Genomic DNA, 60,948 nt, shown 5'->3' with positions numbered 1-60,948 from the left:
ATGGTGCATTGGACTGAGTGCAGCAATCATCACCATGGGTTTACATGAGCGGATTCTATTTCTTCTTTTGTTTGGTTTTGAAACACCAGTGGGATATTATTTTATTTATTTATTTAAAACATTTTTATTGTAAAAGGCAAAGGTAAAGGGACCCGTGACCATTAGGTCCAGTTGTGACCGAATCTGGAGTTGCGGCACTCATCTCGCTCTATTGGCCAAGGATGCGGCGTACAGCATCCAGGTTGTGCGGCCAGCATGACTAAGCCGCTTCTGGCGAACCAAAGCAGCGCACAGAAACACCGTTTACCTTCCCGCTGTAGTGGTACCTATTTATCTACTTGCACTTTGACATGCTTTCAAACGGCTAGGTTGGCAGGAGCTGGGACTGAGCAACGGGAGCTCACCCCGTCGCGGGGATTCGAACCACCGACCTTCTGATTGGCAAGCCCTAGGCTCTGTGGTTTAACCCACAGCGTACCCTTCAGCAAAATTTATTCCAAGATAGGAAGGAAGGAAGGAAGGAGAGACTAGTGTGGAACAGAAAAACCAGCAATACTTAGAAGTAGGTAAAATGTAATTTTAAAGCCAGTAGATGAACCTTCTAAAAGTTGTTGGACTCCAACTCCAATCAGCTTCAGTTAGCATAGTCAAAGTTAATGGGAGTTGTAGCACAGCAAAATCACCTTTTTCTCCAAGACACTCTCTCTCTGCCCCACTCAATTCTCACAACAACCTTTGAGGCAGATTAAACTGAGATAATGGCTGGCCCAATAGACCCACAGTGAGCTTCTTGGCCGGGTCAGGATTTGAACCCTGATCTCCCAGGTCCTAGTCCAACACTCTAACCACTACACTACAATGGCTCTAGACATACTCAGTGTCTAGTTTGCCCTACATCAGATCAAGGTCCACTTAACATGCCAGGAATATGCATGGCTCTTTAAGCTGTTCCAATGAAGACAAAATCTCTTTTATTTATTTTTAAGAGCCCTTGTTTATATCTTGGGTAGAAAGGGAGTGGATGAGGGAGTCTGACCTGTGGGGAGAGGACATGCAACAGTATGAGGTAGGGCTTGTAAGCAGGCAAACTTCAGAGGTAGATGTTTTGAGCAATTATTGCTTTGCCTAGTAGGGAAGGGGTGTGAATTGGGTGTGGAATCTCCTCTTGGGCATCTATCAGACGTTTTTAGCTAAAGAGAAAACAGATATCATCATGGGGTGAGGTTGATGCTTGAAATGTGCCTGTCCTATGCTTTAGCAATGCATATTTGGTCTAATAAAATTTGTGAAACGACTGGCAGGGTTTATGCAGGCCATCATGAGAGGTGGGTTGTAAATATTTTAATATAAAAATATTATTATTTATTATTTGTGTTAGAATAAATAAAGTATTTAGGTGTCTTAAATACCAGACCAGCTTCACAGCTCCTCAGCTGAAGATTCTGAGGTTTCATCTAGGAGACAAATCCTCACTCCAAGACAATGAGGCAAGAGACTTCATATAGTAAAAGTCCCTTGCACTGGGTTGTAATTACAGTATGCCTTTTTCTGAATATACTCCCCCTTTGTCATGTACAAGGTCTTTCCACAATTCCCCTCATTAAGAGACCTCTTCAGGATCTACTATACTGTAGTAGTCCAGCTCCTTTTCTGATTTATCTAAGGCACACTTGCTTCCCAGATGGTTACATGATTTGTCCATGTGCCACTTAAACTCTAGGATCTCCATCCAATGACAGCCAGTTTAAGTATTAATCATTCATCTCTAACCTTTCTCCTAAGCAAAACATCCTTCTCACTGACATCAACGAGTCGCACTTTCATGAAACAGAAGATACCGCTGCCGTGTTGCCGTCAGGTAAGTAATCCCAGGAACCCAAATATCAGGGCACTGGATGTGCCTCAATGATAAGCAACGCTACAGAAATTGCAAAAGGTGACTATTTAAAAGCAGGCAAGATGATGATGTCACATTTGTTGTAAAAAATGTGCCAGTATTCTGAAAAGATTGTTAAGGGATGCAGACCTAATTATTCTGCTACAGCACACAATGGAGGGACAACGAAACAAAACAAAGCCTGAAAGATTTGTGGGATGAAATGTTAGGATTTCAGAAGGAAGTCACAATGGGAAATTAAACAGTATGTCTGCCCTGAAACTTTTGCAGGCGCAAAAACTGTTGAAATTGGGATTGCATAGAACCAGCTAGACACCACCTTGAGCACAAATCATCAGGAGCGTACAGTTTTAAAAAAACCATCTGGATAGTCCCTAAATTGTCACAAAACTGGATCTGGGGTCCCTTCAAGTGTGCTTAATGTGCATTCATAATGATCTCTCATCAATAATTGCAATCACCCCCATCTTCAGCATTAGCTGCCACATTATATTGCCCAAGTATGAATAGATAAATGTTGTCTCCTGTTTTCAAAGTCTAGAAGCTGCAGTGGCTTACACCTTCATTTATAAGTTTCAAAGTACAAATTGTGTTCTTCTGTTATTGTGCTTTTTATTATAAAGTTATAAACTAAATCTAAATAAGTAGAATAAAATAAATCTAAATAACTATTCCTGCATTTCAGGGGGTTGGACTAGACAGGCATGTCCAACTCCCAAGACACTGCGATCTACTCCCACTATTAAAAACAAAAACAAAAAATGGCAGTGGTTTATTTACTTTTTGCCAATCGATCAGGATCACACGATCGACCAGGATCAACCAGGGACGCCCCGCGATCGACCGGTTGGACATGCCTGAACTACCGGTAGATGATCATCAGGGTCGCTCCCAACTCTACAATTCTAAGATTCTAAGAATGCATCAGAATGACCGCTCACCACATCAAATGGAGGGTGACTTTTGCATGGTCGTGGGCAGCCCCCTGATCCCAGCGGCCCTCTGGTAATTCGGAGCTGGCACTACCTTCCCAGGCAGGTTACCGGGGATCTCCGCCTACCCCAGCCAATATGTCACAACTTTGGTGGTTTCAGGCCTTGGGCGGAATCCTTTAGGCAATTTTCCTGAAGGGAGGGGCGTGCGGCAGTGACCTCACCCCCTTTGCGGTGACAAGATTGGGGTCCCCTGTAATAGGGGTAATGGGGGAGGGCATTGACCATACACCGAGTGGTTGTCATTGCTCTCCCCCTCCAGCGGCGGCAAACGGGGGGGGGCTCTCTCTGCTTGAACATATGTTCTCCAGAGCCAGCCCCTACCCCCCATACATTCTGGATAACCCCAAAGCCTTCTAGAACTCCGGCTGGGGACTGGGAAGAAGAACGCCCAATGCCTGAGCTAAAGTTTCCCTACATCTGAATCTTAATAAAGTTGTGGCCAATTTTAATCCCATAGCACATTGTCTTGAGTCGTTATGCCGCTCAGGGGTCGCCTGGGGTTTGGGGGACTCCGCCTGTCCACACAATAGGCATAGTATGGGTTGGGAAGGGGAAATGGGCAGCGAGGAAGCAACAGCAGTTTGTGCTTCTGAAGTGAACATACAGATTATACACAATATTTTGAATGTCCAATTAGGGAGAATTTGTTCCAGTGATTTGCCAGATGTTGGTATGTTTTGATTCTAGATTGACACTTCCATATGTGGTATGCTGATGTAGGAGCATTCACCTCCATTATCACCATGGACCAGTATCCACTTCTGGAAAACGACACTCTTGCCATTAGCATCTGAATGCATCCAATGAAGAGCCAAAACTAAAGCATGCCTTAGACTGGTTTAGAAGATCAACACATGGTAAGTGGGATTTCCTAGAACTGGACTGCTGTTATCCGTTTTTGCTTTGGGGTTTGACACCGAGTTATTGTTTTTTCTGTGACCTTTTGTATGAAAAAGATAGATTGATTTAATCCTTCCCAGCACTAGTCACAGGTTAATCATTCACTTGCAGTATGAATCATTAAACTGTTTTCGCAGGCCTAATTGGTTAACAATTTGAGTACATTTACTTCCTGCTTATATGTAAAGTACTGTTCCCAGAATCTTGGAGCAGATGTGGCTGGTTTCTGAGGGATGGGTACTAGAAAAAAATAATCGTGCGGCACTGGATTTGTGGCAGTGACTTCAGAACTATAAGTATGGTTATTACTTTTTTTCATATGTGAAAGATTGGCTTAGTTTCTAGTCTGAGGGAAATAACCAGCAAACACAAGAGCAGCTTGGTTTGTCAAACAAGATTCATTTTTCAAGACTTTGCTTCTGTTTCCTCATGAATTAGTCTTCTCTTTCTGCTGTGGCAAATCTGGGAAGGGTCATCTAGAACGTTCTTTTCATATCTCTGCAGCCCAAGGTAAACCAGACTACATTGTTGGTTAATTACTACTTCTTTCCTAAACTATTTCTGTACTCATCAGAAAACAAACTGGTGAGAAATTCCAGAAGGGTATCTGTGTCCCCTAAAACAGCCTCTGTTAATGGGTGGCTCTCCAGATGTGGTTGGAGTACAACTCCCATCATCTCTCACTACTGGCTGGGACTGAGGGGAATTGCAGTTCAACAGGCTCTGGAGTGCCACCCATTAGCCACCCACGTGCTAGCTATTTACACTGAATTCTTTTCACCTTCTTGTTTGTAGCCCTCTTTCTATGCAGATCATGTATCCAACTTTGTTCTGATTTGGAATGTCTCTGTGATGTGACTTGAGTTTCTCTCTCTCTCTCTTGTTTCTGAAGAATAAGTAGGGCTATGATCAAAAGCACAGTGGCTTTAATACTCTTCTTACTCTTGAGAAGGAAACTGCTTGTTAAAGTGTTCCTTTTAAGAATTGGGAATGAAAATGTCATGGGGATAGTTGTAGAAACTGTTTTGTTGATACACCTGTTGATTCATGCTGTGCTGAAACACAATCTTATGGTACATACATATTATTTCTTGTTAAGTTTCTCAGCTATATGCAAATGACAGGCCAGCCCAGGCCAGGCCAGCCAATAATTGTTCTGCATGACTAATCTTAGAATTCTTTTATAGTTTTCCGTTACCATAGAGATCTCTATGGGCTTTGCCCAGCCCTGCAGTGAACATATCCCAAGTAATTAAACAAACAGAAACACGCTAAGGCTAAGTATCTGTTACTCGGACCGTTGCTGCCATCATCATCTTTGGTGAGTTTCAGGAGATTTATTTGGAGTGTGTGTGTGTGTGTGTGTGTGTGTGTGTGTGTTAGGGGAGTGTATTGCTTTGGATGAATCACAGATCTCAACCTGAAGAAGAGTCTTTTGGAGGGGTTCTGGGCCTGTCTGAGAAGCAGGAGTTACGTAAGTAAGGGTTTGTCTTCACTTCTGCTTGTCTCACCACTTTCCCCCAGGAAAACCCACTCCATACTGCTGAATCAGAGCAAATGTCAATCGGGTCTTCCATGGATTTGTGGTTCAGTGGTAGAGAGCAAGTTTTCATAGAAAAAGCCGTGGGACAAACAGAAAACCACTCAGACCCGTACCTAGAAAGCACAGGAGAATTGTAAAACCCCTTGGGCCCAAGCTTTCTAGGCATGGGTAAAGAGAAAGTCTGGACAAGCACATAAATAATGTAAATAAAAAATCTACTTGCTGCAGCTTCTTGTCAGTTTGCCAGGTTGCGAACTTGGAATTGCCTTATAAACTTTAATTGTGCTGATGAACCAGAGGAGTAGGCAGACATGCCTTCTGTTGTCCCTCCCTATTCCAGCCTTTGACTTGGCCTGTCATCTGTACCAGGGCTGGCCCACCCATGAAGCAAGGTGAGGCAAGTGCCTCAGGTGGAAGGATCCACTGAAGCAGTGGATCCCAATGTTGATCTCTGCCCCCCCCCCAATTCCTGATGTAGATCTTCCCTCACCTTTTCTTTCCTGGTGGGGAGGAGAGAGCCATTTTGGGGTCCACCTCAGGTGCCGAAATATCTTGAGCTGGCCCTGATGCATATCTTTAGATGCATAATTCAAGTTCTGCTCATTTCAGCAAGCAGGAGATGGAGAATAAGATGTTTCCTTGTTTCCCAATTCAGCAGTTGATTTAAAGTTAAAGGTCAACTACAAGTTAACAACCTATTAACCAAATATTATTAACCAGATTCACAAATTCATTGCTTTGGACTGTTTGTATAACTTACCTCCTTCAGTCCTTCTTCAGGTCCCAAACTGTGTCCCTAATTCAATACTATTTTTGGAAACCGGTGAATATTCACTCTGCACCAAAGCGTAGTGGACTGCCTTGAAATAATGGCTAAAGATCTTGGTATCCGGCTGGGAAAGGGATTACTTTTACATCTAACCAATGTGGAGTCTATCAGCTCATGGTTGAAAACTATGCCCAAAAAGCCTCCTTGATTGATCTTTCACCATCCTTTTTACATCATCTGGGTTATGATATTGCCCTTTTTATTTTTATTTTTTTAAATAATCTTTATTCATTTTCCATTAATAACAAAAAAGAAATAACATCATAACAAGACAAAAAAGAAAAATATAAAAAGAAAAAAGAAGAAAGTACAAACAAAAAAGAAAAATCTCTTGATTCTAACCATTGCCATAAATCTTTAGACTTCCCCCGTCCCCATCCCCCCCCGATCCCTATTATTATCCTTAAAGCAGTTTTCACATTATTTTCATACATCATACATCCATTTACATATTCCAAATTTTACTATCTTATACATATAATTATATATTTATTTATTTATTCAATTTCTACTCATTCCAAATCCTCACCTTAATTCATTTCTAGCTTATCATTCTTATATCTAATACTTCTTCTCTTAACTTATTATTTTTTACCAGGAATGCAATATATTTTAAATCATAAAAGATCTATCTTACTTTTATTTTTCCTTTTATATTTAAAATCATCCCCCCTACTTCTGAAGCCGAATCCTCAGGACAATTCAATGAATTCCATTTGTCGTACCCAATTCAAACCATACATATCCATCCATTAAAAATAATCTTTACATATTCATCTCACTTCCACCTTTTCCCACATTCGCCTCCAACCTTCCTTCCACAGGTTCTGCCCACCCTTTCTCGCTGCACCTGTTACCCCATCCCTCTCCTCTTCCTTTGCAATCTCTTTTTGCTCTACGTCATGAAAACATTTCTTTTTTTCCATTTCCCAGTTTTCCCCCTGGACCCCCCCTCTCACTGGGAGTCCAGCAGAAACCACTGTTTGTTTTTTGAGAGCTCCTAGGAATATATCTATGTCCTGCCCCACATCTGCCACTTGTGGGGCATTATGCTCTTCGTCCTCCTCTTCTTCCAAAATTTGTATTGCTTCGTCTTGCACGTCTTCCTTGTTTTCCGAATTCAATCCTTTCTCATTTCCCCTTTCTATAAAGAGTCTGTCTCTCCATAAACTGTTGATCTCTTGCAGCTGTTCTTTGTTTTCCTTTAGTTCCTGTTTAATGTCTGTGAGCAGTGAGAAATTTTTTTGCAAAACAAAGTCTTGTGCTTTTGCTGTGGCTTCCTCCTTCTCCTGCATCTCAAATTTCATACACATCCAACAAGTTAGAGAACCGGAAATGGCAGGGATCAGATTCCAACACAAAGTTCGCCATTTTTTTAGGCTGAACTGAATGCACTCTTCCTCCATTTTCTGTGCATAGTCCATAAAATCCCCAAATCCAAAATAATAGTTTCCAAGTAAATATATTAATCCAATACTTTAATTAACTCCAAATCCTTCAATCGAACCATCCAGGGACTCGGGTCCAGCTTTCAGAGGAAATTTCTTTTATCAAATGTCAGTATCTCGCAGGCCATTTTACTTTAGTCAACCCTCTCCCCTGTGCCTGCTACAGAGGAGCTCTTAAGTCCACTTCCTAATAAATTGAATGTTTCTCATCCTTTTGACAGCTAAGAGTTAGTTAACTGCTTTGCTGTCTCTCAGAGGGTAGCAACCGACTTCCTTTTTAAGTTGCCCCATTTCCAAATCTTCTTGTCAAATCAACGTTTTATCCTTAGGCTTATCCAACAAATCAAATTCTTACTTTAAAGGAAGAATTCATCGTTCTCCTCCGCCGGCGCAGGGCTTCAACCCGTGAGGGTAAAATGACACTCAAAAATGGCTCCTGCGCCTCTCACCTCCACTCTCACCGGAGCCCTTCTCGAGCTTACCGGGAGGTAAAGGGGGCACAAATGGAGCACCGCTGAGCTCTTCATCCCCAGAACGCACAATCTGGGGCTCTTTTTCGGGAGCTGCGTCGCCCTCGCAGCTCTCCCCCCCCCCACGGAGCCTGAGGCGAGTCCTGCCGAACGGAGCTGGCGACAGACCGGAAGTGATATGATATTGCCCTTAAATCCCTGAGGCAGAGGTTATGGGATATTTCATACAGCAATCTTTGCTCTAGGTCTTATGTAACCTGTGGACCGTTTGCATATGGAATTCACTATGACCATGATTTTCAGTTACCATCATATTTCATGAATCTGTCTGTCTCTATCATCGATTATTCACCAAAGCCAAACTAAATGTATTTCCATCAGAAGTACTAAATGGCAGACTGTCTGGCATACCCTATCAGAATAGGCTCTGCTTATGTTCTCGAGGTTTTGACTCTATGAAGCATATCCTACTACAATGTGAGCAGTTCAAACAAGCCAGAGATAAAATAATTAAACCCTTATTGGTAAACTTAACTGGGAAATCTGAAACTTTCTTCCTTAAGTACCTCATTGGAGATATGTCAAACGATACTACCCTGACCCGTGGCTGAATTCCTCTTAGAAGTAATAAGAAATAGAATCCTACATGCTCTGGATGAAACATATTAGCTGCCTTGGAATCCTTTCCCTGTACATATTTCTGTTTTATTTTGCTTTTGAAAATTTTTCTGTGAGTCTTTGGACCAAAATATAACCTACCAGCATAGTTCTTTTAAACATCTGGTTCTGGTAGTGCTATTGAAACTGTTAAGCCCTTCACATTAGCACAGGGTATTCATACCCTAGCAGAGTACAGTGGTGATAAGGCCCAACGGAGGCAAAGGTTACAAGTTTTCAGTATGCCAAAGGCCAATTATTATTGTTCCACATTCACAGCTCATGATTACAAACTGCATCAATCAGCTTGATCCTTTTTGCCCTGTGAGGTCTGACACTATCTTTCACATGTTACTGAATCTAAGACTCAGTAAATTAATTGCTCAGGGCTGAATCTAGCATATGTCAAAGTTAACCCAAGTCCAAGGAAAACATGCTATCACAGTTGTGACACGCTAAGGCTCCATTTATGTACCGTATTTCTGCTGAGGTACATGCCTTCAATAAGCCACAGAATTGACAATGAAGCATTGAACTACTTGGTTTGGCGGTAAAGGCTTCTGCTGGTTCTACTCAGAGCATCCATGTTTGTCTCTTACCTCTCATGAGGCAGAATCAATTGGTAATTACACAGAATGTGTTTTTCTAACCCTGCTTGTCTCTCTCAGACCAGAGAGGTGTGCGCCTTATATGAAAGAACTATTAACTGAGAAGATAAAGTTTAATGCCTTTTACACCTCTAAGTGCTTTTGCATTTATACCCACAACTCTGTTATTGTTGTTTTAAATATGTTTCCACAGGAGAAAAAGCTAACATAATTGACGAGGAAAAACAGAAAGCTATGATGGACAAAAGAACATATGTTTGCCTTGTAGTCTCCATCATACTGAAGGCAGTTTCACTTCAGACTAAAGACTACATCCCAGCAATGAATAGCACACCTAGGACTGAAAGGCTGACTGTTTCCAGTACAGAAGCAGACAACATCACTATATTGCAGAATGGAAGTGCCAGCTTGAGTACATTCACAACAACAGTGAATATTACCAACTTTCCTACGCTTCTACAAAGCACCCATTCTCCTCATACAGAAACATCAGCTATCACTGCTGAAGCCAAAACTGAGATGACATTTCCAACAGAGTCATTCTCTACTAATTCTACACATCAAGCCACAGTTGTAGATTTCAATGTCACAACTTCAGCTACCACATTAAAACCGACAGTCCAGCCTTCTAAAACTGCACCACTGATCAGCAGCAATTCAGTTTCAGCAATTCAGTTTCCAGGTAGGTCTGATGGACAAAATATAAAGTTACAGGCAAACACATGTAAACTGAGACCAGATGCTGTGATGTTGTTTTATAGTGAAAAGCTATGTTAAGAGTAGAGAAGTGGCAGGAGGAGGAGTGCCTCCTGTTTATCTGCCCCAAATCTCCCTTCCCACACATAGCTTTCCCCCTATGGGTTCCAAAAAGCATGTTTGTTCTTAGGCAAAGGTATCCCATTAGACTACAAGGACATATTGGAACAATGTTTACCTTCCTTATATGCGCATTAGAGGAGTCACTCTTAAATTGTTTGATATTGAAAACGACACATAATGAAAGCATCCATAGCAATAACTAGACTACTTTAGTAGTGAACCCCAAGACCCTAAATATACTTATCTAGAAGTCCCATTATCATTGATTGGACAAATGTCTGAATAAACATGCACACTGATTTGCAGTCAGCAGCACACTAAGCTTTTTCAAGCTAAGTTTTACTGAGCTTTTTCAAACTATTAGTAGGCTTTCTGTATTATTTCATTGCAGCAGAAGGATCCGGTTTGAGCAATTCAGATACCATCCTAACCATATTTTTTGCCATTGTTCTTGCACTGACAATTCTCGGATTCATTATATATATTTTCAATAAATATCGAAAACGAAGAGACCAATTTTCCCATCATCCACTATATGATGCCTCTTTTGAAACAGGTTTGTATATTTTAAATCAAATACCAATATCATGTACACTAGTGAGTAATGATGGGAAGGGGCAATTATCTGCTTTTTATTTTCATTCATAGTAGCTGTCTCCCCTTAGCCACTTACCAACCACTACATGCTAAGTAATGGAAGGGCACAGCAAATGGCAACAATTTAAAACAGCTCCAAGAGGTACTACTGCCGTTTCTCAGTCTAGTGGTAAAATTTAGCTGTTTGTTGTGTGGAGTGTAGAGTCTGAAAGTGGAGTTTCAGCAGCAGGAAACATTGGGTTTACCAGACAATGTGACAGTTTTCTGTAGGGAAGGGATACAACCTAAATGTATGCATGAGAGAAAAGGAGACATAAATGTAGGAGAGAGTATGATGGATGCATCATGGAAGGTTTTTTTTTAGTTTTAGTTTTTTAGTATCAAAGTTTAGCTTTAAAAATATTTCTGTTTTTTGAAATATGTAAAGGAATATAGCCAAGGACCTGGAGCATGGAGTACTGGGTGCACACATTCATAAAACTTATTTTTGCTCATATCAAAGCCCCCTGAGTCTCTTGAGGTACTGCTGCAAAAGGCAAATGACCCTTTTGACCAGTGTAAGGGGCTGCCTCTGAAAGGAGGAATGAGAACATTCACATGTGCTGCTTTGGACCCATGCCAACATATTTCTTTTGCCAGGAAGGCCTTTTATTGTAACATCCTCACTGGATATGTTGTATATCTGAACTGGATGCTGGCAATTTTCTATGGATACTACTTAAATTGTATCATTGCACAAGGAAGATTTGACAAACTTAGTTGGTCTCTAAGGTGCTACTGGAAGGAATTTTTCTATATCATTTCCCAGTAATATTATTATTTTTAAAACTGTTTACAGTGGACAGATATGCTACTCCAGATGACACACTTGTAATATCAGGAGGCTTATATGATGCACCAAGAATTTCTAATTCCAACATGACAGTGTATGATGATGATGAGCTTCAGATTGATCAGTTACCATTTAGTGCTCAACCTGGACAATACAGACTGGAGTTTTTGCCTGGTGAAAAAGAAGTGGACTTTTCTTCAACTTATGAGGGAACATTTCAGATACCACCAGGAGGCATATAATTGTTGGAACACAGGAACTCTTTTAAAGTGGCTTCAATAAATATTTGAACGTCTATCCAGCTCAATAAAAATAAGAAAATAAAATTAATAAAGTATATTTATTTGAAAACAAGGAACATTTACAGCAATGGAATACAGTTATCTGCTACTCAGTGACAACAAATGACTTTCAATTTCTTTTTTTAAAATTAGGTTTAAAATTCATACATTGTCAAATAGATAAATTTTAATTTGATTACAACTCAACAAATTTCTACAAAAGAAAAACTCCTGATACATACATTTAACCTTAAACATTAACTTATTATCAAAATAATATACCTATACCCCATTTTCCCACCCTCCTACTTCCCCTCTTGACTCCCCTCCCCCATGTGTGATCTCAATCTATTAAATTGATAAGTTCCTATTTTGATTTTCAGTTGTGTTACATTTTTATTATTACCCTCCTTTTTCAAATCATTTTTTCTCCATGTGCTATTTTGCATCTTATTTTACAACAATTCCATTCCAGAGCAATACTTTCCCAGAATTTTTTTTGTTGGGGTTAATAGCAGAGAACATCCCTTTAAAAAGCAGTCTCAGGACACACTATCTTTTTAAAAAAAACTTACTGGAACAAAAATGTAATGAAGGCAGAGTATTCAAATATGGTAAGCTAAACAATTAGTTCAACATTACAGTAAGTTTCACTTATGCAAAAAGTTTTCCAGCTTCTTTCATTTTTTTCTTTCTATCCGCTTTGGAGATTGCAGTCCATCCAGCATCTCGGACCTTTCTTAAAGCTGTAACCTTAACAGAAGATCCAGGAGTTTTCAAAGTTGGTGGCATGGGATCCTGTACACAAAATTGAAAACTTCACTTAATTTTATTAACACGGCAATTGTGATATATGTTTTGGCTTTTAGTAAAATTGTGAAGATACCTTTTTTGGTGTCATGACATATAGGCGAGAAGTTTGTGGATAATCGTTATACAGCTTTTTAAACATTTCTTCCTCTGACACGATGCTCTTGAAAAGAAATTGTTTTTTAAAAAATAAAATAAAATAAATGCATAGTAACATCTAGAGTCTTTCCTTTCATTTTTCAATATACACTATGGAAAAATTATTTCATTACACACATCCAGTTTAAGAATAAGGAGAAACATCCTATGACTTTTTAAACCTAGAGGCCCTAGTTCACAGATGTTTGTATGCAGCATTATGCTAGGCACATATCAACAGTACTGTGCTAGATGGACTATGGGTCTAACTTGATATAAGGCAGCTCCTTATACTTTATGTCATTACTATGTATGTTGGTCCAGAACCAAGAAGGAAACAAAATGTGGTATTCAACTGAGCTTCAGTCAAAGTAGACCTATTGAAATCAGTAGACCTAACTTAGCCATGTTTACTAATTTCATTTGGTCTACTCTGATTAAAACTTAGTTGGACACCACACAAAGAGAAGAGCACTGAGAGGGCTTAGCTGGGAATAGCTAAGAACTGAGGTGCAGCCACAAGGCTGGGGCTGTATAAGCTGTTTTCTGGGAACTAAAACAGGCTGAGTGGCAATACTGTCTGCTTTTAAGAGACTGCTTGCTTCTTGTATGTATATAGGTGAAAAACAAAGAAACAATTATTACAAGAATACCATAAATTTCTGGCTCTCTCATTAAGGAAATGAAACCCTATAGCACTGCTTCTTAGACCATCTCACTGTTCAGAGAACTGGGGAACACATAACAATATTATGCAATCTAAAAACAATATTATGTTTCATATAAGTATGTAATGGAAACTACAGAAGACTGGCTAGACATGACTTTCATTACACACCAAGAAATAATTTGGTTAGTTATATTACTATATGACATTTCAAATTAAGAAGAATTTCCAATAACAATTAGAAAGATCTTTGGAAAGCTCTAAATCAGGGACACGTAATCCTCCAGATGTTGTTGGACTTCAGCTCTCATAACACCCAGTTAGCATGGCCAACAGTCAGTAATGATAGGAGTCCAACATCTGTGGAGGGAGGGTCCAGTCCAAAGGGGGGAGGTAATCAAAGAAATTTACCAAACATAATATATGCCTCTATCTAAGGTGTTGTTTTTTTGTTCAGACATATGTGAATCTTGAGGGGGAAATGATCTGGCTAGGTTAGTTGTTACTTCATTGGTTCCAATAACATCTGATCAAGGAGTAGTAATCATCTGTTCTGATGAGAAAAGCAGTTACTTTTTTGGAGTGGGGGAGATAATCTATGGAATCATTTATATGGCTGGGGGGCATATTTTTATGTTGTAAAGCAAAAGGAATGGCATGTGATAGGATAGTTACAGACAAAAAGCACTTTGAATGCCTCTTTACAAACACACATATATATTTCTTATTTTCAAACTAATACCAGGAGGTCGTTGTTCTCAGAGGTATCTGACTGAGTATCCAGTTCTAAAATAACTTTTCTTTTTTTCTTTGCTACTTCTTCTGAAAGTAGGCTGGTGCTTTCTCCTAGTAATTTAGATTTTGGAGGTGTTTTCACAGTGTAAGTCTATATGAAATAAAAGAAATATTTTTAAAAAATCCATGATGCTAAATTAACTTTAACCTTTTTTAAAAGAGAGAGAGAGAGAGACCCTTTGAAACCTAGAAGCCCTTGTTCGCAGATCCTTTTCTTCAGCATTGTGCTATGTACAGATAGAAAGTACCATCAGGCAGCTCCTTATGCCCTGTTATTTCTGGGCATGTGAGACCTGTTCCAATATAAGAAACCATGAATACAGCCCCAAAATATGGAGATTCAACTACATATGTAACATTTTTTGTGCACAGAAGACTTGATTTGTAAGGAAATTTGTAGGTCTTGATTGGTAAAAGTGAAAAACATTTAGATTAATGAGAAAGGAAAATATTAATCCCAAAAAGATATGTGTAGATTGTAAAGGAGTGGTCCCTACAAACCTTCTTAGGCTTTCCCAAAATAAAAAAATTGTTGTGAATTAAGTGCATGTGGTTGAAGTGGATTCCAACTTTTTTTCTCAGCTAGCACTGCATAAGTATAAGCAACTTGCCTAGTGGGTGGAAATGCAAGGCTAGCTTTCCAGCCTGCACTGTACTCCCTCTGAGTAAGTGGCAGTGCTGCTGCTGGCAAGGTAGCATTGCAGCTCTGCACCACTGAGTGAGCCACTTCTGTGTATGTGTTACAGACACCTCTTGGCTGGTTTCAATAATGAGTGTTTTCTCTCTCTCTCTCTCTCTCTCTCTGTATGTTGCCTTATGACATATATGTGGAAGGCAATTATGAAGTAACAACAACAAGAGTGGCAAGTGAACCTCCCCAGCACATAACTCTGCAACCCAGCTATCTTATCAGTATTAAATGATAGGGGCTATTTTCGCTAGTACTCTACCATCTGGGTGCTTAGTGAAGCTTTGATACATGACAGACCTACACATTAAACCTACACCCTAAACAAGTCAATGTCAGTGAATGGAGCTTCTGAACTATATTGCTTACTTACAGCATTTAAAAGTCACAAGCTACAATACTGGTTAAAGGTAAAGGTACCCCTGACTGTTAGGTCCAGTCGCGGAGGACTCTGGGGTTGCGGTGCTCATCTCACTCTATAGGCCGAGGGAGCCGGCATTTGTCTGCTCTGCAGACAGCTTCCGGGTCATGTGGCCAGCGGGACTAAGCCACTTCTGGCGAACCAGAGCAGTGCCTGTAAACGCCGTTTACCTTCCTGCTGGAGTAGTACCTATTTATCTACTTGCACTTTGATGTGCTTTTGAACTGCTAGGTGGGTAGGAGCTGGGACCGAGCAACAGGAGCTCACCCCGTCGCGGGGATTCGAACCGCCAACCTTCCAATTGGCAAGCCCTAGGCTCAGTGGTTTAGACCACAGCGCCACCCACATTACTGGTTAGCTGAGGATAAAGGAACCATCAAATCACAATAAAGTAAAGGAATATTGCATCACTCATTAACTACATAAAGTGGTAAATACACAACACAAAAAATAAAATAATCAGAAATCTGGAAATAAAGGTAAAACAAGAAAACAAAGCCATGGATCTACAAGCAGCCAGTGCAGTGGGGCGATGATGCCACTGCCCTCCTGACAGTGACACTGTTGCCACTTACCAGATGGGGCAGGGCAGCAGTGAAGTTTGGAGAATAGAAACTTTAAGCTAAATATTACTTTCTAAATAATGATTTTTTAAAAAGAAAAGAAAGAAAATATACTTTTTCATACAAAATTTAGAAATGAGAGTCTTAAATCAAACTCTGAACAAATATAGATAAACAAGTAGATAACAAACAAGTACATAAAATCGAAACGTAATATATTAAGAAACAAACCCTGGCAGGTGTCCAAGAAGACTTTTCTTTGTATTCCAACTTGTTCACATTACCAGGTGGCAAATTTGGGGACATTTTCTTTTTGGAATGAAGAGATGGAAAATCTAGGCTACTGGTTTTAGGTGTTTCCCAAAAGGATGTTTGTGTTTTCTACAATTAATTAAGAAAGCATAAAAATATGGAGTAAGAACACAACTACCATAACAACAATTTTTACTAGAAAATTTCACTACTTCACTACTTATGCAATAAAAGTTGAATGCTATATTATAGCAAAGCATAATAATTTTGAAAAACAGAAGTAATGGTCACCTGATGCCTTTTTTCTTTTTTAGAAATGTTGCCTTTATTTGCTTCTCTTGCTAGCTTTTCCTAGACAGAGGTAAATAGTGCAACTTAAAAAAAAACTTTGGAAGTTTTCTGTTTAAATATACTTTTTATTAGCACAAGACAATAAGTGAGCAGTTAAGTGAGAAGCTCAGAAAACCATTATCAGCTCTACCACAGTTGTTTTTTAAGAGTTAAAATCAGCTATGAAGGACCCCCTACACCCCAACTGGATTAGGTTTGTGCACTGTGGGAAGAATGTGCTTACCCCACCACCCAAGCTGCTTTATATTCCATGAGGCAAAAACAAAACAAAACAAAACAAAACACAGGTTCCAAAGTGTAGGATTTCAGATTTCACACATTTCTCTATCTTAATATCTTTCATTTAGTAGGGAATGATCTTAGAAGATCAGGTCTAATACCTACACCTTCATTTTTATTACCACTTGATTCACTGCATGTGGAATACCAGAAAATAGAATGCTTTCAAGATGTTCTTGAGGTCTAAAACTCCAATTCCTCAAAAGACAGACAAAATGGATTTAAGCTAATGGCTCCTACAATAACCTGTTGCTCTCCTGACAGGAGCAGCCAGTGCGAGTGTGGAGTGGGGGGAGCAACTGCATGACCTGGTCTCCTGGCAGCAGTGTTGTTGAAGTTTACCAGGAGGAAAAGGGGGAAAGGCGAGGTGGCAGGAGAGCTGGACGGCTCCACCAGTACATTTCATAGCACCAAATTCCCTGCCATCTTACTGCTTTCTCTCTCTCTCTCTCTCTCTCTCTCTCTCTCTCTCTCTCTCTCTCTCTCTCCCTCCCTCCCTCCCTCCCTCCCTCCCTCCCAGCAATTCACCAGTACCATGAGGCCAGGTCTGCACCATTGCCCCTCTCTGATGGCCACCCTAGCCTCCAAATGTTGTACTCCAACTCCCACCAGTCCCAGGCAGCATGGCTAACGGTCAAGGTTGAAGGACATTACAGTCCAAAAATGATTAGAGACATGGGCTAGATACCTCTAGTATGGGGGAATCCTGTGTAGCCAATTAAAATTACCCTTTACCTTTGGTGAAGCATTACATAGATGAGAACTCCATGGTCAAGCTAGATCAAATAATCTTTAAGGTCCAAAAATATATTTCTTTTAATCTTGTCCTGACCTCACTGAGTATATTCTACCTAACATCAAAGTATCACTGCAAATCTGAGGGAAATGAATGAACTAAGTACTTAGTTTTTGGTTCTGCAATTTCTATGTAAGGATTTCCAGGGTAATTCTCTTTATTGTGCCAGAAGTGGCTTACATGGTGGGATAGCTGCAATGCTAGCTTCTTGACAGCCAGGTTGCTACTGTTTGACAAGAGGGATAAAGTAGGGCGCAGGAATGCTGGATTGGCTCAAATGGTGCACCTAAACCATGCCAGTTTCCCCATCACCTCAGCCTCTCCCCACTTTCTCATCATAAGCACCAGTGATCCCAAAGCCAGGAAACTAGTGTTACAGCTCTACAGCACCCCAGGCATCCTCATGACTTATTTGATTCGACACTTAACAGAAATTGATAAGTCTGAATTCCATTTCAATCTGAATGTGATTTGCTCAGCTTGCATCACCACCACTTTTACAGAGCAGGTCACTATGTAGCGCAGATGACCAGCGCAGATGACCTCCTGGCGGGAGGCTGATTGCAGCGCAGCGGCGCGATCCACCCAGGGGGAATTTTGTCACCCCCTTCTGCAATGACACACGGGGCGGACCTCCCCCACCACACACACCCTTCCTACACCCCTGCCATGATGCTGTTCCAGAAATTTGAAAACTTACTTAGATTTTACCACTTGTTGGATCCAGGAATTGCAGCCTAATATTCCCCCACTCCTCAAAAAAACTCATAACAGTATGCTTTATGTCAACAGTTTGAACAATTTGAACAGTACTGTTAATGAAACTTTTGTGCTTTTATGATTAAAAACAACTCATATTTTCCTTCCCTCACTTTTCCTTCAGGTGTTTAACAAGCATCTGCTTAAAAAGCATTTTTATAAGTCAGACAATGGTTGTCTTAAAAAGGCAAAATCATCATTATTCATTAGAAGCATATTGCCACTGGGTGTCATTCACTCTTCTTTAGGGCTATTTTAAAAGTAAAAAAACAATTCTTGGACATAAGGGAGACATAAAGTAACCCAGATTATTTTCACAGAATTGTGTGCATAAAATTAAAAAAATCAGAAGATATACCTTCGCTTCTATTTCTGTTTTAAGCTGCTCCTGAAGGGAGGAGAGTTCCTTTTTCTTATTGGAAAGTTCACTTTTCTGAGAATGATAATTAGGTAAAAACTTAGTAGCTCGGAGTCTATTTAAAAACCCGTTCACATGCTCAACTTTTTCAGAAAAAGAGCTTTGCATAAATTTAATAAAATAAAAATAAAATTTAACTGAACTTTTCTTTGTTAATGGATTGCAAAATAAAGTGCCTCTCTGCATGGGTGGATAGTGATCTGTCAGCTACAGTAAAAGCCACATTATTGAATTCAATTCACCATATATATATCTTCACCAGTACTCCTTGTCTCATTTATTTTCATTTCAGTTTAACCCTCCTGTTTCCTATAGATGTACAGGAGTACTGTAAATAGTTATAACATTTGTCTACATTTAAGAAAGTTGTTGGTTTCATTTTGATTCAAAATTGGGCAATGACATCTAGTTCCCACACAGAAATTCCTCCATTGGATTAAAGAAATGGCAGTGAATCATAATAAAATATAGAAATAGGTACTGATGGGACAGTAACGGATAACCTCTAGCCACACCATGGCTGAAAATAGCTTAGAAGGTATTCTTACCAAAGATCCTATTGTTGATGATACCTCTTGTTCTTTTGTCTTATAGCATTCTAATAGTGCATCTTTTTCTTCAACAGTTTTATCATAGTGATGCTGCATAGAGGAGATGGTCATATGTTAATTAACTTATAATATTTAACTGCTTATTCTGCCTGGTTGGAACAGAGGAAGGTGGTAAGCAGCACCAGTCCATTAGCTCTGCTAAGAGACCAGCTCCAGTTGCTTCCCCTCTCCCTGAACTGTTTTCATTTCAACTGATAATTAGCAGCAAAATATGTTTATACACAAGTCCTAATGGAATTCAATCAGGCTTATTCTGAGGTAAGTGGGTATATAATCCTAGCCTAAAAGAACTACTATGGGTGCTTCCAGATGGGTGTAGATTTTGTCTGATTCCTCCCCTCCACTTTAGTATATTTATTTGTATGAATATAAGCACTAATTTCACAATGGGGAAAAGATGTAAAAAAACAAAACAAAACCCTAGCCACAAAATATTAACTATACAAGTGAATGCAAGTGGAGGAAATATCTGAATGAATGCAACCAAACACTGGTAAGGACTCATTATCAAGCCTCCCTAGTGGCAGTGAAGGCAGCAAAGAAGGCATACTTTGCTGCCTCCATTGCATCCTCATCATGTTGTCCAGCAGAGCTTTGCTGGGTTGTATGGGGCCTTTTACAGGCTGGTACAGGTGATAGAACCAACAGTAGCTCGCTGTGACTTGTTTTGCAAAGCATTTTGAGGATAAAATTGCTTGCATCCACCAAGACTCTGCTGTTATAGCAGATGAATCTCATGGGGTGCCCAGAGCACAGTCTAGTCCTGTTGTGTTGGATGAGTTTCAGTTGGACAAGGTGCTCGGATCAATCAGGGCAACCACTTGTCCTTCTTAGCTGATAAAATCCAGCAGGGCAGGAACAGCTGGCTGGGCCAAGGAGGTGATCAATGCCTCTTTACGAGAGGAGGTGGTCCCTGCCTGTTTGAAGAAGGCAGTGGTAAAACCACTCCATTAAAAACCTTCCCTGGATTCAGAAAACCTAACAAACTACCAGCCTGTTGCTTTTTTCCTTTTCTTGGGCAAGGTTCTGGAGCGAATGATCGCAGATCAGATCCAGGTGCTCTTGGAAGAAGCTGATTTTCTGGATCCATTTCAATCAAGGTTTAGGTCTGGTTTTGGCACAGAAACTGCCTTGGTCACCCTGTACGATGACCTCTGTCGAGAGAGAGACAAGGGAAGCATGTCCCTGTTAATTCTTCTCAACCTCTCAGTGGCTTTCAATACCATCAACCATGGTATCCTTCTGGAGCGACTCTCCGAACTCGGAGTGGGTGGCACTGCTTTGCAGTGGTTCCAGTCCTACTTGGATGGTCGTTCCCAGAGGGTGTTACTTGGGGAGTGCTTTTCAGCCCTGTGGAACCACCAATGTGTTCCACAGGGCTCAATTCTCTCCCCCATGTTGTTTAACATCCACATGAACCCGCTGGGTGGGGTTATCCGGAGGTTTGGAGTACGTTGTCAGCAGTATGTGATAATTGTTGTTGTTTAGTCGTTTAGTTGTGTCCAACTCTTCGTAACCCCATGGACCAGAGCACACCAGGCACTCCTGTCTTCCACTGCCTCCCGCAGTTTGGTCAGACTCATGTTGGTAGCTTTGAGAATAGTGTCCTCTTGTCCTCTGTCATCCCCTTCTCCTAGTGCCCTCAATCTTTCCCAACATCAGGGTCTTTTCCAGGGAGTCTTCTCTTTTCATGAGGTGGCCAAAGTATTGGAGCCTCAGCTTCAGGATCTGTCCTTCCAGTGAGCACTCGGGGCTGATAATACTCAGTTCTATTTCTCCTTTACATCTGCAGGTGAGGCAGTGGAAGTGCTGGACCAGTGTCTTGCCTCAGTAATGGACTGGATGAAAGCCAACAAACTAAAGCTCAATCCATATAAGACTGAGGCACTGTTAGTGGGTGGTTCCTCAGACCAGATGGCTGGGAGGTCGCCTGCTCTGGATGGGGTTATGCTACCCCTGAAAGAGCAGGTTCGTAGCTTGGGGGTACTCCTGGATCCCTTTGCTGTCACTTGGGGCTCAGGTCGCCTCAGTGGCCCAGAGTGCCTTCCATCAACTTTGGCTGGTGTCCCAGCTACACCCCTATCTGGACAGGGATAGCCTAACTACTGTTGTCTATGCTCTAGTAACCTCCAGGTTAGATTACTGCAATGTGTTATACACAGGGCTGCCTCTGAAGACGGTTTGGAAACTTCAGCTGGTGCAGAATTCAGAGGCCAGGTTGCTCACTGGAGCAAGATGGTTTAAGCCTATTACACCAATCCTGGTCCAACTGCACTGGCTACCAATTAGTTTCTGGGGCCAATTCAAAGTGCTGGTTTTGACCTATAAAGCCTTAAATCAGGCATCCCCAAACTGTGGCCCTCCAGGTGTTTTGGCTTACAACTCCCATGATCCCTAGCTAACAGGACCAGTGGTCGGGGAAGATGGGAATTGTAGTCCAAAACATCTGGAGGACCGAAGTTTGGGGATGCCTGCCTTAAATGGCTCAGGGACCGCATCTTCCCATATGAACCTACCTGGACCCTGAGATCATCTTTTGAGGCCCTTCTTCATCTGCCTCCTCCCTGAGAGGTCAGGAGGGTGGCAACACAAGAATGGGCCTTCTCTGCAGTGGCTCCCCATCTGTGGAATGCTCTTCCCAGGGAAGTTCACATGGTGCCTTCACTATACACCTTTAGGCGCCAGGCAAAAACGTTCCTTTTTAACCAGGCCTTTGCCTGACTTGATCTACATACTCTTTTTAAAATGCTGGCTCTTTGGGGTTTTTTTATTGGGTTGTTGTTTTTATTTTGATTTTATGTATTTGATATTTTATGTGAACTGCCCTGAGATCTTCGGGTATAGGGCGGTATAGAAATAAAATAAATAAATACATGTTGAAAGATTAATGACACATATATCAAAGTAATTTGAATCTGTTTTAGAATTTTAATTTGGATATGTTCTTAAGTATGGTTGTATTTTTTTCTTGATTTTATTATTTTACTTTTTGACAGGGTTTGTTTGTTTGTTTTTACAATCAAGCAGTGTACAAATTTATTAAAAATAAATAAATCAATATAACACCTACACCCCCATCAGATAATACACACAACCAACATTTCAGACACCCCAGTTTTTTTGTTAAATCACCGACACACCAAAGGTAAATACCTCATGAGAGTTCAAATGTTTACATTGCTACAACTGGAGCTACACTTACTTTTTTTGCAGCAGCAGATCTCACTATTTAAAAGTACCTTTTAATATACTGGTATATAATATAAATAATAGCTCATTTGTTGGAAAATGAGAACCAATGCAGCGAATATAGAAAGCTCCAGCTCCATCCCACATGATTCTAGCTTGATTCTAGCTTGTATGTATAAAAATAAGTTGTGTTTACCTTATGCTTTTCCATAAGTGCTACCATTTCAGTTATTTTGTGCTGACACTGAATGTCGATTTCTTTCTGCTTTGCTACTGCTTCATCAGCTATAGATTTCATTCTCTCTGCCTATTAATATCATATGTGAATAAAATAGTTTAATGAAATAATATTGATATTCAATAATACTATGCGGAACCTATGGGTTAAATTCAGTGGCTGCACAAATGGAACAGACCATCTGAACCAATATGGATAAAAATAAATCATTTTTAAAGTAACAATAAAGACTAAATTTTAACAAAAAAAAACCAAGTCTTTTTCTTTTATTACAAAAAGTTGTAGATTCTAACAGAGTAATTAATCCAACACCCCTAGTTCTAGTTAGTGGATCAAAGAGCAAGCTTTGAATGAACAGTGATGATACACTGGCAAGTGAAATACCTGAGTCACAACAGAGTTCCTGAGCATGGTATAATACTACTGTGTCTTTAATACAGTCTAGGAGGGTAGCACTTATTCTATGGATTTAGCCTTAGTATCTTTTATACTTGTGAAAGGAGCTCTCAGTACTCTGGGAGGCAGGAGAGATCCTTCATCAATCCAAGTTTCATTTCTCTCATCTCAGAAATAAAAAACCCAGAGCTCAAGATTGGCTGACCAAAGCAGAGAACTTAAAGCTCTTTTTGCATCAGGTTTTCCCATTGTCAAAGTAGCTTTTAAGCTCTCTACCTGAAAGAAAAACCTGCATTTGATGCTTCCTTTCCTCATCACGAACCATAACATGTGGGGTACATTATGAGTAAGACAGATCTGAGTATGATAAGACAGAGCTGAGTATGATAAACAAAGACTGCTAGGAACTGATAAGCAGATTGATAAATCCCAATCATGTAAATAAAAACGAGTTTAGCTTACGCAAATTAGTTTACAAAACGTAAAAAATAATAATTGAACTCTTACCTCTTTGAAAAGTTTTTCTTCCGCTCCTCTAGCCTTCTCTATTTCATTTTTATAGTTGTCAGTTGTTTCTTTATGCAGTTTCTTTATATTTTCTAACTCTAATTGTAATTTATTCACCTGTAAATAAAAATGTTTGACTCAATCACAAAAGTCACAAGACTGACCTATGCAACCTCTAATCTGCTGGAATATTTTAGCATACTATGAACACCCCTGTCCTTTTTGGGTTTTTCCTTGCAGTTATCCCCTGTTAAATTTGCTCATTTGCCCTCTGACGAAGAAATGACCAGTCCATAATTTTAATGGTAGGTTTATTGTAGCTGTGAGACACAGGTAGCCTGACATCTGGCTGGTTGATAGGGGATCAAATATGTTTTTCACTCATTATAATGCACATCAATCTTTTGTCTTCTGAGTTTCTGGGGGGTTTTCTGTTGTTATTCTGTCTCTCACAGCTACAATAAACCTACCATTAAAATTATGGAATGGTCATTTCTTCGTCAGAGGGCAAACAGACAAATTTAGCAGGGGATCAAATATTTTTTCCCCTCACTGTTTGTCAGCAGAGTTTTAGAGTATTAGTAGTTGTGGACCCATATGCAGAATCAGATCTGCTGCCATATTCCTATGAAAGTGGTTGAGTGCCAAGGAAGATATAAAGCACAGCTTCAATCCCAAGCATCTCTAGGTTCAGAACCAGGCATCTCTAGGAAGGGGCAGAGGAAGGGAGGTGCTGCCCAAATGGTCCTCCCGCTGCCTCCCCCCCCCCCAGCTGTAGGGCAGCTGAGTGGGAGGAGGCAGGCAGACTCCAGAGGTCCCCGGTGTGCCCCGCCCCTATGGGCAGCTCGCCCCGCCCCTGGGCATGCCGCCCCAGGTGCCCAAGCAGCTTCCTCCGCCACTGTCTCTAGGTAGGAGTGGGAGATAAAGGTAAAGGTAAAGGGACCCCTGACCATTAGGTCCAGTCGTGACCAACTCTGGGGTTGCGCGCTCATCTCGCATTATTGGCCGAGGGAGCCGGCGTATAGCTTCCAGGTCATGTGGCTAGCATGACAAAGCCACTTCTGGCAAACCAGAGCAGCACATGGAAACGCTGTTTACCTTCCCGCTGTAGCGGTTCCTATTTATCTACTTGCATTTTGACGTGCTTTCGAACTGCTAGGTTGGCAGGAGCTGGGACCAAGCAACGGGAGCTCACCCCATCACAGGGATTCGAACCGCCGACCTTCTGATCAGCAAGACCTAGGCTCAGTGGTTTAACCACAGCGCCACCTGGGTCAAGTCTAAAATCCTGGATAGCCACCTTCAGTTCATATAGATAATACAGAACTAGATGGACCAATGGTCTGACTCAGTATAAGGCAGCTTCCTATGTCTTTGGTTGCTCTTTTAAATATGACAAACTGTATTTCCACTTTTCAGAGCCAAGCATGTACTTGTAATTGAACTGCTCCATTTCCCAGTTCTACTGGAAGATCATATCAGGGCAACTTACTTACATGTTTGTTGAATGATCTTGGTGCTCTGCTGACTATGCAAACAAGTATTGAAGACAAAACTAGAACTTGAAATGGACTATGATGATGATGATGATGATGATGATGATGATGATAATAATAATAATAATAATAATAATAATAATAATAATAATAATAATTTATTTATACCCCACCCATCTGGCTGGGTTTCCCTAGCCACTGACTATTTCATTCACAATAGTGAACATCTTGTAGGTCTTAATTCCTCAAATTTTGTATTTCTTTTCTCTGCAACTATTATTCAAATGACATAGAAATCAAATATCTTACTTTTTCTTCTGTAATACTGGATTGCTTGCTCTCTGTTGCAACTTTCTTTCGCAAAGCCTTGTTCTGTTAACAAGTGAGGTTTTATATTTACGAAATTAAAGTTATATTGCGATTTTCTGCAACTAAAGCTATGATAAATAATAAGCAAATTGGGGCAGTAAAATTATTCAGTTATTTTGTCTTTATTTTTTCCCAACAATGTAGAACATTCAACAGTATGGCCAGATGCGTAGGAAGCCGCTCCAGCACCCGGAGCGGCAAACCTGACACGCACCCGGGGGCAGGGCATCACTACACAGCGCACATGCACAGTGTCGCTACATACGACCCTGCGCATGCGAGCTGTGTAGCAGGTTGTCAGCGGCAGATCCCAGCACTGTCCGTACGGTGCTGGAGTGGCGCCACCGGCAAACTGTGAGCAAGCCACGGAGCGAGGTTTTTTACCGCGCAGCTTGAGAGGCACCGTTGCCCTGCCGCCCGGTAAAAAGCTCGCTCCTGCTCGCACATACACACACAGACACACACACAAAAAATCAATATTGGTGTACAGTGGTATCTTGGTTTACAACTGTAATCCGTTCAGGAGGTCCGTTTGTAAACCAAAACAGGTTGTAACCCAAGGTGCACTTTTGCCAATGGGGCCTCCAAAAATATTTGTTCGTATAGTCATTGCGTCTGCTGCGGGTTGCGTTTTTCCAGGTTACGAACGCGGCGGACCCGGAAGTGTTTACTTCCGGGTTTAGGTGTGTGCACATGCTCAGAAGAGTTCTGTGCAGTTCGCACATGCGCAGAAGCACGCTTTCACGCATGCACAAAAGTGCCACTCAGGTTGCAGACGTTTCGGGGTGCGAATGGCAACCCAAGGTAACAGTGTAATAATAAAAAAATGGGTTGTAATCCAAAAAAAGGTTGCAAACCAGGACATGCACTTCCAGGTTTGATGTATTTGTAATCCAAAACGTATGCAAACCAAGACATATGTAAACCAAGGTACCACTGTACTGCCTTCTAAGAAAATTCATAATGACTGTGGGTAGCCAACCACATATGACTGTAAAAGGACAGCAGTTCTACTCTATGCTATCAGAAGTTGTTTGAGGATCCTTCTTGGTACCCTGGTACACAATAACATTTTATAAATGATATAATTCTATATCTATATTTTTATAACTCTAAAACAGTACTTACGTCTTGCTGCAATTCTTCCATATTCCTGGATTTTGTTTCAATTTGTTTCTTTAAACTGTTAATCTAAAAATTGATAAAAATATATTTATGTGAGTATGTGCATAAAATAATTTGCTCACCTTCATGAAACATGTACATCTATAAATTATCTTAATAATCATTAAACTATGAAATCATTAAAAATGAAACGATAAACCAGTAATTTCAGTTATGCATATGCTTTTTTTTCTATGTAAATATCATTTCTGAAAAACTGAAACATTGCAGAATAAAGCATTGAACAAGCATGAAGTAAATTATATTTTCATACCTTGCTTTCAAATGTTTTCAGTTGTTTTTCCTTTTTAGAAATTTCATTTCCAATGTTTCTAACCTGAAATTATATTGTAAAATCTGACAAATATTTTTTCATTGATAATATTTTCATAATTATGAATTCTGCCTTTTATTGTATTTTAGCATACCAAGAAAACTTCACATCCAGCTTTCAATATAATACTTTATCTATACAGAAAGTAATCACAATTCTTGAAAAAGGTTCCTGAATTGCATTAATTTATGATCAAGAACAATCACACATAACACACACACATATGAACTGGGGGTTAACCTTGAGTTAGCCATCCCTGATGTAGATAGTAAGGGACTTGGCCTAACCCTCCTGCTCTTGCCAAGTAAGATTATAAGGAACTTTTACAAGGAACATTCCTTTCTTTCATTGTTATAATTAATTAATGTTCCTACATTGTAAGTTTTCTAATAAATAAATTATTTTGTAGCTCATCAATTTACAATGAAAATATATACACGAGAAGGACCAATATCATACATTGTCTTCACTTTCATCAAGTTTGCTTTTTGCCTCTTCATTTTTCTTTTTCATCTCTTCTTTTAGGCACTTTAATTCATTGCTACATGTCAAATTAACACAAAGAGTTATTACAGTTAACAAACAGCTGACTAAATATTTAGAACAGAAAAAGTGGCTTTATTTAAGTCCAATGTTATTGAGGTATGATCCTGTGAAAGTTTGAAGAACTTTTCTGACAATAAGAACTGTTTGACAATAGAACAGACAATAGAAGATGGTGGACTCTTCATTGTTGGTTTTAAAGCAGCCATGGACACTTTCATTGAGATTCCTGCATTGCAGGGGATTGGACTACATGACCCTCATAGTTCCTTCCAACTATACAATTCTATTATTCTATGATTCTACTTTCCTTCCTATATGGACATCCTTTTGCATGACAAATTCTTTCCACTGCCCCCTCCCCACCTATTGGTTCTTTAAACTTAGCTCCCCCCCAAAAAAACAAAAAATAAAAAGAACTTCACGGGCTATGTTTGGTGTTGGGAATTTTGGCCCTCCAGATATTGCTGACTTGCAACTCCCATCATCCCTGGCCATTGCCCATGCTTGCTGCGACTGATGGAAGTTGTAGTTCATCAACATCTGCAGAGCCAAAGGTTCCCCACACTTGGGCTAGGTAATGCTCACTTCAAAGGAGAAGCAAGCATTAGAAATCTCTAAATTCTTGTCTGACTCAGATCAAAATCTGAGCCAGAAGACTTCCTGACTGACTCCTTCTTTGCAGATCTGGTCCTGGAGAACATCATGGGGAGGTGGGGTAAAAGTCCACAGGTAACCCTTTTACCCCAGAAAGGGTGGGTGGAATTTTGCCCAGTAAATTTAGACTGTGTATCTAACATACCTTTAAACCACAAACATATTGTTTCCCTCAAAGAATTAAAGGTAGTGTAGTTTACTACTTACAGAATTATAATACCCAGCAGCCCTTAACAAATGCTCAGAATTCTTTGAAGGATATAACGCGCTTCAGATGTGTTTAAAGGTATAGTATATACACAGCCTCAGTTTTCCCTAGGCCAACAATTAAAAGCTTCTAACTAGCAAGGCAATGATGTGATCAGAATAGAGCCCAACCCAGTTAACCCCTTGTCAACCTACGGAAATGTCTCTTTTCATTTTGCTACATGCTGCATTAAAGAACTGAGACAAGCGCTTTTCCCTCTAGCAGGATGGTGATTTTTTTGTGGAACAGCCTTTGAAAGTAAGACAATGTTTTAGGGAGGTGGTCTTATTTTCAATGTCTCAGACAATGAACCAATTGTTTTGATAATAATTTGATTCATTTTTGGTTAAGAAATCTAGTGTCCAGTGATGGATACAAGGGTTCAACTGGACAAGGCCCATTATTTAATAAGATATCATTAATCATTACACCTATTTCATTTCCACATTTTAAATGTGAGGGTAAATTAAATTGATTTGAAATTATTAAAACTGATTGTGAATAATGTACTAATTTCAAACTGATCTATGTCAGTTAAGTTTGACAAAAGAGGCATTAGTATATAAGAATAAAGACAATGGGCTGAGTCCAGACTTTACCCGCACTTTAAAGCTCAGTTGGAGCAAATGACAATCTGTGGAAAACCCAAATTGATGTTTGCTCTGATTGAGCCCCGAAGAGGAGATTTTTGCAGGGAAAGCTCCAAAGCAAAAACAACAACAACATTCAAACATGGAGCTTTTAGTCATGGACCTGTGCTTGGAAAGAGTGAAGCAAAGGATAAGTATCAATAAGCCCTTACGGTAGTTGCACTTAGTTCCTAAGAAAGTCAATGGACCTTAAGTCATGACTAACTGGATCCATCAATTTCAATAGGATTTGAACTATTTTACAAAGCAATCCTAACTGAGTCTAGTCAGATGTAAGGCCTGCTGAATTCAAAGAGGTTTACCCCAGGTTAGTAGGGTTAAGATTGCAGTAAGAACCTAATGCTGTGAAATTATAATATAAACTGAAAATATTTTATAGTAAAACATTCTATAATATAGTGAAAAGATTCTCATTTTTTCTTGCCTTAACTGGATGTTGGTTTCTTTTAGGTTTTGTATTTGCTTTTCAGCTTTTTCTCCAACCCTTTTATTGTCCTGAACAAAATTAAAAGCAATATATTACTGAAAATAGATGTGATACATGGAACTTTATATACTAATACTGTATAAAAATGGCCACAAATGGAACATTTACCTTGGGTAGCCCACTGCCACAAATAAATTTCACAATATAATATGCAAACATAGTAAAAATGTGAATGCAATATAGAATATGCAATACAGAAAGCAACAAGGGTGTGAGCGCCATCTTCTGATATTCTGAAGAGAATGGGTTTCTACTGAGTGAAAGGCAGAAGTCACAGTGTGTTTCCAATTCAGATTCCAGATGCCCAGGGGAATGCCATGGGGAAGAACAACTTTGGTAAGAACTTTGATGAGCTGTTCCTGTTTACACACTTGGATAACCTGGGTGGATAGATAATGATGTATGTTGCTACTGAAATGCCAGATTGGTTGCAAATATTGCATTTTGACTGTTGGGAAGTGCATAATGAGCACAGTGGGATATGGTGGAGGGTATTGTCATCATGTTAAGGTGGAGGGTATTGTCATCATGTTTCTGGAAGGGGAAGGTATTATATGGTAAAAGATAGGTATCATAAAAAATAGAGAGGGGGATTGGCTGCAGGCTGCTCCCTCTACCTTGCAGCCAAGTAACTGGTGATTTGGTGATTGGTGGAACTGTTATTCAATGCCAGGTACATAATAAGTCCACCCTCATCTATGATTTAATTATGGATGAAAGAGCTGTATTTGCTTGTATAAGCAAGACCTGGTTGTGAGCTGGGTGGAGTAGATTTGACAAACACACACCTCTAGGTATTTATTTCCAATAAATCTACATATTGTATTGTTGTATATCAGAAACATGCAACATAGAACATAATTGATTCAGTTATAACAACCATTAACCTGATGCTTCTTTATATAGAGAGAGGCAGTATTGATTACAACCACATACAGCTGTTTTTTATGAGTTATTACGTGGTTAACATCTTAAAGGAATATTATCAGTTTCTTTTAGTCAATACTGCCTCTCTCTATATAAAGAAGATCAGGTTAATGGTCATTATGACTGAATCCATTATGTTCCATGTTCCATGTCTCTGATATACTGTACAAGAATACAGTATGTAGATTTATTGTTTAGTATCCATGTTATGTTACTTGTTTTTGTATAAAACTACATCACATTATGTTCGTTTATATAATCCAGAGTATGTATGGCTGACGAAGCCCGGTTGGGCAAAACAAGGAATTATGCTGGAATCCTGGAAAATATACCCTGGAATATTTTCTGCATGTGCCATTCTTCCAAGTTCTTCATCTGATATCATACAAGGAACGCTAGAATTCGTAAAAGCATCTTCACGTGGAACACTACAAGATTGATATAAGAATTCCACACCATGGATATTGCTAATATAAGAACTGAATAGATTGTATTTCCTGGCCAATCTGCTGGACTTTAATTTCTCATAATATGTTTCATTCATATGATAAGTTGGTCTATAGAACCACATATTTTGATATTATATGTTGAATCACACTTGAAAAGGAATTTATATAGTTACATACAGCCTGTTACATTGTTTGTGTTGTTATCCCTGATTGAGCTGGCAGAAGTAGTCTCAACCGTGGTACAGACAGTGGTTCTGGATGACTTCAACATTCACACAGAGGATGCCTTGCTTGGACCAGCTCAATACTTCAAGGCCTCCATGACATCTATGGAGCTGTTTCAAGTTGTCTTGGGCCAATACACAGTACATGCTTAATATGTACAGTACATGCAAGTTAATAATAGTTTGGATAGTGGAAGAATGGAGCTGACCCATTTGTTATGACTAGACCTCTATCTGATAAAGTTTGGACTTAGGACACCAGCCCTTTATGTAGAGGAAGGAGATTTATTTGGATGGTTCATCCCTGGATATTTGTGAACTCTGTTAAATATTCCAGTAACAACAGTTGATGATCCTGTGAAAATCCTTGCATCATTTTGGTACAGTGAGATGAGGAGGGCTATTGGCATGATAGTTCTGGACTACCCTACTCCAACACTGGAGCATTGTGCTCCTTGGTTTTCCTCTGAGTGATGAGCAATGAAACAAGTTGGATGAGGGCTAGAGAGGAAGTGATGAAAGAGTCAGTGTGACACCAATAAAACTCTGGTTAGAGCAAATAACCACCTCTACCATGTAGCACAGTTGTCAGCAAAAAAAAAAGAACCATTGCTGCCTCCATGTCCTCAAGCAGTCATTCAACAGAGCTCTTTTGTACGGTAAAAAAAAGTTGGTATCACCTATCCCTGTTAATGGGACACTGAAACAGCCTTTACTGTGGTCATTTTGCTGGCACTTTGAGGACAAAATCTATCATCTTCATGCTGATTGTGATGCCAGTGATAATACTGTATAGTCTCTGGTGAGATATCCAGCATGCTGTTTATTCAATTCTATATTATCATTTCCAGTTATTGAGGCCTGATGTGGACAATGTACTTTTGTCCTTCCATCCCATTTCTTACTGTTTCAGTCCTTGCCCATCCTGGCTTGTTCGTGAAAATTGGGTGAGTGAGGCAAGGTGGATTCAGTGGGTGGTTAAATCATTCTTGTGTTGGGCAGTCCTTACCACCTTGAAGGAGGCAATGGTGTGTTCACCCCTGGAAAAAACCTTCCTGGACCCTGACGTACTTGATAACTATTGCCCAGTTGCTAATCCGGGGGGGGGGATTGCTCAAGAGGGTGGTGCCAGTTCAACTACAGACCTTTTTTGGAAGAAATTGATTATATGGATCATTGCAATCTGGGTTTAGGCCTGGTTTGGCAGAGAATCAGCCTTGGACACCTGGATAAATGACAATCTCCAGAGGAGGGACAGACACAGTACAACCATATTGCTTCTGCTGGATCTCTCAGCAGCTTTTAGTATCATTGATCATGGTATCCTCCTGAATAGTTTTTGTGAATTGGTGGTTAGGAGCATTGTTCCATGTAGCTCCATTCCTTCTTGCATAGCCAGTCTCCGATGATAGCACAAGGGCTATGTGCCTATACCCTGACAACTCAGTAACAGGGTGCCAAAAGGCACTGTTGTATGCCTGTTGTAACATATGTTGTATGTTATTTAACTATTTGAAGCCATTGGGGTGGGCCCAGGTAGTGTGTTGTGTCCCTTGCTGGGCACATATCACAGCAGGCCAAGGGATGTGCTCTGGCTACCTGTTGGCCATCCATCTCTATTCTGGCTAGCTGTTAGCCATCCAGATCTTTATTTTCTTGTTACTTACATATAAAGCCATAAACAGCTCTGAATCACATTAGTGAAATACCAACATCTCCTACATTGCCTAGTAAAACTGTCAACAAATGGAACTCAGTTAACTGCAATATTGTTTAATGGTGTTGTTTTATTATACAGTAATTATTTTAATTATGGATGTCTACATTTTAACACTTGTGGAATCATTTTATGTATTTTATAAGCTGCTTATAAGTCAATTTTGGCATTAAACAATATAAAAATAAATCATAACCATATTTCATTATTACAATGAAAATAAGGGAAACTTGCCTTAAGATCTCCTTGAAGCTTTTTAAAAGCAATAACTATATTATTTTTCTCTGTTGTGATGCATTCCTTGTCCGATAAAAGTCTACTCAAATCCAGGCTTAGTTGCTCATTCTTTAATCTATTAGAATAATGAATAAATATTAGAAATAATGATTTTATATATACTTCTCAAGTGTGTGATTATAGACACAATCCATACATTGGGTGGTATCCAACCAAGTGCTTCTACTAGTTCAATGATTTCCACTTGTGCAATGGAACTTCTCCTGCCTCTCCTCCCCCCCCCCCAACTCCTGTGTCCTGTCCAAAGCTGCTCCAGAGGGTTGGAGGAAAACCCAAAACAGGTGTAGAGAGTGTGGGGGCAGAAGGGATGGGAGGTTCCATTACATAGCCCAAAGTACTTGTGCCAGCAAAAGTGCTTCATCAGATACCACCTACAGTTAAATAGTTTCATAGAGAGAGATTTATACAATGCTACTATCCGGTTGTGTCCCACTGTCTGTTTTTAGCTTGCATCAGATAGAATAATGTTAACATTATATATATACACACACACACACACACACACACACACACACACACTATTTGTATATAAATAAAAATAATATTAATGTGAGCTGGAATGTATGTAAGAAATTTAATGTGTAGTGAAGTCAATGTAGGTTTTGCATCTGCAATATTGTCTGCTTGGGGACAGAACTCCTGGATCTACTACTGTCAATGGAGGCACACTTCAGTGACTTTCTACCATCTTTGCCTGGTGGCCCAGCTAAGTCCTTATCTGGATAGGATACCTGGCTTCAGTAATCTCAAGTGACCTATAGATTAAATTAGTGTAATGCACTATATGTGGGGCTGCATTTAAAGACAATTTGGAAACCACAGCTGATGCAGAATGCAGCAGCAAGAGAGTTAACAGGAACAATGCAGAATAAGCATACAATACCAGCTCTGGCACACCTTCACTGACTACAACATGAACATATTAGGACCCTGTCTTCACCTGAGTCCTTCTCCATGTGCCTCCTCTGAAAAAGGTTCAGAGGGTGGTGACAAGGGAAAGGGCCTTTTGGGATGTGGTCCATGCCTATGGATTGCTTTACCCAACAAGGTCCACCTGGCACCAACATTAACATCCTTTCAGAGCTATGTTTAAATGTACCTCTTCTTCCAGAATTCTAAGGGGATATGATTATCATGCTTATTGCCGTTTCTGTACATATGCATGAGATGGTATTTTGATTTTACATGGTCAAATGATGGTTTTTTAAAAACTCTGCAAGTTGTCAAGAGAACTTTTTTATTATGTGACAAACTGAAATAATAAATAGTAATTATAAAAATAAAACAATTTTGTTAGCGTATTAAAAGTCATAGCTCACTAAAAACAAAACATGAAATGAAATAGCCTTTCATAAGCAATATTTTGCTAGTTTTTATGTATAACAAGCACATACTTTTCTTCTTCAAGCTCTGCTGTCACTGCTGTAAGCTGCACTAAGCAATTTTGGTTATTTTCAAATGCTCTAGATAACTCCATTTCCAAGTCATGCATTTTTTTCTGCAGATAAAAAAGTATAAAAGCATTTGCACTTTACACCTACTGTGTCCAACAACTTCAACGAAACAGGTTGTGTTATACAGTATTAGTTGACGTTTTCCCACAGCAGACAGGGCAGTTTAGAAAAGTGTGGAAACTGAAGGATACCTGCTTAAAATGTGGATGGAATGAAATCCTTGAGTAGCACTAGTTCATGCGCCCCACATCTCCATTCATTTCTCCCCCTATATGTGGTCAAGATACTAGTAGTTTGGAGCTCAAGTAACTTGACAGTGAGTTAGATTGAGCACACAGATCTCCCATTCTCTGGGTTGCCCTGGCCACTACCATGTTTCCACATGCTAAGAACAGGGAACAGGACTCTGCAAGCCCCATGGTGCTCTCTATGAGTTTTACGCTCAGAGCATGATCCAGCGAAACAGTGCAATCCAAATCCCAAACCTACCAGGATGAAAGAGTTTGAATTTGGTGGGTCTGGAGCTTTCTTGGTTCAGCCGAGCTATGTAAGCAAAAGTCGCTAACCCTGGCTGAGCCAGAGATACACCAGCATAAGTTCTTCACCACAGCTCAGTTGTGGGGTAGTTCCACCAAAAGGGGCATTCCAGGATATGGTAGGGCATGAAGAGACTTAACACCTATTCCAAACCCCTTTCAAAGTGGTCACATGATCTAGCAACTTCAGTCATAACTGAGGTTATATGACTCCCCATCATTATCCCACACTTTCTCATGCATTTCCCATCACTTTCCTTTTGTCTGATTTTTTGTTAAGTGGGTTTGCTGCACCAAACAACCAGAAAGAAAATTAAACAAGCTAACCTGAATAGCAGAGTCATCAGCAGTTCTAGATTCCTTTTCCTTTATTATTTGATTTTTTTCTGACTGTGCATACTCCAACTGGTTCTTCAAATCTTTTTGAAGCTTGATTGAACTTTCCTAAATAATAAATATATTTGAAAACCATATTGTAATATAATATATTTTAAATACCAATTATGTTTAAAACAAAAAAAGACAATGATGATTGTGAACTTGTATAATGGCCTGAGACTATAAAATTGTAGGCAATATATACTTGGATCACAATCCAATGCAGAGTTGAGCATAGGGCAAGTATGCTTTACTATGTGTATGAATGGTTCTTGGGTATTTTGGTAATTAAAATAAATTGGTAGAGGTTTGAAGAATTAATCCACAGTATAATGAAGGAAATGGAACTTTTAATAAGACTAACTGGTGAAATGGTTTAAATAAGAGGTCCCTTACCAAGGCTATTTCAATTTCTTCAAGTTGTTTTTCTTTATCATTTTTCAGTTTGACCATCACGTCTGCAACAAATATAAATGCAAATAATACAAAATAATGCATTCTTTGTTAGGAAGTAGCATATATTATTTGCTTTTAAGTTCAACTTAGCAAGTTATTGAAGTTATCTCAAATGTGTTGTGGGATCAGTTTGTTAATACAACAGATGCTGTAAAAAGACTACTGGCAACTAGGCCTGGGCTGGGTGGCGCAATGCGCCAGGGTGCCTGGCCACCAGGGGCGCTGCTGCTCTGCCCCCACCTCCCTGCCCATGCCTTCAGCGCGCCCTGCGGGGCCAATGAGAAAAACTTCTCCCCCCGCCCCCTGCAGTCGCCGCAGCCCTCCTCCCACAGCCGAGCACCTCGCACTCGGGAGAGCCGAGCGCGCTGTCTGAGAGAGCACGAGGATGAGCCGTCTGCACGCCTTCGCCCGCCCACCCTTCCTTAGTCCCCTTGCCTCGGGAGTGGCAGCGCCCAAAGTCACCGTTCGCCTGGCGCTTTGCAGGGAGGTGGGATGGAGACCCCCTCTGCCGTCGCCGCTGCTGCTGCCCCGACGCCCGCTGCAGCCGCCTTCGCGGCTTCTCCTGCTGCTCAGCCTGCTGCTTTCTGCCCTTTGTCTGCAGCCAGCTGAGTGCCGGGCTCTGGCGAGGTGCAGGTGGGGGGTATTTAATAGGGGCCGGGGTGCCCGGTAGCTGCGCACGTGGGGGAGCTGCTCTGGAACTTTCCGAAGGAGAGGTGGGGGCGTGCAGGGGCGAGCCCTGCGGAGGAGGCTGCAGGTGGTGGGTCTGATTGGCTGCGGGTCGTGTGCTCCCTCGGACTCGCCGCTTCCTCCTGCTGTCTGGGAGAGAGAGGCTCCTTCCCTCACGATCCCCTTCCCTTCCTTGTGATCTCGTGGTACTCACATATTTTGTATTTTAATAAAGTTGTGGCCAAACTTATGCCAAAAACCTTAAAAATTTCTGTGTGGAGTGTGTTTTACTTTGAGGGGTGGTTTGGGGACCTCGAAACGCAATGAACGGGCAACAAAAAACAGTTTGTTTATGTTTCCTGCTTTCTTTTCCCAAGCAGAGATAATATGCAAGTGTGGTGTCAGCTCCCTAAAAAGGGAGGGATCATCGCACCACGGCGCCAGATATGCTTAAAATGGCCCTGACTATACACTTGATCATGTGCCTTCTTGACCCGTGCCTGATACTGTTTTACTGTGTTTACATGTCTGAAATGTACTCGGAGTCGAGAGTGAATTTCATGCTCTTTATTCAGCTCATAGTCATCAAGGAGAAGAGGAGAAGAAGAAGAATGGCTCTTTTCCCAAAACCATCTGCTTATATACATTATTTACACAATGGGCCTTGCGTGATTGGCTACTTCAGGGCTACACCTGTGGGCCAATTATATTGTGGATTGACTTCTGCCTGCAGCCTGATTGGCTGCTCCTACAGGCCAATCAGGTAGCAGATTCACTTCTGCCAGCCGCCTGATTGGCTGCTCCAGCAGGCCAATCAGGTTGCGGATTCACTTCCACCTGGAGTTGGATTGGGTAGCTCCCGCTGTTTCTGAATCCTATTGTTCTAGGATTCAGCTCAGTACATAACACCCCTCCCCTCTAAGTTCCAGTCCTGCCCGGGAAGTTGCATTCGTAGTCCCCAAGGTCTGCTGGCCGCCTCCGTGTGCGTTGTGGCCTGGGGTGTTCCTTGGTCAGGGGTTCTGGTTCTGGCTCGTGTTCCGAGGCTGCTGGCTGTGCCGGGGCTGTCTGGTCTGGCGCCCTTGAACCACTAGGTTGTGGCTCTGGTTCCGGTGTCCTTCCAGCCTCGGGGCGCCCCTCTGTGCCTACTGCTTCTGCTTCCCCTGCCCACCCCTCTCGCTCTACAGGCCTCACTGCCCTGCTGTCCCCTTGGGACCCCTCTGTCCCGCTCTCCTCCTGGGTTCCTCCTGGGAATCGTCGCCGTAGCTGGTCGCAGTGGCGGCGCCAACATTGCCCCCCTTCCGTTAGTACCTCGTACGACACGGGACCGGTCACCTTGGTGACTGTGGCGGGTACCCATGCTGGGCCTGCCCCAAAATTCTTTGCGTACACTGCGTCCTGGGCCACAAATGTCCGGGGGTTCCTGCCTTTCCCCACCACTACCTCATCCTGAGCTCTGTCGGGGTGAAGTCGGTCCAGTCTAGTTGCAAGGCGCCGGCCCATTAGTAGTTCAGCTGGGCTCCGGCCCGTCATTGTGCTTGGGGTGCTGTGCTGTGCTAGAATAAATGCGGCAAGGCGGTATTCCCAGTCCCCTTGTGTCATGCGGCGGAGGCTGTCCTTGGTGGTCCGCACCATGCGCTCCGCTTGGCCATTGGTGGCAGGGTGGAATGGTGCTGAGCGGATGTGGCGGATGGCGTTCTGCGCTGTGAAGGTCTGGAACTCCTCTGACGTGAATGCGGTTCCATTGTCCGAGACGAGGGTGTCAGGGAGCCCGTGGGTTGCAAAAAGCTTACGTAGTACCCGGATGGCTGCCGCCGTAGAAGTGGACGGTACCAGTGCGACCTCCAGCCATTTGGTGTAGGAATCCACCACTATGAAGAATGTTTTTCCCTGGAAGGGGCCAGCGAAGTCCACGTGCAAGCGTGACCATGGATGTCGGGCGGACTCCCAGGGCTGGACTGGGGCCCTTGGGGGATCCGGGCGGGATTCTTGGCAGGTCTGGCAGTGTTGGACCCAGGCCTCTATCTCTCTGTCAATCCCCGGCCACCACACATAACTCCTGGCAAGGGCCTTCATCCTCACTACCCCTGGGTGTGTCTCGTGTAGGGCTGTGAGGACTCTTTTGCGGAGGGGCTGGGGAACAACAACCCTGCTTCCCCATAACAGGCACCCCTTGTGGGCCGACAGTTCATGTTTGCGGTTTGTGTAGCCAGCGAATTCTGGCCTGGGGCTGCTGCTGGGCCATCCTCGCCACACCCAGTCCAGGACCCGGGAGATGACCCTATCTTTTGTGGAATGGTGCGCAACTTCTTGTGCCTGAATGGGTCGGTCGGGAAGCAGCTCCAGGGTCATAACCTCTTGCGCAGGCGCTGGGTCGGGGCCTGTTTCTGGTAGTGGTAGCCTGCTGAGGGCGTCTGCGTGGCCCATCGCCTTCCCAGGGCGGTGGATTAGTGCATACTGGTAGCCGGCAAGGAAAATTGACCACCTGAGGACACGTGGAGACAACACTTGGGGGGTCTGCTTCTCGGGGGCAAACAGGCCAAGCAACGGCTTGTGGTCAGTCACTATGGTAAAGGGCCGCCCGTACAAGAAATCATGGAATTTTTTTACGCCCTTCACGATTGCCAGACCCTCCTTGTCAATCTGTGAGTAGTTTCGTTCGGCTGCAGCAAGCGTCTGGGAGAAGTATGCCACCGGCACCTCTCTTCCATCCGGGAGTTGGTGTCCCAGGACAGCGCCGATGCCATAGGGAGAGGCGTCGCATGCCAGCACCACTGGCAGCCTCTCGTCGAAGTGTGCCAAGACCGAGTTCGAGACGAGCAAGTCCTTGACTGCCTGGAATGCGGCCCTTTGTCGCTGGCCCCACACCCAAGGGGCCCTTTTATCTAGGAGTCTGTGTAGGGGCTCCGCTACCGCTGCCTTATGCGGAAGAAAGGCATGGTAAAAGTTCAATAGTCCCAAGAATGACTGAAGTTCGGGCTTGCTCTTGGGCGCTGGGGCCTCACAAATGGCCCGTACCTTGTCACCGGTTGGATGGACCCCTTCTGCGTCCACCTTAAATCCCAGAAAGTCCACCTGCGGCACTCCCAGTAAACACTTTTCCCGCTTCACCTTGAGGCCCGCCGTCTGGAAACGGTGCAGGACGGAGCGGAGGCGGTCCTCAAATTCCTCTGGTGTGGGCCCGGCGATCAGTACATCATCGAAGAAGGGGGTGACGCCAGGAATCCCTTTAAGGAGAGAGTCCATTAGATTCTGGAATATGCCTGGTGCCACGCTAACGCCAAATTGCAGCCGCTTTACTCTGAATGCCCCTCTGTGCGTCACAATCGTCTGAGCCTCTGCTGTGGCTTCGTCCACAGGCAACTGTTGATACGCTTGGGCCAAGTCCAGTTTGCCAAAGATTTTTGACCCAGCCAGGGTGGCGAGGACATGGCTGACCACTGGCACTGGGTATGCATGGGCCGTGAGAGCCTTGTTTATGGTGCATTTGTAGTCTGCACAGATGCGGACCGAACCGTTAGGCTTGACGGGTGTGACAATTGGAGTTTCCCAGGGGGCGTTGGGCACCGGCTCCAGCACTCCTTGCTCCACGAGTCGGTCCAATTCCTCATCTATGCGGGGTTTCAGGGCGAACGGGACCCGGCGGGCCTTGTGCCTGATGGGTCGTACAGCGGGGTCTAGCTGTAGGGCAATGGGGGGTCCTGTATATCGTCCCAATGCCCCATCGAAAACCCCTGGAAACTCTTTGCATATGGCGTCCACGTCCACTTGTAAGCTAGTGCGGTTCACCCCGGTAACGGCTAGCCCCAGAGGTCCAAACCATGCCAGTCCCAGTAAGCTAACGTAGGGGCCCTTAACTACCAGCAAGTCCAATTGTTGCTTTCGCCCTCGATATTGCACCCTGAAGGTCCCCACCCCCATTGTAGGGACCTTACGTTTCTGGAAGTCCCGGAGGGTGAATGGGGCCGGCCTTAGTTTGGGACCCCCATTAGGGCACAGTTCCCTTAATGTTCGGGCCGAGATTATGGATAGAGTTGAACCCGTGTCCAGCTCCATGCGGCATGGGGCTCCCTCTATCTGTACCTCTATATAAATTTTCTCTGTGCTGGGATGGGGCAACTGGAATACCTGGTAGTCCGTGATCTCCGTCGAGTTGCCTTGGTGCATGGTGCCGTGTGACCTGGGGCTCCTGGGTCGGTCATCTGATGCTTGTCGACGGGTGAGTCGAGCCCGACACACCCGGGCGATGTGTCCCAATTTTCTGCACTGCCTGCACTCTGCGTTGCGGAAACGACAGGTCCTCCTCTTGTGGTTCTCCCCGCAGCTTGCACAGTTCCCTCCTTCTCGTCGAGGCTGCTGTGGTGTGTGTGCTGCTTGAGTGCGCCGCTGTACTCGGTGTACTTCCTCCCTGTCAGATTCGGATTCGTCGGTGAGGTCTTCGTGATAGACCCTCGGTTGGGATGGCGGGGCCGGTCGTGCCTCTTGCGTTGACCTCTCGGCGGCTTCGGTTGCCAGGGCTTCCTCCAGAGCAATCTGGAACGTGAGGTCTTTTTTGGCGTAGAGGCGTCGTTGCAACATCTCGTCCCTCAGGCCACCGACGAGGCGGTCATGGAGCATGTTCTCCAACTCTGAGAAGTTGCATAGCCGGGCGGCTTGGCGGAGGGAGGTCACAAACCCAGTTATGGTTTCCCCCGGGGCTTGCCGCTTTGCGTAGAAGGCATTTCGGCAAGCTACCACCGAGGGCTGTGGTGAGAAGTGCTCCTTCAGCCGTTCCATTATTGTTTTGTAAGAGACGGTAGCGACATCTCTAGGTGCAAGGAGAGCCCGGGCGATTTCAAACGTCTCCTCTCCACAGACGCTGAAGAATGTCGCCCTCTTCATGGCATCGTTGGTGACTTCTTTCGCTTGCAGGAGGAAGTTGAAACGGGCGGCGTACCCTTCCCAGTCTCCTGATGCTGGTTTGAATGGCGAGAAGCTGCTGTCGGTTGCCATTCTGGGTTCCTTGGGTCCTGGAGCTGAAGCCTGGATGCACGGTGCGATGCAGCGGTGCAGCAGGTGGCGGTGCTGCGGTGCAGTGCGTGGTGGCGGTCAGCTCAGCAGGATCCCACCTTCGTCGCCAGTGAAATGTACTCGGAGTCGAGAGTGAATTTCATGCTCTTTATTCAGCTCATAGTCATCAAGGAGAAGAGGAGAAGAAGAAGAATGGCTCTTTTCCCAAAACCATCTGCTTATATACATTATTTACACAATGGGCCTTGCGTGATTGGCTACTTCAGGGCTACACCTGTGGGCCAATTATATTGTGGATTGACTTCTGCCTGCAGCCTGATTGGCTGCTCCTACAGGCCAATCAGGTAGCAGATTCACTTCTGCCAGCCGCCTGATTGGCTGCTCCAGCAGGCCAATCAGGTTGCGGATTCACTTCCACCTGGAGTTGGATTGGGTAGCTCCCGCTGTTTCTGAATCCTATTGTTCTAGGATTCAGCTCAGTACATAACAATGTCTGTATCTATTTTTATTATACTGTTTTATTGTTTTTATGTTGTATTTTTGTAAACTGCTCACACATTTTAAGTATTAAGTAGTTTAGAAATGCTTTTATATAAATAAAATAGTAAATATTGTGCAATATCCAATGATGATATCACCCTTTGTATTTTAAAAATGTTTTACATGTACACCCAAAAATAAAAGTACAAGCACCAATAAGTCAGGATCTGCAGGGGCAAAAATGGCTCCAAATCAAGTTTACAGACTGACATTATACAGTTGGATTTTTAAAAACAACAACAAAAACCTGATATTTACTTTGATCCATATCTGTTAATATGAACCTAAATCTACCTGCAGAATAAAGATGATATCAGTCTGCACAAAGAGGGTATAGACACCAAATTTTAGGGCCTCATTCCCCACTCCATCAATTTTGTTTGTGCCTCAGACTATCCAAGCCTGAAGTTCAGCTGTATCAGGCCCCTCTGAGGGCCAGTTTTCATCAGGACCACACTGTGCTGAGATGATGTTACAGCATGATACTCTTAATCTCAGGGTCATGGGTTCTAGCCTCACATTGGGTGAAAGATTCCTGCATTGCAGGGGGTTGGACTAAAAGACCCTTGTGCTCCCTTCCAACTCTACAAGTCTGTGATTCTGTGCCCTGTCTTTTCCATTACGTCTCCCTCCTGCTTCTAGTCCTAGTAGATAAAATTATATTGGTGCTAACAAAGACTTCCCTCCTAGAGCTAATAGCAAGTGTGTGAGTGGATTTTTCAATGGGGCATGGTGGGTGTGGAAATAATTAAACATCCCTTCCCTGCATGCTGAAATCAAGACAAAAATCAGTTCCCCAGAACCATCTATTTACTCCCCCCGACCCCAAACCAATGTGGTTACCAATGCTGCATTTAGCATCATGTTTGGCCCCAACACAGAGCCACTGATACTCAAGAATAAAAAACAGAATTACCCAATTTCCCTGGAAAGAAATCACTGTGTATTGAAAAGTGAGAATATTAAAACATCCTACCTAAGGGAAAGAGAAGGGTTAGCAGAAAACAATTTGAGAACCAACATTGTTGGTTCTAAACAACTGGCTCCTTCTTTCTCACCTAACAAAGGAAACAATAACTGCTACACTACTGAATTACCATACTTAACACAGGACTTAGATGAATATTCATATAATAGAACTATCATTGCTAATAATAATAATTAGTTTAAAAAAACACAGTATCTCTATTTCCTTGTACACAACATACCTAATTCAGCTGATTTCTTTTGGAGTTCCAAAACCAATATATCTGAATCATCCCTGAGTTCCTTCTGTCTATTAAATTCATTGAAAACATTCAGTGTATCATTTAATAAGAAATAAAAAATTGATTAAATCAGCAAATCATATAGGTATGAACTTGGGAGAGAAACATATTTGTATAACTGTTAAGAGACATATATTTACTGCTTGAAATGCCTATAAATGGTAGAAACATGGCTGTAAAGATGTATTAAACCTGAGTGGCAGGTTGAGTAACAGACCTACCGTAATTTTTCTTTCCCATCCTTAGCTGACTTTGCCCCATCTTTCCTTTCTCTTGGTCAACAAACAAACAGAAAAGTCGGGATCTTTTAAATAATTTTATAAAAACAAAAAGTATCATTGGAATTCCTTAAATAGTATTACTATGTGCGAAGTTTTTGGTATCATATTCTGCTGGGACTTGGGACTTTGACACAAGAAATGGCTCCAGAAAAGGTGAGGACCCTGGGCATTTCCCAGTAACCCTGCTGACTGAGCTTCAGAACAAAGAGCTGAGATTTTGTGAAGACTTGTGTAGGCAGACAAAGCTTATTCTGCAATTGGCCTTGACCTCTTGAAGAGCTGGGTGCGCTGATTTAAAGGACCCTTGTCAGATTCTACAAGCACTTACTTCCACTTGTACACAGAGAAAATAATATCTTGAAGCAAATTAAACTGAATAAATGGAGTTGTGAGGGTTAACTGGTTCCAGTCACTGCATCACTTCCTTGATCAAATTAGCAGTTTCCCCACTCTTACCACATTTAGTTTTTTAAAAAAAATTCAAAAACAATTGGAAGTCAGTCGTGGATCTCCCAGCACAATGTGCTTGGGCCCGAAAGCAGGATTTCCCAAACTTGGGTGTCCAGATGTTTTTGGACTACATCCCTGATCACTGGTCCTGCTAACTAGGGATGATGGAAGTTGTAGTTAAACAACAGCTGCAGACCCAAGATTGGGAAATCCTGTTCTAAACTAATATGTTAAATCCAGTCAAATATCATATTTTTCCATTTTCATATCCTCAACTATAATACATACTACATGTATACAAATTATATACAAATTGATGTTCCATGCACACTTCCTCCCCCTGATCCCATTCTGGGTTTGTTTTTAAACAGATGATATAGTGGGAGCTGATCAGGATGAGTACCACAATGCATGGAGAGAGGGGGTTAACCTTTTTCTTCATGAAATTGTCCTAAGAACAATCCGCTGCAAAAAAATTCAAAAACAGCAATTTTTTTCAGTTTTGTAAAGTCATGAGTAACAATGAGTAGATATCAACTGCAAATATATTAGGCCAACTTGGCAGTTAATCTTTTTTAACTTTGTTTACTAAACAGAAGTAAAATAAATACAGTGGTACCTTGGTTTACAAACACAATTGATTCCGGAAGTCTGTACTTAACCTGAAGTGTACTTAACCTGAAGAAAACCTTCCCATTGAAAGTAATGGAAAGTGGATTAATCTGTTCCAGACAGGTCCGCGAACTAAACTGAAAATACTCAAACCGATGCGTACTTAAACCGAGGTATGACTGTATGCTAAATTAGATCACTCTCTATGAGTCTAGGGCAGTGTTTCTCAACCACTGTTCCGCGGCACACTAGATGTTGCCTGGTGTGCCGTGGGATAATTACTTTATATATAGTCAATATAGGCACAGAGTTAATTTTTTTAACATTTTCTAATGGTGGTGTGCCTCATGATTTTTTTCATGAAACAAGTGTGCCTTTGCCCAAAAAAGGTTGAGAAACACTGGTCTAGGGCAGTGGTTCCCAATTAGCTAAGTACTGTGAACCTAAGCCCCTTCTTTTGAAAATTTTGATATTTCTATGGTAGTTTTATGTGAATGTTGCCACGGACCCCCTGAGGTCCACTGACCCCCAATTGGGACCCACTGGTCTAGGGCATTAGCAAATTTTCCAGTGCATATTACCCAAAGCAAACTATCATTATTCACACCAAAACTATTATTCACCCTTTTGAGGGAAACTGCTAGGTTTCCCCTCCCTTGTCCCATGGTGCGGATTGTGAGCCCCACCTCCCATGAATGGTTGCTATTTAAAGAAAAAATGCAAACCGTGGGGCTACTGTTTCTACGTAACATGTACTTTAACCCTGAGAGAACAAATAATCATATCTGAAAGCTATTCGGGAGTGGGGAGTATTTATTTTGTCCTCACTATATACCTGAACAAAGAGGGTTTCATGTGTAAAGACTTGGGCAAAGCTTGTGATTAAGTGACAGATTCTCAATGTTCTTGTCATTCTGTCACTGGTGGAGGAAGAGGAGTGTGGGGGGAGCGCACTGCCCCCAGCAGCGCAATCAAGGCAGGGTGCCATCACAGCTGCCTTCCCGCCCCGCCTGCTCTCCGCCCCCCCCCCCCGGTGCCAGAGCATGAAGCTCTGCCACTGCATTCTGTGAAACCCTGTTGTCACCAATAGTGCTATTCTTTCTTATGTATGCATGTAAGGTCATTTTTACCTCATTTCTTCTTTTTCTAGCAGTTCCTTCAAACTGGAAACTTTAGTCTGGAGATCATCAATAACTGATGCACTTGTTCCTTTAAAGTCTTTAAATTCTTCTATTGTTGCTTCCTTTTGTTCAGTTACTTGAATTAATGTTTTTACTGCATTTTGGAACTCAGTTTCTAAACCCTTACATGTATTCTAAACAGAATAAAGAATATATATTGAAATTAAGATAAAATTCAGAAAAAATTCACTTCTGTTCTGTATTATTGTATGTGTATTATACAAAAAATATTGCAAGTCCATACCTCTGCCTTTTGCAAAGAACTTTTAGTTTCTTCCAGTTCAGTCAATAAGTCATTTTGTTTAGTCTGTGCTTTTTTTAACGCTTCATCATGTTGTTCTAAATTTAAAAGTAAAAGACAACACATTTTCAGACATTTGGGGTTTGGGGTAATCACGACCTCAGTTGTGTGAAAAAACCTGCCTGGCAGGAAGAGCAAACTCAGGCTCCTGTTTAAAATCACTTTGACTTGCATTCCATGTGCTCAGATCTTCCCTGGGCAGGATTTCAGGGGTCACACACGCTCCGATCCCAGATCCTTCGGCATATCCATGCTTTGTGTCTATCTATCTGTCAGGGACTCACCCTGACTTTGTGTATTAGATTTGTTTAATGAAAAATAAAGCTATTTATTGCGTATTTAGTTATATATATGTAATTGAATATATTCATTGTGTTTATTAAATAGTATTAACAATATTGCAAACACTTTACTTAGTGATATGGAAATTTTATTCAGTGTGTGGCCTGTGGGTTCTGTGTCTTTTGCAGCCCACTTGGTCTGTGAGGTTGGACTGCCCTTATCTAGACTGTACTGTATAGGTCAGTGTGAGCATACTTAAGGGAGTGTACATAAAATGTCACACATAGGTTGCACTGCATGCCAGTGAGGCTTTACCAAATGACATCTCAACAAATTGTTGCCATCGAGATAGAGTAAAGGTACCTTATAGCATTTCTGATGGGAAACCCAATGATCTCTATGTTTTATCCATAATGAACTGTCTAAAATCTGTAAAACTGATGTCTCCTGAACTTGCTTTGTTGAATTTATGGGATGGACATGTGGATACTTTATAAATTTTCGTAAACTGCTTTGAGGTTTTCTCCAATCAAGGGGTATATACATTTTATGAAATTAAATAAATAATAAATAAGTGAAGGATTTAGTAACATGGATGCAGCTATTATTTCAAGGACACAAAAATGGAAAGACGTAAAGAACTTGCAAATCATACTCTGGTAAAAACATGTGGACAATAGCCATTTCATTTCATTTGCAAATACTACAAGGCCCAATGCACAAATTTGTCTGTCTGCATCAATGAGAAAAATTTGGGTAGCTTAAACAATCTCTGTATCAATACCACTGGTATATCAAAGATGGTAGCTATCTGTATAATCATCAGTTTACAACATTTGCATTTTTTCTTTGTTATTAGTGTTTATAAATAAAATGATTTTTTTAAAAAATCTGAGGGCAACCAGTTGATTCAGTATGCTGTACCACTACTTCTAATAATGCTATTTGGAATAAAATTATAAAAATGCTTACTTTTTATTTCTTTTAACTCAGCAATTAACTCTCTTGATTCTTGTAACTGTAGGTTTATGTGTTTCATTTTATTATCTTTTTCACCATTTTGCACTGCCAAGTCTGACACCTTATAAAAAGAATAATTTATGCACATAAATAGCCATGCTTGCCATTTCAGTTACACATTTCTGTGTTATGCACATGGTTTAATATTTGCATTTTTACATATAAAACCATTATCAGTTATAGGAGATATGAGAAAGATCATCCTACAACATAATCTTACATTACTGCATTCAGAGAAAAGACTAAACCATGGTTAAGAATTATGAATTTCATATTGGGTTTGCATGCTCCTCCTCCTGCACAGCCATGAAGAGATCAGAAGCTTCCACTTCTGTTTTAGATTAATCACAATTTAGCATTTATTTCAAACTCTAAGCTGTGTTTAATGTTAATCATGATTACTTGAAGCATGCTAGTCTCATAAGTTATAGTTTGAAATCAGTTTGTTGCAACTGCAGTTCAGATTCAAGGCATTACACAGCCACCATGACTAACAATCACTGCCAGCCTTTTCCTCCATGCATTGGTCTAATCCTTTTATAAAGTCATCTAAGTTGGTGGTCATTATTAAATTTTGTGCCAGTGCATTCCATAGTTTAACTATGTACTATGTAAAGAAGTGCATCATTTGGCTGTTCTGAATCTTCTAACATTCATTGAATGACTCCAGATTCTAGTGCAGGCATCCCCAAACTGGGGCCCTCCAGATGTTTTGGCCTACAACTCCCATGATCCCTAGCTAGCATGACCAGTGGTCAGAGAAGATGGGAATTGTAGTCCAAAACATCTGGAGGGCCGAAGTTTGGGGATGCCTGTTCTAGTGTTATGAGAGTTGGAGAAAAATGTCTCTATACACTTTTTCCACCGTGCAAAATTTTACATGCTTTTATCAATAATTAACCACAGTGTTATGTCATCTGAACTGGGATCTGTGGTTAGTTTAAACCAGTGATGGCTAACACCCCATTTAGAGGTCTAATCTGGCTCCCAAGACCCCACCGATTGCTAAAAAGAGGAAAATGTAAAGTAGATAGCGCTGAGGTGGGCAAAGTCCAGTATCCTGAAGCAGATACAAATTGGCTTTTCCTGATTCTCAGATTGATCATTTGATGGAGGGGGGCATCGAAACCCCCACCATCAGTTGATCTACATGGATCAGCTGAGGAGGTTGAGCTATATGCCTCTCTCTCTCTCTCTCTCTCTCTCTCTCTCTCTCTCTCTCTCTCTCTCTCTCTCTGTGTGTGTGTGTGTACATATTCAAGAATGTGAGTAGAAGAACCCCCAAATAGCTCAATGAGGAATGCTGAATAACTGTTGTGGCGGGGGGGGGGGGGAGAGAGATGTGAAACCAGGTATAAAACTGCCACTAGATGTGAAACTCCAAGATTTTGCTGCATGTTCCACTTTTTATTTTTACTTATTAGTTACATTTTTTACAAAAAGTAACTCATGTGACTAACAAACACATTCATACTTATAAAAAGGCAGGATTAAGACATCCAACTGTGCTGTTTGAAGCAACAGCTAATTAAAATCCAACAGCCTGGCAAAAAAGAAATGTTCTGGCCTGGCACCTAAAGATAGATAATGATGTAATGATGGCACCAGGTGTGCCTCCACACAAAAAGCATTCAATAAGTGGGAAGCCACCACTAAGAAGGTCCTTTCTTGTGCTGACACCTGACACCGTCCCTCTGAGGAGGCACATGAAAAAGGGCCTTGGATTATGAATGTGGGGTCTTGTTAATAACCAACATAATGTTATTAATCTCAGTAACAATAAAACAAACCTGTTTTTCCATTGCATCCATCTCTCTCTTGTGGACTTTTTCAAGTTGTCCTATTTTTTCTGCTTCTTCTTTTACTTCCAAAATAAAGATCATAAATATTTTTATTTTTAGTAACTACATGACAATAAACATACTAAAATAGGAAGATGATTCACACATTTATATACTGTATATCACTCAGTCATATGTCAATGTGTATGTTCACACATCCTGCTAAACCAATTATTGAAAACCTGTTTCAGCCTCAAAGCTACATTCACTCATGGCAACTTTTCAGGAATCACATATCAGTGGCTGATGGATGGGCCAGAAGCAAAAGTGGATGGATCAACAAATGAATTTTATTTTATTTTATTGCTTTGTATAGTAAGCTGTTTCTACACAGCTGTTTCTTCTTCTCAAAGAGGGTATAAAGCAGGGTCAGCGGGAGAGTGGGTCTGGCTCAGGAGGGATGTGGGTCAACCAAGGGCACCACAGTTCTCCAGGCTTCCCAAAACAGAGGATCACTGGCATTTACTGAGGGGTGAGGTGCAGGGAGCTTGGTATAGTGTGTGGCAGTATTGTTGTGTGCCAAGCTCCCTGTACCTTGCATCTCCTCTCTCTCTCTCTCTCTCTCTCTCTCTCTCTCTCTCTCTCTCTCTCTCTCTCAGCACCTGCAACCTTCCATGTTGGGAAGCCAGGACAGTAACTGTGTCCCACCCGTGCTGCCTTACTAGCTACTGCTGATTTCATCCAAGCTCTACTCTTATCCCAGGCTTCTCCCACCAGTAACTACTTCTCTCAAATCATTACACAAATGCCATAAATTTAAAGAAGTTTCTCACATTTAAAAACCATTTCCAACCTGGAGTTTTCTGCTTGTACACGAAGTTCCTCAAAGGCATGTATCATTCTCTAACAGATGTAAATAAACAATTAGTAACAACAAACTTCCTAAGAAGCCAGTGAATATATGCTGAATTTATTCTTAAAATATTTAAAATTCACACCAATTGGGTAGGAAATGGGGGAGGGAGGGTTGATGTTGCATGTGACATCCTGATGTCATGTCCAGGCATTCCACAGCAGCTTGTTTTCGATGGCCAGCAGCGCTAGCAGCTTCTCCTGGTGCTGCTGCTGCCATGGCCCAGGAGCTGCTTCTCCTCTGCAGCAGCAGCAGGAGGAGCCACCGCAAACCACTGTGGCTGCACTTCCGCATTGGTGTTGGTATCCTAGCAGGTCTGTTAGTAGCCCAGCAGTCCTTATGGCATTAGCAGCGGCTTGGGAGGCCTTGCACAGGCAGCCTGGCGGCCCTTGTGTTAGCAGTGGTAGCCACTGCACATCCAGATGCCATAGAATTTTGAGGGGGCTTGGTCCCCTCTTTGAAAATTTGGGGGATCAAAGCCCTCCACCCCAATGGAGTCCCTGACACCAATAGTTATTCACTCAATGGTTAGAACAATCCCTTGATATAAATATTTTTTCTTAAGACATTGAAGAGTACCTACTAATTGAAAGCATTGCTGGATCATCTTTAAAAAGGTAGGTGGATAATGTGGTTTTCGAGGGGAGAGGCAACAGATGAGTGAGGAGGGAATAACCCACTTCCCATCTGCTTTTCTGCCAAACACAGCAAACACACATCTTCCCTAGCTGGAGGAAAATGTAAGGGAGGAGAAGGGAATAACTAGTGATGGGAAGAATAAGGGCTAAGTGCTCTCCCCACCACCACCACATCATGCACCACCAAATCATGCACTCTAACCACCTTTTAAATGGTTAGTGAGACCAAGGTTCCCAGATCTGTCTACTATCTAATATTTAATTCAGCCCTGAGTTAATGAAATAAACAGTTGGACATCATTACCTTATTGATAATAAGTAATTCCAAGCCTATGGAAAACTGCTTTCAGCAACTGCACATAGATATTAAAAAACAGTGCTGATACTTGTAGGATCTCAGGCAATATAATATCTGTAAACCAAAGACCAAATCCTTGAAGGATGCTATCAGCTGAATCCTGGGCTAACCACAGCTCACACTTCTCCTTTTTAAAAGGTGTTTTTTCTATATTTCATTTTTTCAAAGGAAAATGAAACTATGAGAGGCAAGAGTTTGGAGCAAAAAGGAACTGAAAGCAGGTGTGCACCATCACAGAGGACGTGCTGTGTGTGTATATATATAATGTTACTATAAAATATGTGTCTTCATTACCTCCGTGTTATTATTAAGATCCACATACATCTGTCTGGTTTCCTCTTGTTCACATTCATCTAAAACAAAATTATCAATATAAAAGATTAAATATTTATTTTACTATGTAAAAAAATCAGAGATAAAGTAATAAGAATAGCAATGACCTGTTATTCTACTAAAATTCCTGAACTCTACTGAGTCTTTAGAGACAAGATGTTTTGCAACTAAGGAGTCAAAACTCAGAATGCCTTTCTAGTACTCCCATCATATGGAATTGATCTTCAGTTCATCCTGACAAAATAATGCTCTCCGACTTGCTTTTAAGGATGCAAAGGAACATGTGGAGTTTAAAAATCAGCACCTTGAACTCTTGTTTGTAAGACTATAAGCTGTTGCTTTTCCTGCAGAACTGACTAGCAAAGCAGTTCCCAGTGTAAGTAGGCTAACATGGGAAAGGAGGCAATAAACTATGAGAATCTTTGGGGGGGGGTGCAAACACTGTTTAAGATATATTTACATTTGTTAGACTTCTCCATCACTTGCATGCACTTTTCTTTGAGCAAATTGCACAAATGTCTTGTAGCACTGTTTCTGGGGAGAAAAACAGTTATATCAGCATTATATCCCTAGTATTATTTCTGTCCATTATGCTTTACAGAAAAAAGTAATGAAAATTTGAAATCCTGTGAAATCTGTATCACCCAGGCTAATAGGGGGAAGGGAAAGATAAAAAAAAACCCCAAGATGTCACCCAGTAGACACACCCAACAGACAAACACAGTAACAGATGGGTCTGGCACAGCAAAAGGCAATTAATTTAATGAGATGATTGAAACTCATAAAATTATTCACTTGAAGAACAGAAAGCCACAATAGAAGCTCCTCTTCCTCCAGAAGCACCTCCACTGCACACCTGTCACATACGGTCAGGTGGGAGGGAGACAGCCATTGAGTCTGGCCAGTATGTGGTTGAACAGGCTCTGCCATATATCAGGCTTTCGATCAACAGCAGCTGGTTTTGCCACAGTCCACCCCACAACTGCTGAAAAATGGCTGCTGCCATGGTCAAGTTGGATGGGGGAACTGCAGAATCCATTGTGGAACTATTATTGGTCATATTCAGCAGGACCACTGAAGTCACACCAGCCATGTTGCTTGCCATTTTCCCATCACCCACTGTTATGGACAAAGTACAATAGGAGTTGCAATGCTCCAGTGATATCTGGCACTGCAACACACTGAGCTTCTTAGAAACCTTGCCCAAGGTTTCAAGCCAAAAGTCACTGATTGCCAAAGAGTGAGGCCCTCTCCCCTGAAAACAACCAGGAAGGGAAGAAATAAGGAGGGGAGGAGCACACAGAAATGCGGCTGTGAAAAGTGGTGGTTTTTTTAAACACACTAAAGAAGACACAGAAGAATAGTAAAAAAAAGCAAAACAAAGTATGGCAAAAACATGCAGGTTTTGATTACTTTTTGTGACTTTATGAGCCAGTGTGGTACCAAGGACAGAAGAACAACCTGAAAAACTCATGAGTCCTAGATAGGGCTAGTTCTCCATTTATAATAGATAAAGGTTTATCTTACAGATCTCTCATGACGATGAGTGTAATTAGAAGGGGTTATTAATTGCCTCATACTATAGCATAAACAAATGATTACAAAATTATTATCCTAACATTACTTACTCTTTTAGAAGATCTTTATTTTCATGTATTACATCTTCCAGTTTTAAGCTTAGTTTTTCATTTTCAAACTAAATTTATAAAACATAAAAGATATAAAAATGTCAGTTTCCCAACATACATATTGATTAGACTTGGGTGTTATTGCATTTATTACATCACAAATTACATGTGCATTGTAAAAGCTTGAAATGAAAGTAAGCTTGAAAGTCACAAAATTCTGGCAAGATCCCATGATTTACATACGTAACCTGTACAGTACATGTTTTAATTTTACCAGACTTTATTTAATACCCAAGCAAGAAGTAATCTGTAAACAAGTAGATCATCCTCAATAATACTGTATATACAATACGATACAGTACAAATGGACTCCACTTCTTCCTGAAAAATCATGTACAACACCTTTCCCTCAGCTCATGACAGGGGTTGGGGGAGGAGGGAGGAGGGCTCAACAATGTCAGCACACATTTACAATCCTAACCCCCACCCGCAGAGCTTTGCAGAATGGTGGAGCCACAATCACATTTACAGCCTGGCCACTCACAGCAACCATAGCAGACTACTGGGCACAGGACATTTGGGTCTGATCTCTGCACCAGCTCAAGACTGGAGCGTGTACTAGGCTACGACAATCCCTCTATGTGCAGGCATTGCACCCATGCTGGGATGGACTGCGCCCTAATTTTTTTGAAGCATTTTATTCTTATCTTAAAATTCGATATTTCAAGATTTTAGAAACACTCGCCTGTAACTCTTGAATAGCTTTACGTAGTGCTTCTATTATCTTTCTGTTTTCTTGCAATTTTCTGTCCTTTTCCTTTAATTCATATTCTATAGTGACTTTCCATCTCTTGATCTTTTCAGCTTCTTTGTAAAGCCCTGAATAAAGCTCATTCATTGTCTCCATGTTAAAAGGCAAGTTTAATAATTTGTTAAATAATGTTTAATTAAAAGGTTTTTAACAAAATGCCCTTTCATTTAAATTTTGATACTCACATTAAAACTTTCCCTTGTGTACACCAAGGACAGTAGGAAATATACAATTTAGTAATGTGACAGTGACTGAAATTTTATTTATTTAAAACATTTCTATACTGCCTTTTTATGAAAACATCTTAAGTCAGTTTAGAATAAAGTCCCTTAAAAATACAACAATAATAAAAATAAATCAAGTCAGCACAAAATGAACTAAAAAGTTATGACAATTAGCTGGTATCAAGAACCAGCAAAGGCCTGTGAACAGGAATGTTTTTAGCATGTTTAGATGTTAAACAACATAGAGGATAAAATTTAACCCTGAGGTTCCATGGTACTGAAAAGCACTCCGCAAGCATCATCCTTTGGAAATCTACATCTAATTAGGACCAGAACCACTGCAAAGCAGTACCACCCACCCCTAACTTGGACAGCCACTCCAGAAGGATACCATAGTCAATGGTATCAAAAGCCATGGAAAGTTCAAGGGGAATTAACAAGAACACATTTCCCCTGTCTCTCTCACCCAACAGAAGTCATCATACAGGGTAACCAAGGCAGTTTCTGTGCCAGAACTGGATCTAAACCCCGACTGAAATGGATCTATAAAATCAGTTTCCTTCAACAGTGCCTGTATATTCCTAAATTGAGAGGCTAGGTGTCAGCGTAGTGAAAGAACATAGGTGAAAAGTTGAGAACTGAAACTAACGTGATCCAAACACATTCAGATAATGCCAATAATAGATTGTTTTTATTGTAAACTACACAAAATGTAGTGTTATGAGTTTGTGACTGCCAGACTCCCCTAAAGGAAGGTGTTAGAATTTAATCAAGTCTTGGGGGGTTAAACTGAATGCCAGATTCTTAACCTGGACCCAGCTTCCCCGTGGTCAGTGGTCAGGAGATCACCTGAGAGATGGGCGATAAAGAGAACAAAGGAAAGGTAATGGGTACTTTAAAAGCTAAGGAGAGGGGGCTCTGTGCCAGACAGCAAATGGATGGGGGGGGGCCTTCCTCAACTCTGAGTTAGATACAAGTCAAAAGGCCAGAGTTGAGAGTTGGCTATGAGGAAATAATGTTGCAGGCTGGTAAAGGCAACAAGTTGTAAAGAGGATCAGAGCACAATGTTTGATTTCTGTTTGACTCCAAGGCTGCAGCTATGGGAGAAACAAGAGCCTCTTAGGGTGTTGATGCTGTGAACCCATCCATCATAGGCTCAGATTGTATATATGTGTAAATAAACCATATATACTAAAGACACCACAGTCTCTGCTGTGTCTCATTTCAAAATGGAAACTCTGACCCTGGGTGAACCCCCTGGAACCCCTAGAATCTTGCACCACGCAGAGATATGGGTGGCGTGCAACTCACCTCTAGTTCTGTTTCAGGCACTGGTTTTACAGGTTCTGGAAATACAACATTTAACGTCTCATTATTTAACAATAAATATGTATAATTAGAAGTTACAAACATTATAATAACAATACAGTACAACTGAATAACAGTATTAATTCCTAAATTGCTATGTGTTAGTCTTATTAATATGTGTATGTCCATACAAACATCATAGGTTACAAATGGAATACAGAATATATTGGATTCTGACTTACCAAAAAATAATAGAAACGACATCTATAACAAATTACAATTTTAATGCAAGCAACACAACTTTAAATACTGCAGAAGTTCTCAGAGATGACTCCAGCAGAAACTGGCTCTGGTTCTAATGGTTACTTCACTTTTCAAGGTCTACCATTCCATCTTTTTTAATATTTATTTTTATGTTTTAACCTTACCTATGAATTCTAGCTGTTTTGACATACTTTTTATCCCAAAAGGCAAGTTATAATCATCTTCAGTTCCCTTGCTAAAATCCTGGAAAAATCAAACATTATAGAAATAATAATACCTTTTAATGGACATAAACTGATTACAGTACTTAGAAATGCAATATGCTAAAATCAATAGGACTTACTACCAAGTTATGAAATCAAGTTAAGCTGTCATTAAAACTAATTCTAATTTAGGAGTATTATGGTCTTAGAAAATATATTCATATTGGGCAATTTCATAACTTCAAGCACTCCACCCCAAAAGGCTAAGAGTAGGTTCTGTAGACGTGGGCAAAGATAAACTCAGATGTTTTAATGAGGAAGAAGAACATACAGGGAACTAGGAATTAATAATAATAATAATAATAATTTCACTCTGGGGCAAATCGTAAGTGCAAGCAGAACATACTAGGATATAGGATCATAAACACATAGACACAAATAAACACAGGAAGCCGTATTATAATAGTGTCAGATTATTTGTCCATGTAGCCCATCATTGTCTAGAATGAGTTGAGTGTCTACTTTTAATTTTCATATGAATGGCATTTTCCTTTGGTTTTGTAGTTTCAAATTTCAAAACTTTGTAATGTTGCATTTTGAGTTATCAATGTTTAAGTGTGGATAAATGGAAATACCAATAATATTTATTTTTTAAAACACTGTTCAGCTTTTGTAAAATTGCTATATATATTTTAAAGTAACAGTTTTTATTTACCTGAAAACATCGTCCATCTCGTTTGCTTGTCTGTGGTTTGACTGCAGATACTTGGGTATTATTCAGTATTGGTGGTACAAACAATTTAAAAGATTTCTCCTGTTCCATTTTCTGTCTAAAAGACACAAGAATTAAACTCTCAAAATAACACTAGCAATACTAAATTCATGATAAAATGTACTCAATATGTTGCATTATTTTCAATCCCTTTCTATGTTCTGCGGAACAATATAATTTATCATGCTATTAATTCTTACAGTAGCCCTGTCAAGTAGACTAAAGGTAAAGGTAAAGGGACCCCTGACCATTAGGTCCAGTCGCGGACAACTCTGGGGTTGTGGCACTCATCTCGCTTTACTGGCTGAGCGAGCCGGCATACAGCTTCCGGGTCATGTGGCCAGCATGACTAAGCCGCTTCTGGCAAACCAGAGCAGCGCACAGAAACGCCGTTTACCTTCCCGCCGGAGCGGTACCTATTTATCTATCGAACCGCTAGTAAATGATTAATACAGTAGTTCTGGGGAACTCAAAAGCTTATTGTTGTTGTTTAGTCATTTTGTCGTGTCCGATTATTCGTGACCCCATGGACCATAGCACGCCAGGCACTCCTGTCTTGCACTGCCTCCCGCAGTTTGGTCAAACTCATGTTCCTAGCTTCAAGAACACTGTCCAACCATCTCGTCCTCTGTCGTCCCCTTCTCCTAGTGCCCTCAATCTTTCCCAGCATCAGGGTCTTTTCCAAGGATTCTTCTCTACTCATGAGGTGGCCAAAGTATTGGAGCCTCAGCTTCACGATCTGTCCTTCCAGTGAGTACTCAGGGCTGATTTCCTTCAGAATGGAGAGGTTTGATCTTCTTGCAGTCCATGGGACTCTCAAGAGTCTCCTCCAGCACCATAATTCAAAAGCATCAATTCTTCGGCGATCAGCCTTCTTTATGGTCCAGCTCTCACTTCCATACATCACTACTGGGAAAACCATAGCTTTAACTATACGGACCTTTGTCATGGAGAAAGACAACAAAAGCTTGTAATGCACACTATTTTGTGATATTTTGATTGGGCTAATCAGAGGTGTTTCCCCTAATATGGATTTTGGAAATTTTCTTGTAGGCAACATAGCTACGTTTACTTTTTGTAAAATTATATACTTTGTGTTTGGAAAACAAGCATTTTGTAATACTTTAAAAAAAATTAAATTGTGACAAGTGGTATCAATTGATAGCGTTCATCATTCTCTATTAGAATATTGTAGATCTACTGAATTCAACGTACAGCTCTGTGCAACAAACAATCGAGCACTATTACACTGTATATGAGCATTTAAACCTCAGATATGCAGGTGACACAACCTTGATGGCAGAAAGTGAGGAGGAATTAAAGAACCTTTTAATGAGGGTGAAAGAGAAGAGCGCAAAATATGGTCTGAAGCTCAACATCAAAAAACCAAGATCATGGCCACTGGTCCCATCACCTCCTGGCAAATAGAAGGGGAAGAAATGGAGGAAGTGAGAGATTTTACTTTCTTGGGCTCCTTGATCACTGCAGATGGTGACAGCAGTCACGAAATTAAAAGACGAAATTTAAAGAGAAAAGCAATGACAAACCTAGACAGCATCTTAAAAAGCAGAGACACCACCTTGCCTACAAAGGTCCGTATAGTTAAAGCTATGGTTTTCCCAGTAGTGATGTATGGAAGTGAGAGCTGGACCATAAAGAAGGCTGATCGCTGAAGAATTGATGCTTTTGAATTATGGTGCTGGAGGAGACTCTTGAGAGTCCCATGGACTGCAAGAAGATCAAACCTATCAATTCTTAAGGAAATCAGCCCTGAGTGCTCACTGGAAGGACAGATCGTGAAGCTGAGGCTCCAATACTTTGGCCACCTCATGAGAAGAGAAGAATCCTTGGAAAAGACCCTGATGTTGGGAAAGATTGAGGGCACTAGGAGAATGGGATGACAGAAGATGAAATGGTTGGACAGTGTTCTCGAAGCTACGAACATGAGTTTGACCAAACTGCGGGAGGCAGTGCAAGACAGGAGTGCCTGGCGTGCTCTGGTCCATGGGGTCACGAAGAGTCGGACACGACTAAACGACTAAACAACAACAACATGAGCATTTAAAATGCATTCCTTGTGAATAATATAATATTTTGCCATAGTACCTCTGTCTAAACCAAACAGTTGAAAATTTAAAAATATGGCTGCTTCCAAACAACCTATTTGTTGAGCATTCATCCTAATTTTGTGCCACCAGGCACTTGTCAAATCAAGCATCATCCCACACTTTTCAGTACATTTTCCAATGATTTTCCTTAGCACACACACAAAAATATTTGTGGGAAGTAGATTTGTTGTGCAAGACCTCCCAATCAACACTAATTGTGTAATATGAATTTGCAAGTAGGTGATTGAATCCTAGCAGAAAATAGTGAGTCTGAAACTTTTGAACTTTTATGGTGGACGTGGTTAAAACCTCTGTGAAAGCCACCTTTTCCATCAATTTCCATTCATCTTTTTCATCAAACCTTTTGCATATAACATCTTGGTCCCCACATAATGTTGTAGCCTAAGTGTCTCTTAAAGAACTCCATACCATCTTTTCAGTTTACCAGTCTCCATCACTCCCTTACGTTATCTAGTTTGTGAAGAAACATGTACTGTACATGGACAGTGATAAAACATGAGGTGCTTCTACAGCAATAATATTGACTTGTGAATCTTGCTGATGAAATAAGACTCAGTTTTAAAGTTTTACTGTATATTCCAATTACCGTTGCAAGAAATGCAAAAGGAAAAAAAAAGATTCAAATACGTAACACAGTTGAGGGTCATATGAAGCAGCGCTTTCCCACACAAGACACTTTCTTGCATTCCACATGTGTAAACACTACAGTGGCTAATATTAGATACATTTCACAGTTCTTCCAATTCTTCACATTACCAGCGTTCACGCTTGCACACAAATAGTGCAGAAGTACCCCACCTTTATTTTTGCATTTTGTAAAAACTATAGCAGTGCTGATTGCATCACGTTTTACTGCCTGAAACTGCGAGTCGGACGCGCAGATCTAAGAGGCGCTTTCTCTCCCTTCAGACGCACCAACTGACACGAATGTGGGAGCCAAGACTGCGGGTAAGCGAACCTGTACGAGCAAGACTGCTGCTATAGGCTGAGAAGACGAAGTGGAAGGACAGAGATATATATGTGTGTGTGTGTGTGTGTGTGTGTGTGTGTGTGTGTGTGTGTATATATATACGTGTGTGTGTACCTTAACGCCTCAAAGGGCTGTAGGAGTAGTATACGGTACAAAGGAAAAGAAAAGGCGGGAAAAGAGCCCAGTAGCGGGCCGTGTGCAAAGGCGCGAGCTCGCGGGTCGGCGGTTTACTTTAACGTGTCTTCTCCTCTCCCTCGAGGGGGCTCCGTCAGGATTCCACGGCGTGAGCTTCCCCCTTCAGTGGGCGGGGGGCGGGATAAACTCCGCGATGATTTCGGCCCCTCGGGAAGGGGAACCACGTGTGCGGCCGGAACGTTGCTCACCTGGGCTGCTGGCTTCGGGGCTCGGGCCCTTTCACGTGCCCGCCGCCGCTTTCATTTGACCACATCCATGGCCGGATTTAAGTTTGATGAGGCCCTAAGCTACTGAAGGTAACGGGGCCCCTTTACATGTCCAGCTGTCCTTTGTCAACAACAAATTGTCGCTGTTTTTTATGTTGAATATATACCATATGGTAATTTATGGACCTACTGTAATAGGTATCTAAAGCCATTTGCACATAACAAAATATGCATTTTATCACAGTAATTGTTGAACTGAAATACAATTAAGAAGAAGTATATTAATAGTGAAATACAATTAAGAAGAAATATATTAATAGTGAAATAATTATTAAGATCTAACTTAAAATGATTGGGGCCCCATTACATCATAGGAGCCTACACAACACAAAACACTTCTGCTGTATGTAGGTTTTATTTTATTTGTTTTTTATCTTATATTTTGGAAATGTACATCCAGGATTTTCC

The 60,948-nt window shown here is 41.3% G+C and overlaps 2 protein-coding genes across 6 annotated transcripts; one reads left to right on the top strand and one right to left on the bottom strand.

Annotated features, from left to right (window-relative positions):
* The first annotated feature begins 3,953 nt into the window (after nucleotides 1-3,953).
* On the top strand, nucleotides 3,954-12,900 carry LOC118089406 (uncharacterized). 5 transcript variants are annotated; one of them, XM_088674430.1, is made up of 6 exons: nucleotides 3,992-4,088; nucleotides 4,231-4,302; nucleotides 4,980-5,113; nucleotides 9,541-10,029; nucleotides 10,558-10,722; nucleotides 11,602-12,900. In XM_088674430.1, exons 4-6 carry the CDS (start codon nucleotides 9,582-9,584, stop codon nucleotides 11,835-11,837), a joined length of 849 nt encoding a protein of 282 aa, XP_088530556.1. In that variant the 5' UTR covers nucleotides 3,992-4,088; nucleotides 4,231-4,302; nucleotides 4,980-5,113; nucleotides 9,541-9,581; the 3' UTR covers nucleotides 11,838-12,900. The 5 variants fall into 5 exon arrangements, with proteins under 5 accessions (XP_034979931.1, XP_034979930.1, XP_088530556.1 ...); XM_035124040.3 differs by lacking the exon at nucleotides 4,231-4,302 and having other exon boundaries at nucleotides 3,954-4,088; XM_035124039.3 differs by having other exon boundaries at nucleotides 3,985-4,302.
* On the bottom strand, nucleotides 12,434-57,031 carry SYCP1 (synaptonemal complex protein 1). Its single transcript, XM_088674432.1, has 31 exons — nucleotides 56,924-57,031; nucleotides 56,170-56,248; nucleotides 55,745-55,779; nucleotides 54,144-54,308; nucleotides 53,399-53,466; nucleotides 52,231-52,304; nucleotides 51,732-51,790; nucleotides 50,362-50,431; nucleotides 49,538-49,611; nucleotides 47,700-47,808; nucleotides 46,389-46,483; nucleotides 46,094-46,278; nucleotides 43,561-43,628; nucleotides 36,080-36,141; nucleotides 35,559-35,749; nucleotides 34,710-34,844; nucleotides 33,253-33,370; nucleotides 29,639-29,709; nucleotides 27,577-27,658; nucleotides 27,058-27,120; nucleotides 26,748-26,810; nucleotides 25,560-25,622; nucleotides 23,755-23,871; nucleotides 22,810-22,920; nucleotides 19,362-19,454; nucleotides 18,754-18,828; nucleotides 16,502-16,561; nucleotides 16,190-16,339; nucleotides 14,234-14,377; nucleotides 12,763-12,849; nucleotides 12,434-12,674 (listed from the first exon to the last, which is right to left on the bottom strand). The coding sequence occupies exons 1-31, from the start codon at nucleotides 57,029-57,031 to the stop codon at nucleotides 12,531-12,533; spliced, it is 3,018 nt and encodes a 1,005-aa protein (XP_088530558.1). The 3' UTR covers nucleotides 12,434-12,530.
* Between the last annotated feature and the right edge of the window lie 3,917 nt (nucleotides 57,032-60,948).

The sequence above is a fragment of the Zootoca vivipara genome, chromosome 7, assembly GCF_965207765.1.
Source record: "Zootoca vivipara chromosome 7, rZooViv2.hap1.1, whole genome shotgun sequence".
In the NCBI taxonomy this organism is placed as follows: domain Eukaryota; kingdom Metazoa; phylum Chordata; class Lepidosauria; order Squamata; family Lacertidae; genus Zootoca; species Zootoca vivipara.
The sequence above is the reverse complement of the archived record's forward strand: the minus strand, read 5'-3'. Positions and strand labels throughout refer to the sequence as shown.

Excerpts from the sequence above, each read along its gene's own strand:
- LOC118089406 (XM_060277175.2), top strand. The coding sequence starts at position 5,194 with ATGAATCACAGATCTCAACCTGAAGAAGAGTCTTTTGGAGGGGTTCTG. Across the intron at positions 5,267-9,540 it reads GTCTGAGAAGCAGGAGTTAC|GAGAAAAAGCTAACATAATT; the intron begins GTAAGTAAGGGT and ends ATGTTTCCACAG. Across the intron at positions 10,723-11,601 it reads TGATGCCTCTTTTGAAACAG|TGGACAGATATGCTACTCCA; the intron begins GTTTGTATATTT and ends AACTGTTTACAG.
- SYCP1 (XM_088674432.1), bottom strand. The coding sequence starts at position 57,031 with ATGGAACAGGAGAAATCTTTTAAATTGTTTGTACCACCAATACTGAAT. Across the intron at positions 50,432-51,731 it reads ATCTTAATAATAACACGGAG|AGAATGATACATGCCTTTGA; the intron begins GTAATGAAGACA and ends TACATCTGTTAG. Across the intron at positions 47,809-49,537 it reads TGGATGCAATGGAAAAACAG|GTGTCAGACTTGGCAGTGCA; the intron begins GTTTGTTTTATT and ends TCTTTTTATAAG.